Source organism: Ovis aries, chromosome 4, assembly GCF_016772045.2.
Source record: "Ovis aries strain OAR_USU_Benz2616 breed Rambouillet chromosome 4, ARS-UI_Ramb_v3.0, whole genome shotgun sequence".
NCBI lineage: Eukaryota > Metazoa > Chordata > Mammalia > Artiodactyla > Bovidae > Ovis > Ovis aries.
Window position 1 is genome coordinate 108,033,542 of NC_056057.1, and position 72,089 is coordinate 108,105,630.

The 72,089-nt window shown below is 41.9% G+C and overlaps 3 protein-coding genes across 3 annotated transcripts; all 3 read left to right on the forward strand.

Annotated features, from left to right (window-relative positions):
• The first annotated feature begins 8,540 nt into the window (after nt 1–8,540).
• On the forward strand, nt 8,541–37,805 carry TAS2R60 (taste 2 receptor member 60). Its single transcript, XM_060415178.1, has 2 exons — nt 8,541–8,693; nt 33,952–37,805. The coding sequence occupies exon 2, from the start codon at nt 34,779–34,781 to the stop codon at nt 35,730–35,732; it is 954 nt and encodes a 317-aa protein (XP_060271161.1). The 5' UTR covers nt 8,541–8,693; nt 33,952–34,778; the 3' UTR covers nt 35,733–37,805.
• Nucleotides 24,306–25,187, forward strand: LOC101102056 (taste receptor type 2 member 134-like). The gene is given in 1 exon segment (XM_015095418.3): nt 24,306–25,187. A coding segment is annotated over 1 exon segment (882 nt).
• Nucleotides 37,806–59,402: 21,597 nt separating the features above from the next.
• On the forward strand, nt 59,403–64,742 carry LOC101102558 (taste receptor type 2 member 41). The gene has a single exon (XM_060414923.1). The coding sequence runs from the start codon at nt 63,448–63,450 to the stop codon at nt 64,660–64,662; it is 1,215 nt and encodes a 404-aa protein (XP_060270906.1). The 5' UTR covers nt 59,403–63,447; the 3' UTR covers nt 64,663–64,742.
• The last annotated feature ends 7,347 nt before the right edge of the window (nt 64,743–72,089 follow it).

Consider the following 72,089-nt stretch of genomic DNA (forward strand, 5'->3'; position numbering starts at 1 on the left):
GTGTGTGCTAAGTCACTTCCGGTGTGTCCGACTCTTTGCGACCCTATGGACTGTAGCCCTCCAGGCTTCTCTGTCCATAGCATTCTCTAGGCAAGAATACAGGAGTAGTTTGCCATCCCCTCTTCCAGGGGATCTTACCAACCAGGGATTGAACTCACATCTCTTACGTCTCCTTTATTGGCAGGTGGGTGCTTTACCAGTAGCGCCATCTGGGAAGCCCACTGTGAACACAGGGCTGAATGTATCTTTGTGTGTGTGTGTGTTTTAAAGGTAGGCACGATTTCTTTTCTTTTCTTATTTATTTGGCTGTGTCAGGTCTTAGCTGTGGCATGTGGCAATGACTTTAGTTGTGGTAAGTGGGATCTAGCTCCATGACCAGGAATCAAGCCCGGTCCCCCTGTCCTGGGAGCAGAGTCTTAGCCACTGGACCAGCAGGGAAGTCCTGCATATATATTTTTGGATTATAGTTTTTTCCAGATACATGCCTAGGAGTGGGATTGCTGGATCATACGGTGCTGTGCTAAGTCACTTCAGTCGTGTCCAACTCTTCGAGACCCTATAGACTCTAGCCCACCAGGCTCCTCTGTCCATGGGATTCTCCAGGCAAGAATACTGGAGTGGGTTGCAGTGCCCTGCTCCAGGGGATCTTCCTGAACCAGGGATCGAACCTGCATCTCTTAAGTCTTAAGTCTTAAGTCTTAAGTCTCCTGCATTGGCAGGCAGGTTCTTTACCACTAGCGCCACCTGGGAAGCCCGGATCATATGGTAGTTCTATTTTTAGTTTTTAAAGAAACCTTCATACTGCTACTGCTGCTAAGTCGCTTCAGTCATGTCCGACTCTGTGCGACCCCATAGACGGCAGCCCACCAGGCTCCCCCGTCCCTGGGATTCTCCAGGCAAGAGCATTGGAGTGGGTTGCCATTTCCTTCTCCATTGCATGAAAGTGAAAAGTGAAAGGGAAGTTGCTCAGTCGTGTCCGACTCTTTGCGACCCCATGGGCTGCAGCCCACCAGGCTCCTCTGTCCATGGGATTTTCCAGGCCCCTGTTCTCCATAATTGTTGTACCAACTTGCATTCTCACCATCAGTGTGGGAGGGTTCCCTTTAAGGGAGATAAACATTGTGGCTCACCTTTTCAAGGAGTCACTCTGGGCCATGTGCAGAGACTAGATAAGGGTGTGGTTCAGGAGGAGGGCCAAAGGCAGAATCAGGGTCAAGTTAGGAGGCTTGGTCTTAGTCCTAGGAAGAGATGGGAGGGCTTGAGGCAGGGTGTTGATGGGTTGTGTTGGGGAGAGTCAGGTGTGTAGCAAGGGTGTTCCAGGTCCAGGCAGGCAGCAGCTGGATAAGTGTACAGTATGGGAAAATGATATTCTGTCCAGGAAATGGCCCGCGATGCGTTGTGATGTGCTGGGCTGGGGTGAGGAGGGAGAAATGGGATTCAAGCTCAGGAAGGCAGGATGGTGTTGGCTTGGTGAACAGCTTACAGAGTTTGAACTTTCTTCTCTGTATAAACAGAGGCAGCAAAGTTCTGTACATAAGAGCCACGTGATCAGACAGGGTTTTGAGCTCTGGTGGCTAATGGAGATAAGACTACAGAGGGAGCAGAGAATTAGAGACAATGGTCCTGGGAAGAATAAGGTTCAGACTTATGCAGTGAGCGGAAAGGATGTATGAGTGATGTTTCACCAGTGGAACAACAGCAAAGTGAGGGAAGTTTACCAACTGATATACAGTTGACCCTTGGACAACACGAGGGTTAAGTGGCACCAACCCACCATGCACTCAAAAAGTCCAAATATAACTGTATAATTGGATCTACATACCTGCGATTCTGCACCCGAGAATTCAACCAACCTCAGATGGTGTAGTGCTGTGAAAGTGAAAGTGAAAGTTGCTCAGTCGTGTCCGACTCTTTGCGACTGTAGTACATACTCATTGTAAAAAAGAAATCAACATGTAAGGGCATCTGGGCAGTTCAAACTCAGGTTATTTAAGGGTCAACTGTATAATCATTGATAGGGGCATATTTTTGATTAAAAAACGTATCTCAGTGTGCAAGTACGTGTGCTAGAATGAATGCCTGCTCTTCTCCTCCTTCTCCCCCCCATCCAGGTTAAATGCTTTAGAGATAATGGTGATAAATCAGTGTGATATTGTAATTTAATAAGAAATATTCATTTGGTCTTTGTCCCTGCTTCTGGCAAGCTTCTAAAACTCTTGGAATTTCTTATGCAGAGGGTGACTTACATGTCTTTGTTATGTTAATGAGACAACTGGTGAAAAGCCCCCAGGGTAGTCTCATGGTCGGGGAGGGGAGGAGGTGGTTGCCAGGAGAACCCATCTAGTGATCAGAAGGCAGGAATTTACAGTCCCATCCCAATCTCTGGGAAGAAGCGAGGGGCTGGTTATTGGATTAGTCATTGGTAACCCACAACTTAATCAATCATGACTATGTAGTTAGTCAATTTGGTCGCTCAGTCGTGTCCGACTCTTTGCTACCCCATGGACCGCAGCATGCCAAGCCTCCCTGTACATCACCAGCTCCCACAGTTTACTCAGACTAATGTCCATTGAGTCGATGATGCCAACCAACCATCTCATCTTCTGTCGTCCCCTTCTCCTGCCCTCATTCTTTCCCAGCATCAGGGTCTTTTCAAATGAATCAGTTCTTCACATCAGGGGGGCCAAAGTATTGGAGCTTCAGCTTCAACATCAGTCCTTCCAATGAATGTTCAGGACTGATTTCCTTTAGGATGGACTGGTTGGATCTCTTTGCAGTCCAAGGGACTCTCAAGAGTCTTCTTCAATACCACAGTTTGAAAGCATCAATTCTTTGACAGTCAGCCTCCTTTATGGTCCAACTCTCACATCCATACATGACCACTGGAAAAACCATAGCTTTGACTAGATGGACCTTTGTTGGCAAGGTAACATCTCTGCTTTTTAATATGCTGTCTAGGTTGGTCATAACTTTCCTTCCAAGGAAAAAGCCAAGCATCTTTTAATTTCATGGCTGTAGTCACCATCTGCGGTTATTTTGGAGCCCCCCAAAATAAAGTCTTCACTGTTTCCCCTGTTTCCCCATCTATCTCCCATGAAGTGACGAGATCAGATGCCATGATCTTAGTTTTCTGAATGTTGAGCTTTAAGCCAACTTTTTCATCTCCTCTTTCACTTCCATCAAGAGGCTCTTTAGTTCTTTTCTCTCTGCCATACGGATGGTGTTATCTGCGTATCTGAGGTTATTGATATTTCTCCCGGCAATCTTGATTCCAGCTCGTGCTTCTTCCAGCCCAGCATTTCTCATGATGTACTCTGCATGTAAGTTAAATAAGCAGGGTGACAATATAAATAAGCAGGAGCAGCCTTGACATACTCCTTACCCTATTTGGAACCAGTCTGTTGTTCCATGTCCAGTTCTAACTGTTGTTTCCTGACCTGCATATAGGTTTCTTAAGAGGCAGGTCAGGTGGTCTGTATTCCCATCTCTTTCAGAATTTTCCACAGTTTATTGTGATCCACACAGTCAAAGGCTTTGGCATAGTCAATAAAGCAGAAGTAGATGTTTTTCTGGAACTCTCTTGCTTTTACCATGATCCAGTGGATGCTGGCAATTTGATCTCTGGTTCCTCTGCCTTTTCTAAATTCATCTTGAACACCTGGAAGTTCACGGTTCATGTACTGTTGAAACCTGGCTTGGAGAATTTTGAGCATTACTTTACTAGCATGTGAGATGAGTGCAATTGTGCAGTAGTTTGAGTATTCTTTGGCATTGCCTTTCTTTGGGATTGGAATGAAAACTGACCTTTTCCAGTCCTGTGGCCACTGCTGAGTTTTCCAAATTTGCCGGCATATTTAGTGCAGCACTTTCACAGCATCATCTTTTAGGATTTGAAATAACTCAACTGAAATTCCATCACCTCCACTAGCTTTGTTCGTAGTGATGCTTCCTAAGGCCCACTTGACTTCACATGCCAGGATGTCTGGCTCTAGGTGGGTGATCACCCCATTGTGATATCTGGGTCATGAAGATCTTTTTTGTACAGTTCTTCTGTGATTTCTTGCCACCTCTTCTTAATATCTTCTGCTTCTGTTAGGTCCATAGCATGTCTGTCCTTTATCGAGCCTATGTAATGTGTGTGTTATGTTGCTTCAGTTATGTCTGACTCTCTGCAACTCCATGGACTGCAACCTGCCAGGCTCCTGTATTCATGGGATTCTCCAGGCAAGAATACTGGAGTGGGTTGCCATTTCCGTCTCCAGGGGATCTTCCTGACCTAGATTCAAGCCTGCATCTCTTACACCTCCTGCATTTGCAGGCAAGTTCTTTACCATTAGCTCCACTTGGACTGTAAAGAAGGCTGAGTGCCAAAGAGTTGATGCTTTTGAACTGTGGTGTTGGAGAAGACTCTTGCGAGTCCCTTGGACTGTAAGGAGATCAAAGCAGTCAATCCAAAGGAAATCAACCTGGAATATTCATTGTAAGGACTGATGCTGAACCTGAAGTTCCAATATTTTGGCCACCTGATACAAAGAACAGACTCAACTGACTCCCTGATGCTGGGAAAGATTGAAGGCAGGAGGAGAAGGGGATAACAGAGGATGAGATGGTTGAATGGCATCACTGACTCAATGGTCATGAATTTGAATGAGTTCTGGGAGATGTTGAAGGACGGGGAGGCCTGGCGTGCTGCAGTCCATGGGGTCGCAAAGAGTTGGACACGACTGAGCAATAGAACAACAACAACCGCAACCTGGGAAGACCGAGTAGGTGATGAAGCCTCCATAAAAACCCAAAAGGATGGAGTCTGGAGAGCTTCTGAGCTGGTGAACACTTGGAGATTCTGGGAGAGTGGTGCCTGGAGAGGTAATGGAAATGCTGATTTCTGTTCTTGAATTGTATCTTTTTATAATAAACCAGGAAACTAATTAATAAATTCTTTCCCCGAGTCTCTGAGCCGGTCTAGCAAGTTAATCCAACCTGAGGAGGAGGTTGTGGAAGCCTCTGCTCTATAGACTTGCTACAGGTGTTTGAAGTTGGAGTGGGGGGTGTGGTCTGGAGGGAATGAGCCCTTACCCTGTGGAATCTGATGCTGGCCCTGGCTAAATAGTGTCTACATTCACCTGAATTGTGGGACATTCAACCAGAGTTGAGGAGTCGCTTGGTGGTGTGGGAAAAAACACATAGGAATTGGGTGCAGAACCATAGCTGGACCAAGAGTCATTAGCTGGGATTTTGTTTGGCTAAGTGGGGTATGCTAGTGGGAGAAACCAAAAAACCGGACTGGCGGTGGCGACCGAGAAGCCTTGGGAAAAAGGGGCTTGAGAGAGAACAAAAGAGCAAGCAGAGATGTGGCAGCACCTTCTGTTACCCTCCTGCGTCATTCCCAACAAAGTTTCTCTTCTCTGGTGTCTCTTGAGCTGATAAAATGAGGCCAAGTTTGGTTCCAAGGCAAAGGAAAGTTTAGCTTCCGATCAAAAATGGAAAGATGTGAGTTCTGCTTTAGAGTACACACGCTCCCCTTACAGGCTGGTGGGTGGGGCTGCTTTATATGGGTTTCCTCAGTGGAGAAGGGAAGGGAGGGAAGCGGGCAGAGTTCTCCTCCGTCCAGTGTAGTGGTACTGCTCAGGGCTCCAGATGGCAGCGCTCTGAGCGGCTTCGCTGTACGCGGCCCTCAGCCGCCATCTTGGATTGCAGTGCCGTGAGCAGACTCTGCACACGGGCCCCAGCCGCCATCTTGGACTTTGAAACCACCTAGCTGAGGTGTTGGCATAGCCATTCAGCAGGAGGAACTCTGGTCTGAAGCCCTCTGCACTTGGCCCCCTGTGAGCACGTGAAACCAGACTAAGCACAAAGAAGAGAAGAAAGGTTAGGTTTTATCTTATTACCCAGAGCCTATTTATTTCCCCTAAGAATTGTTAATCAGTGATCCTTCTGGGGCAGAACGCTGGTTAAAAACGGCCCAGATACTTCAAGGGGGCATTTGTGAGGCTGTGCAGTGAGCTGTGGTGGGGATTGCAGCCGCCTTCTCTGTCTCCCCAGAGAGGCTCTGTGGAAGTAAAGTTGTCTTATGGGGCTTTGGATTCAGACCTCAGTTTTCTCAGAGGAGAGGGTGCCAAAGGCAGGTGCCCAGGAGCAGACCTGCCTTTTGTTTGCTCTGCTGCCAGGATCCTGGTAGGAGAATGAAGTGAGTGGAGATTGCAGCCGCATGCTGTAATTTTCGCTAATGTATCCTGTTCCTGCTCCTGCTTTGCTATGAGGCAGTGAGTTTACGTCCCTCAGCCATCCAGCTGGGCCAGAAACAAAAGCTAAGTCTTCCTGCTCCTTTGTTGTCCAGCTTGCTCCCTCGGGCTGGGCTCCGCAGCCTCCCTGTAAGTCTGGCCTTCTGCCTAAAGCAGGGATTGGTCCTGAGAGGCGCCACAGTTAACTCGGTCCTTCACTTGTCTTTTGCTTCCTGGTGAGGATTTGTTTTTGTTCCCTCTTCCTTCGTCACCTTTCCAGATTGAAATACGTACCTCACTGTCATTTTGTGATTCTCAAAATTAGAAAGAAAGCCAATAGGAAAATGGTACTAACCTGTTATTATTGTAATTACCATTCCCTTGAGGAAGCATCTAATTGTATTAACTGGCCTGTGGTGACAACAGTGAACAGGCATCGTTTTCATACAGAAATGCCCTTGGTTCTTGGGCTTCCCCAGTGGCTCAGATGGTAAAGAATCTGCCTGCAATGAGGGAGATACAGATTTGATCCCTGGGTTGGGAAGATCCCATGAAGAAGGGAATGGCTACCCAATCCAGAATTATTGCCTAGAGAATTCCATGGACAGAGGAGACTGGTGGGCTGCAGTCCATGGGGTTGCAAACAGTTGGACGTGACTGAGCAACTTTCACTTTTTTCTTAGAGCATTGAGGGTTTGATACCAAGAACCATGGACACTCATATACAATGGAAGTGACCAAATGTCCTAATTTTGGGGGGTTGATCCTGACTTCTTTCTGTCTTCTACTCTGAGACTCTAGGCCTGTCTCTTGAGCTCTCTTGGCTTCAAGTAGGGATAATGAGATCTTATCTGAAGTCAGGGGCTTCCCATTTGGCGCTGGTGGTAAAGAACCCACCTGCCAATGCAGGAGACATAAGAAACCAATATTTGATCCCCGGGCCAGGAAGATCCCGTGGAAGAAGGCATGGAAACCCACTCCAGCACTCTTTGCCTGAAGAATCCCATGGACAGAGGAGACTGGCAGGCTACAGTCCATGGGGTCATAAAAAGTCAGACACAACTGAAGCAACTTAGCATGCATGCACCTGATGTCAGCAGCAGGACCACGTGATCTCTGAAGGCCCCTCAGAGCCATTTAGTCTGTGAGGAGCTTTGGGAATAAATACCACTCTAACACTTTCGGGATACTAAACTCCACAATTCTATGAATATTCTTTATTCGAAGGTCCCCAAAACAAAGTAAAAGTCCAGCAGAACTTCAGAAATCCCACTCTCCAAGGAAGCCTTATGAGATAAGAAAACAGGGTTAAAGAAATGAGATGATATATCCGAATGTTATTGTTGTTTAGTCACTCAGTTGTGTCTGACTCTTTGCGACCCCACGAACTGTAGCCCACCATGCATCTCTGGCCATGGCAAGAATATTGGAGAGGGTTGTCATTTCCTCCTCCAGGGGATCTTTCCAACCCAGGGATCCAACCCTCATCTCCTGCGTTGCCGGGTGGGTTCTTTACCACTGAGCCATCAGAGAAGCCCCTACATCAGAATACAGGTCTCTAAAATGTGCATCACTGCGTTGGACAGTTGCAGTGGGGGCTTCATAGCTCTTTCTCCAGGTGACCCTGGGACAGAAGTCATATGAACCAGGACTGTGCTAACCACTTCATATATGTTGCCGTTTAATGTTTCAACGAAACTTGCGTGGTGTGCACATTTAGAAACGAGGAAGCTGAAATCCAGGAAATTAACTGACTCAAGCTAAGTAATGGTAAAGATGATCTTCAAACTCAGTTGATCTGACACCAGCGCTCACACTCTAAATCACATTTAATGCTTGTCTCTCTGTGTAGACACCAGGAATCTTATTTATGAGAAAAGTCTGTTAGTGATGGCTAGGTTCTGGGAACTCGTGCATAAAAAATTAAGAATCCGTAAAGAATGTCACCTAACTGGATGCTTGGAGGGCAGAGGGGTTTGGAGAGGGTAGAGGTGTGTGAGCTCTCGTAGCACTCTGGTCTTGCCATCAGGAAAGCTTTCTCAGGTGTTCTGGCCCTGAACTATCTGTTTAAAGCACGTCTAAGGTTGAAGGTTGAAGTTAAGAGCGTGCTCCTTGGAGGCAGGACCGTTCCCCTGGGAACTGCAGGGTGTGGTGGTGAGGTGAGGACACGGGCAGGCAGAGCAGCAGCCGGATGGACGGCAGCAGCAGGGAGCCTGACAGCTGTGGGGGCAGAACCCTGCACAGCTGTCTGGGGGCGTGGAGGCCCACGGGGCTGGGCGTGGAGATCCGCAGAGCAGGCTGGCAGGGCGCACAGAGCCTAGTGCCATTGCGATGTGTCATCTATGCTCCAGGCGGCTAGGACTTGGGGAAATGACTGTTACCCTGCATGCAGATGGATCTGTTATGTTTAGAACATCTTCCTCCCAATGGGCTAAGTGTACTCTTCTACTGCTGTAGCTGCCTTTCCACAAGGTGAGTTCCAAGTTTTCCATTGTGTTTAGGATGTACAGTGAGTCCAGTGAACTTTAGAGAGGGGGCCCTTTGTGCTGACCATAACCACCAAGCATTATGAGTTAGTCACGTGGCACTGGAGGGGCTGATGTTGAGGCTGAAACTCCAGTACTTTGGCTGCCTGATGCGAAGCACTGACTCATTTGAAAAGACCCTTATGGTGGGAAAGATGGAAGGCGGGAGGAGAAGGGGATGACAGAGGATGAGATGGTTGGATGGCATCACTGACTCAATGCACATGAGGCTGAGTAATTCTGGGAGCTGGTGATGAACAGGGAGGCCTGGCATACTGCAGTCCATGGGGTCACAGAGTTGGACATGACTGAGTGACTGAACTGTGGGATCAGGTACACACTTTCTTTCTCGGAGGACATTGAGTCCTTGACCCTCTGGTGATGGCAGAAGGCCCAGGGGTTCATTGTAACCCTTCTCGGATGCTCTTGTCCCCTTCCTGTCATGAGACTGGGGTCTCCTGATGCTTCATTGAATTTTGGTATGCAACAGAGGGAGGGAACCCAGGTTGGCTCAGTCCTTTCTTGATGACTGCATGAAGTTGGCCTTACTCTCTGGTGTGGAAAGCCACAAAGCCAGGAGGCCTGTGCCAGGGCCTCCTTCATGGCTGATGGTGATCATGCAGTGATGCTCCCTGGAGGGGAATCCTTTGGATTGGAACACCCATTTCCCACTGGTGCTGGGCTCCGTGGAGGGCTTCTCCTGGGCTAGGAGTGGGACCCAGGACAAATGTCTTCTCTTCCAGTCTTCCGTGCAAGATGTAGGTATCTAGATGCGGCCAACTATTGCCAAGGGACCCACAGAGTTTTCAGATTTCCCGGCATGGGTGAAGTTCCTCCGCATGAGAAGCTGGCTCCTGGGGTGGTGGCCCAGCTGTGCCAAGGCTACTGCTGCTGTTGGCCTCCCTGAAGTTTAGGCCAACCACATGGGGCTGACAACACTGGGAACTCAAGCATGGCTTTTTTCCCAGCAATTCTTTACAAAATTTTAATTTTAGCTGTTTTAAATTATGTAATGGACTCCTGCATGCACTCTCTGTACACTTTTAAGCTTCACAAAGTGGAAATCCACCTTGACTACCATTCCTGATTCCATCTCCTCATTATCAGTTGATTTTATAGACTTTCAGATGTTTCCTCCGTGCATTTTTTCTCTATGTATACATATATCATCCCACACATTGTGGTTGTGTAATTGGTATCAGCTGTACATGCTGTATAAACTTCTTTGAAATACTTTCTTCACTCAACTATCTTAGCAGTTTTTCCAATCAGTATATGTGTGTTTAGTCACTGAGTCATGTCCAACTCTTTGCAACCCCACGGACTGTAGCATGCCAGCCTTCCCTGTCCTTCACTATCTCCCAGAGTTTGCTCAAATTCATGTCCACTGAGCTAGTGACACTAACCATCTCATCCTCTGCCACTGTCTTCTCCTTTTGCCTTGAATCTTTCCCAGCATCAGGGTCTTTTCGATTGAGTTGGCTTTTCACATCAAGTGGCCAAAATATTGAATCTTCAGCTTCAGCATCAGTCCTTCCAATGAATATTCAGGGTTGATTTCCTTTAAGATTGACTGGTTTGGTCTTCTTGATGTCCAAGGGACTCTCAAGAGTGTTCTCCAGCACCACAGTTTGAAAGCATCAATTATTTGGTGCTCAACCTTCTTTATTGTCCAGGGGGAGATGGTGAAGGACAGGGAAGCCTGGTATGCAGCAGTCCATGGGGTTGCAAAGAATCAGAAATGACTGAGCAACCGAACAATAACAACAACACATCCATACATGACAACTGGAAAAACCATAGCTTCAATTGTACAGAACTTTGTCGACAAAGTGATGCCTCTTCTTTTTAACACACCGTCTAATTTTGTCATAGCTTTCCTTCCAAGGAGCAATCGTCTTTTGATTTCATGGGTGCAATCACTGTCTGCAGTGACTTTGGAACCCAAGAAAAGAAAATCTATCATTGCTTCCACTTTTTCCCCTTCTATTTGTCATGAAGTGATGGGACCGGATGCCATGATCTTAGTTTTTTGAATGTTGAGTTTCAAGCCAGCCTTTTCACTCTCTTTTACCATCATCAAAAGACTCTTTAGTTCCTCTTTACTCTCTGCCATTAGAGTGGTAATTCTCTTAACTATTGCAGAGTATTCTGTAATATATCAAGGATACTCTGGACCAATGCTCCCTTTTTATGAAAATATTGGAGAACACCTCCATATTGTCCTGAAATGAAATCCATACGTAATATGTTATATAATATAAGATTAAAAAGCAATATAATGTTCTAACTGTAATAAAAGGATACAAAGAAAAACAATGTATAATAAATTAACATATACTTTGATATACAAATGACTTGGGCACACTGAAGCAGATGACATCATCAAGTAGACAGATGCTGTACCTCTTTATAGACTCAAGTGAGTGCTACAGTCCCCAGTGCAGACAGATTTGGGTGTGATTCGATGCTAAATTAAATACTCTGGATGACATTGCCAATGACTTCATGATTTTTCTGAGATGATGAACGACTCATGGTAAAGATTCAAACTAAACAGAGTTCCAATGTGTCTCAGTTTATTTGGTGGTTCCATTCTTAGAAATCATCATATATTAAAATTGTGCAAAAATTGATTTGTGTTTATATGTAGTGGAATTCAGTTTTTGGCTCAGATGTTTTTCACCCACAAGGCTGTGACAGGACACCCAGAATCCTTGATGGATGGGGAAAATTCTTCATTGCATGAGATACGCTGTGGCCCCCAACCAATCTGTACCAATAGTAACCCCAAAGATCATGACAGTCAACACCTGCATAAATTTCCTAAACATCTCTGGTCATTTAATGGAGACATTTATGCTTTTATTTTTTCCTCCAGATTTTTGCTATTATAAACAAACTAGTAAAGAGAATCCTTATATTTTCAGTCTTATGCACATGTCAGAACAGTTTTTCCCAGAAAGATAAATCCCCAAGTCACTTCAACTGAGGTGCCCTCACGGGTTGGCTGGGGTGTGAGGTGTGACTTCTCTGCCCTTTCTGTTCCACTTTTTCTCCTTCCCAGGGAACCCCCAGCCTGGGACAGAGCTGATTCTTGTTCACTGGGAAAATGCAGAGCCATGGCTTCCCCTCCATCTCCAGAAAGACAGCCCTCCTCTGGATCAGCTGCTCTTACCTGTCCTTTTTTAAAAAAATAATTTTATATATTTATTTTTGGCTGTGGTGGGTCATTGTTGCTGTGTGCAGGCTTTCTCTAATTGTGGCAAGAGGGGGCTGCTCTTCATTGCAGTGGGCAGCCTTCTCATTGCAGTGGCTTCTCTTGTTGCAGAGCATAGCCTCCTGGGCTCATGGACAGTAGTTACAGCACGCAGGCTCAGTAGTTGCGGCTCTCAGGCTTAGTTGCTCCTGGGCATGTGGGATCTTCCCAGACCAGGACTCAAACCTGTGTACTCTGCATTGGCAGGTGAATTCCCATCTACTGTGGCACCAGGGAAGTCCTCTTTCCTGTCCTTCTAACAAAGGCAGCACCTTCATGATTTCCAGGAGTTTGCCCCACTCTTCCTCATGTGTCAGATTCAGAATATGAACAGAATTTCTTATTATCAGATTGATTTTTGGATTAATGAGGTATCTTCCTTGTGCATATTGGTGCTGATGAGTCGCTGTAAGGCATTTCTTGGAGAGAGGGCAAAGTTGGACATTTTCTCAGAGAGACTGATGGAAAAGAAAGAGGTAAAAAGTTCTCCCACGGTGACTGGGAAAGAGAAAGAAGAGTCAGGAACAGGGACTCTCAGACCAGCAGAGAACTTTGAGGAGAGTTTGTCTGAGTCTTTGATGCCCATTCCACGAGAGAGACCCCTTAGGAAGCCTTGATGAAGCAGGTGCTGCTGAATGTTATGAGGGAAAGCAGCAGTTTCAGAACCTTACAAAGAAGATCGTGCAAGATTTGAGATTTGTTCTTTAGTAAGAAGCATAAAAGGCTTTTTATTTATTTATTTATTTTTAATGAAGAAAGGCATTGGAACAGGAAAGTTGTGAAAACAGGTTTCCCTTCAGAAAAGGACAACAGTAGAAAAGTTGAGTTTGCATTTTGTTTCTGCTGTTTTGTCTGCCTCCTTAGTTCTGGGGTGTGCTTGTTTTCCTAAATAACTAATATGCAGGCCTCAGCAATGGACAAAATATTTTTAGGTATATTGCTTGGTCTAAAATTCACAAACTTGCTGAGTATTTATTGTTAAATTGTACACACTGAGGTTGAAAGCGAGGAGATTTAATCCAATGTTACATGTTGAGAGAGTGACAGAAGTAAAATCAAGCCCAGGTCTTCTGAAACTTAATTATATGCCCTTTACAAGAAACTGGCTCTATGTTAATTTAACTTGTAGAGTGTCAAGATGAGCATTTATTTTCATAACTTTCTTTGGAATGTCATGATAGTTTCTTAGATTCTCTCTCATGTTTGCCTGCTTGGGCATATTTATTCATTGCCCCCTGTTGGTAAATAAGAAAGATTATGGGGAAGAGGAGAAACAGGGAGATTACAAAGCACTTGTTAGTTACTCCAAACAGCAATCTTGGTTCAGAAATTTGAGATTCAGTCACTGAAAACGGCAAGTAAGATAGAGCTGGTTTCTTCTGGCCCCATTGGGCAATGGGAAACAATGTCAAGCAACGTGGCTTTCTGATTTTCCATCCAGGGTAAAGGCAGCGTTATAGGAGTGTCATAATATTTTCCTGAGGGGGAGAAAAACAAAACCCACAAAGGCATAGACAGTGTATCTAATAATAAAGAGCAAAATCTGGAGTGCACATGGCATCCTTAAGTAAGATTGAATGAGAAAACGCTGTATGCAAACGTGCTTAGCTTAATGCCAGCCACAAATTAGGTTTTCAATGAATGTTGGTTCAATCTGAGGTTATATTGCTTTCCTAGAACTCCCTACTTAGTAATCTGTGATTTAGAAAAATATTTCTCTCTCTCTCTCTCTTTTTTTTTTTTTTTGGCCTCACAGCTTGCAGGATCTTAGTTCTGAAACCTCGCCCTTGGCAGTGAAAGCAGAGTCCTAACTACTGGACCACTAAGGAATTCCCGCTCCTCTTACTTATATTACTGGTCTGATGGGGGAAAACTGTCTAATCCAGTAACCTACCTGCCTGGGAGGCCGGTGCCCATTCCCTACTGGCTCTGCACTCACCCAGTCTTCCTGCCACCATTTTTCAGTCCTTCCCTACCTTCCAACCCCGCTGGAAGCTATCATGGCTGCCAGCTGAAATCCCTTGTTTTCTTTCATTTCTGCAGATGCAAAGTGATGGGAATTTTCTGTGGGGATGTCAGGAGGAGCTGGAAGACTGGGAATGCCTTTTATCTTCCAGTTTTATTGAGATATAATTTGTGCACAACACTGTATTAATATTTATTTAAGGTATACAGCATAATGTCTTGACATAAAAACCTCATGAAGTGATTCTCACATTAAGTTTAGTGACCATCCATCATCTCGTATAGATACAAAATTAAAGAAATAGAGAAATTTTTTTCCTGTGGTGAGGACTCTTCAGATTTACTCTGTTAACTTTCATGTATAACATACTGCAGTGTTCATTGTGTTTATTGTGCTCTACTTTAGATCCTTAGCATTTGTTTAGCTTATCACTGGAAGTCTGTACCTTTCAGCCACTTCTGGTAACTACTTCTGATCTCTTCTTCTATGAGTTTGTTTTTGAAGTATAATTGACTTACAACACTAGGTTAGTTCCTGGTACACAACATAATGATTCAATATTTCTATACATTTCAAAATGATCACCATGATAAGTCTACTTACCATGTGTCACTACACAAAGATATTATGTAATTATTGACTATATTCCCCGCACTGTACATTTCATACTTGTGATTCATTTGTTTTGTAATTGGGAGTTTGCACCTATTAGCCTCCCTCACCTATTTCGCGATCCCCACCGACAATCCCATGTTTGTTCTCTGTACTTATGACTTTTGTTTTACTTTGTTATGTTTGTTTTGGTTTTTCAGATTCTGTACACAAGTGAAATCATACAATATTTGTCTTTCTCTGAGTTAGTTCACTTAGCATAGTACTGTCTAGGCCCATCCACGTTGTTGCCAATGGCAGCATTCTTTTTTATTTTTGGCTGCACTGGGTCTTTGCTGTTGTGCTTGAGCTTTCTCTAGTTGTGGCAAGGTGGGGCTCGTCTTCACTGTGGTATCTGGGCTTCTCATTGCAGTGGCTTCTTTTGTTAGACCATGGGCTCAGAGCTCACAGGCTTAGCTGCCCCACGGCATGTAGAATCTTCCCAGACCAGGGATTGAACCTGTGTCCCCTGCATTGGCAGGTGGATTCTGAACCACTGAACTACCAGGGAAGACTGCAACTTTTTTTTAATGGCTGAACAATATTCCACTAGATATATCACATTTTCTTTATCTGTTCATCCTTTGATGGGCACTTTTGTTGCGTCCATATCTTGGCTATGGTTTTTTTAAAAACTCTTTCTCTTCTCCATTGAATCTAAGAGGAAATATGTGAGCTTCCATATCATGTGGGAACACATTGGAAGAACACAGTGTGTTATTGCCTCTTTATTTTATCCCCAAATTCCCACTAATGGTGATATATAGGTCAGCACCTTTTGGCCTCATCCCAAGAAGTGTTTCACAGTCTCTGCCACCAACACTCCCTTCACCCTACACCTCCAGGAAGTTGAATGGTGCTGAATGGTGGAGGTGGGGGTGTTTAAGAACATGAGGAGGCACAAGATGGAAGGGGGTTGGAAAGAAAAAAATCAGGAGAAAAATCACCATTTGAAAAATGGAAATCTTAGATTATGATTTTTTTGAAGCAAAATGATTAAGCCATTTTAGAAACATGACTCATATTGACTTCTACCCTTTCTGCCTCCAAAAGATTATGAAAAACACATACTTGGAAGATTTTAATAAAATTATGAGTAATATTAGATCATTTTAATTCCTGTTTATGGGGGACAGCTGTCCAATACTTAATTGCAAGAGGAAAATGAATCCATGCTCCTAAGAGGCACTGCCATTTACAAAAACCAAGGAAGAAGCACTGGCTGTTTTAGTTTATAGCCTTCTACTTATTGCCTTTTCTCACTTTTCCTTAAAATTTCATCAAAATAGTATGTCTCATTTAAAGAGCCAGATTTCTACCAATTTGTCTTAAAAATAGTGGTTCTTGCTCCATCTTCTTCCATTCCCCCTTTCCCAAGGCAACTACTTTCACTTGCTTTCACACGTGTGCGTATGTATGTTTATGTGTGTGTTTCTGTCCTTGTCTCTAAACTAAATGTTTGCATTGCTACTTTTGATTTTTCAGTCTCAGGCATTCATTCCACTATGGAATGCCTTCTCTCTTTCATTTCCATGGCAGACCCTTTCATCCCACTTTTCAATATAATTTGTGATGTTGGCTAAATCAGTTTTCAGTGTTTGAAATATTATGTCTGTGACATGATAAGAAATACATATTTGGTCCCTGCCTGCAGTTCCTGACACAGGATTCCTAAACCCTGTACAAGGTTCCTAAACTTTGTAATTTCCTGAGTGTTAGGGGTGCTAGGAGAATCTTTTGTTCTCATATATGGTCTTTGATCCCAATTCCTGACAAAGGAGTTTCTAAGATCCTTGGCATCTCTAGAGTGATAAGAGTGACTCTGTATGCTAATGAGAATGACCGGGTGCACCAGCTTCAGGATGGGAATGGTCACCAGAAAGACCCAGGCTTGATTAGAAGATTGGAATTTTCAGCTCCATCTCCAACCTCAGGGAGGGGAGAGGGGCTGAAGATTGAGTTAAACACCAGTGGTCAAAGATTTAATCCATCTTACCCATATAAAGCGATTCTCAGGTGACACAAGGGTGAAGAATCCATCTGCCGATGCAGGGGATGCAAGAGACGAGAGTTTGATCCCTGAATTGGGAAGATCCTCTGGAGAAGGAAATGGCAACCCATTCCAGTGTTCTTGCCCGGATAATTCCATGGACAGAGGAGCCTGGTGGGCTCTAGTCCACGGGGTTGCAAAGAGTGGGATATGACTGAGCACACGAACCCACGTAACAGAACCTCCCGTGTGCTGGAACAATGGGCAACCACACTCAGCAGCTGTCTGCATCGCATCTTGTTAAGAAGAAACAGGTCCCGAATGGAGTCATTGTGTTAAGGCCCTATATCAGCAAACCAAGACTTAAATACCTAACCTAACCACAGTTACAACCTTTCCCAGAAATTTAACCTCTAACCAGTCAACCTGGAATCACCTGGTCAACAATAATGAGATATTCCACTGGATGGGCCCCTTGTGTTTTCCTTAGGAGGGCAACTTTGCCTGAAACAATGCATTCTTTCTGTTAATAATTTTCCTTTTTTCCTCCTCCTCTCCACTTCTAGAAACCTTTACTTCTCTATCGCTGGGTGGAAATTTTTTCTACTGCTGGAATAGATGGCATGCTGTCTGATTCATTGTTCAATAAAAAATGCAATTTTTTGAGTTTTTTTCAAAAAACTTTTATTCAATTAGATCTTAAACTTTACTCTGATGACTTTTTTTTTTTTTTTAACAGTCCTATGTAGCTTTTCATCTAGGTGTTCATCTGAATCCTTTATGAACCCATAAATGTAAGTTAACTGTTCCCTTAAGTCCTGTGAGCTGTTAAAGCAAATTTCTTGATGGCTCAGATGTATAGAATACACCTGCAGTGCAGGAGTTGTGGGTTTGATCCCTAGGTCGGGAAGATCCCCTGGAGGATGAAATGGCAACCTATTCCAGTATTCTTGCTGGGAAAATTCCATGAACAGAGGAGCCTAGTGGGCTACAGTCCATGGGGTTACAAAGAGTTGGACACGATTGAGTGACTGAGCATATATTAAACCTAAAGTGGTGGTGCGGGAGCCCCTAATTTATAGCTGGCTGGTCAGAAGTACAGATGAGAAGTGAGGAGCAGTCTTGTGGGACTAAACTCTTAGCCCTTGGGTCTGCACTAGCTTAAAGTAGTCCCTGTCAGAATTCAACTGTAAAATCTCCAGATGACCACTGGAGACTGGAAAACTGGTTGGTATGAGACCCTCTCTCACCACCCCACCGCCTCAATTTAATGTCAGAAGTGTGGTGAGTGGGGAAACATGTTTTCTTTTCATGTTTATGTAAATGTTATTCATGATGGAACCGTATATTAACAATATTTTTTCCTCTGGCTTTCTGTTCAGCTAGTAATTGCCTTGTTTTGTTTGCTTTTGCTCTCAAACTCTTTATCAGTGGTTTAAATCTTTCTCAACGATTTTGGGCTCATCAGATATTCGAAGATTTTATTTGTCTGAGAAAGTCTCTCCTGGAGCCTCATGCCCTGCTTCTACATGGACATGCCCCCATGCCTGGTGTGCCTCCGTGTTCATTTTGAGATCTGTCTTCATTCATCCCTGTGACTCGTTTATGTCTTTCTTATTTCAGATCTTGCATTGTCTGTACCCCATGTCTTCTTTTACCGTAGTGTGCTCACTCACTTTGGAAGAGTAGTTCCCAGAGAAAGTAAATTTTTATTGAGACTTGGCTTGTCAGAAAAGTCTTTATTTCGCCCTTGCACTTGAATATCCACATAGAGAGCCTAGGTTAGAGACAATTCTTACATTGCTTTCTATCTTAAAAAATTGCTTTCAAGAAGACTGAAATCACTCAATTTCGAATATTCTGGATTTGGTGTTCTCCTCCCTCTTTAAAGTGTGTAGGATCTTCTCAGTATTCTGAAATTTTATCATGATGTGCTAGATACTTGGTGGATCCTTTAATATGAAGATCCATATTCTTCAGTTCTGGGAATTTCTCTTCACTTATTTTGTTGATGGTTTGCTGCCCTCTGTTTATTATTTCTCTCTCTCTCTCTCTCTCTTTAAAAATTCCTATTACGTGGGCATTGGATATTGTGGACTGGTGTTCTCTTGCTTTTCAGCTACATATTTTTTTGGCTGTACTTTCTGAGATACTTAATAGATTTTATTTTCCAACTTTTCTACTGAGTTTTACATTTCAGATGTGCTTTTAATTAAAAAGAGCTCTATTTTTGAAAAATCTGAGTGTTTCTTTTAAACAACATTGCATTATTTTATATGGTTTTGTCATTTTCTCTTAATTCTCTGCGAATATTGATATTGGGGAGTGGAGGGAGGGTTATCTTACTTTGCTTTTTTCTCCAAGTAGCTGCTTTATTTCTTTGTTTTAGTTTTATCTTCCATCTTTCCCCAGATGTCCCAAACTCCTCATTGTCTGTTCTGTTGAATAAGGGATGGAGAGGTTGGTTGGGAACCAAGCTCATGAATGGGGCTTGCTGATTTTCACTGTAAAGTGAGTAGTATTTTTCTACCAAAATTTCCAGCTTTTGATATATCTTTGCCTCATATGTATTTGGTATACACCCAGCTCAGAGATCCTGTTTCACTCTCCCCAGAAAATATACCTCCAGTGTTTTCCTGGGATAGGCAGGAGTGGTTGTCCAATTACACCAAAGGGGAGAGGTGATCTCAGAATCTGAATCTTAAATTGATTTTTTTGCTGATATTTGCCATTTTTCTTTGATGGTTCCTGGTGCTAAAAATCCTGAGTGAAAGTTTGTTTCTTGACTTTCCCTTCTGCCTACGCAGAGTTCAATTTCCTCAGCTCTGCTCTATTTTACCCTTCCATCTACACTTTCCAGCCTCTCAAATGTTTGTGCTGTCATTATGAGTTGGTGCCTTGAAAATAATTTTTTAACAATTCTCTTACAGTCAATTTAGAAGAGTTTTGGAAGGGAGTGAAAGATGACGTATTGACTCCATCTGTCTTTTTCCTTTCAGTAACTTTTGATCTAGAACTGTAGTGTCAAATTTGTTTCTTTCAGTGGAGTTCTGTCTCCAAAATGAGAAACTGTGCCTCTGCCTTCTCACTTCTCCTTTCCCCTTTCACTGCTATCTGGAGCCCATGGGAGGCATGGCTTGTAAACCACAGATTAGAAGTTGTTGAACATGATTTCTCTCTCCAGTAGACATTTGAGTGAAGTTTATGGCAGTATGGAAGGAGCATTGATTTATTCCTTAAGAGATTAGTTGTGTTGATTCCAATTTGCTCAAATGGCAGAGACAGAAAGAAATATTCAAAAATTTTTGACTTGGAATAAAATTGGACTCTGCACCTCCTTGTGGGCTAAACTCATCATCATAAAAACAACTTTAAATTGTTACTTTTATTTGAAAAGAAACTGTGTAAATTTATCTAAATATTAAGCAATGTTTAACTTGCTTATGAATGTGAAAGTCGCTTAGCTGTGTGTGACTCTTTGCTACCCCATGAACTAAATAGTCCGTGGAATTCTCCAGTCCAGAATATTGGAGTGGGTAGCCTTTCCCTTTTCCAGGGGATCTTTCCAATCTAGGGATTGAACCCAGGTCGCTTGCATTGCAGGCAGATTATTTACCAGCTGAGCCACAAGGGAAGGCCAAGAATACTGGCGTGAGTAGCCTATCCCTTCTCCAGTGGATCTTCCTGACCCAGGAATCGAACTGGGGTCTCCTGCGTTGCAGGTGGATTCTTTACCAACTGAGCTATCAGGGAAGCCCAATTTGCTTATACCTTTTGTTAATTGAGGATGTTGGAAATTCCCCAATTACATTCAGAGAGCTAAAATGCTGTTTCATACTGGATTGCTATCAGATCCAATGTTTTATCCCAAATTATTTCCCTAAATAGAAGAGTAAAAGGAAGGCTGTAGGGTCAGAAAATTAGAGCTTATTGTGTATGAACAGCATTAAAACTGTGCATGATTTAGCTTCATATTTATGTGCAGTCTCGTCATTAAAAGCATTGTTATTTCCTTCCTTTTCCACCCTTCTGTGGCATAGACCATCAATTACCTGATGAAACTATGGAAGAATATGGGAGTTTTTGCATACTGAGTCATTCAAAGGTCCAAAGACTTAAAAACTTGCCAAATAAAATGTGTATTTTCCCATGTCTCTAAGATGACTCAATGGCTATTTGAATGTAATAAGAAAAAATAAAAAAATATGTAAGATAATTAACAGAAACCACAAAAATTCCTTTATAAGTGTAGACCACCAAAATGAAAGAAGTGCAAATAGATCTTTTCAGAATCACCCATTTGGAATCTGACCTTCCAATGTTACTGGTTTGACACTAGCATAATTTCACGGAAGACTCAGGCATCATCTTAAAAAAAATATTGACAACTGTGCTATAAGAAGGGATTTTTAAGTTTTATTTGCAAGCATGAGACACTTTTAAAAGGAAGAAACATGACCAAAACTTGTGAGAAGCACTTGGTATTTTGATTACTTTTGTGTAATGGAAGGGTTCTCAAAACAGCTTGAAGTGTTGCTCTACCTGTGGCCTCTTTTGGAGGCAGGCCATGAATGGGATGTCGGTTCAAAATTATTCACAACCTAGTGACGGACAGGGAAGCCTGCATGCTGCAGTCCATGGGGTTGTAAAGAGTAGGACACAACTGAGTGACTGAACAACAGCAACCTAAAAGTCGAGAGTTTTGCTTAATTAGGTGGGAGTTTTTAGGACTTCAAGTGTGGGAAGCAGGATCTCAAGTACCCTGAGAGAACTGCTATGAGGAAAGGGGTGGGGGCAGGATATATAGGAGTTTTGCAACAAAGGGCAGGTAGTTTGAACATTGAAAGGTTATTGTTAAACAAAATAAAATATCTCACGCTAAGGAATTTAATGCTTTTCTATACACGGGAAGATGCAAGAGTCTGGGCTCACTGAAGTCATTCCTTTGATTCGCACCTCAGCTTCTGGGGCTGGTATCCTGTGTTTTTCATATTCTAAGTTTCCTCTGATCACTGCTAGACGGCAGGTATTCTTTTCCTTCCTGAGTTTCTCAGGGTTCGCCAGCTCGTTATCAGTTGGTGGCTATAATCGTTGATGACAGTGACATCTTTTGTTCACTGATGTGGTAGGCAATATTCCATTTATTGGAGACATGGGACCTCTCTAAGACATGTCTGGTGGAACACTGAGAGATGGATGAGTAGGAACCTGAAGAATGGTATCCTTTCAATCTTCTTATAGAAGAGTATTGAAATGGGAGAAAACATTCATTTTATGTAGAGTCTTTAACGTAGAAAAGGAGAAGCCTTGGGAAAGACTGTTTTTGACAAAGCATAAGCTTTAATGACTGTGCAAGTCACATGAAGGTTGCCTGTGAAAGAAAGCCCGGAACACTTGGTTACATGTGACCGCAACAGGGTGTGTGTGCCATGGCCTCAACTTGCTTCTCGATGACATCACGAAGCTGGCCTTTCACCAAAGGACTCAGAGAAGAGCCAAAATGTTGTGAAACATGCAGAAGCCACTCATTGTTGCTCTCTTTGAGAAAAACCGTCAAAGAACTAAATCAAGTCACTGAAGTTGTGCTGCAAAACCATTGATCAGATTGGATGATCTGCTCTTTGATTATCTTCAGAGAAAAATGAAGCAGCTCTTCGAGCAAGTGCCATAATCTCTTTTTCCCCCAAAGTCTCCACTATAAATAGTTAACCAAGGTTTTATTTACTTTAAATCTTTTACACACAGACCACTCCCCTGTGGAATCTTGAGTGAGACTATGCAAAGTGGGAAGCAAGGCTATTAGCTATGAGTTGTCTCAGGGCGGGGCAGGGAGGGGCGGAAAGACCCTGACTCCAGAATCTTCCCTGCTTCTCCGCCTATACCTCTGCTTTCCTGCACCTCCTCTCTGTTGTCGTTTTGCCCCTTTGTGTTTGTTTTTCACGTGCATAGGCATTCTTGCCTTTTACAATCCACTTTAGCTGCAAACCCACTGTATCTTTTTTTAATGGTTACCTGACCCTGGGTTGGCTGATCTGAACCAATGTCCCTTTGTGTAGCTGGCGGTGGCAAAATGTAACATACATGAAGTCACTTTATAAATGGCAAGGTGATGTTCTAACAAGTTGGTTGTTATTATCTTCAGCATTGTTATTGCGTGTGGTTTATCCTACAGATAGCCATCTCTCCCTGAGGGCTCATTCTGAGCATTGTTCTCAGCTCCACTGACCTTCCTACCAGCTCTTGCTCCCCTGGCTCCTATTGTGATGTCCACTCTGGATCTCATCTCCCTGTTGACCTCCTCTGTCTTTCCCTTCTCATTATGATGTATCTGCTGCTGCTAAGTCACTTCAGTCGTGTCCGACTCTGTGCGACCGCATAGAAGGCAGCTAACCAGGCTCCTCCGTCCCTGGGATTCTCCAGGCAAGAACACTGGAGTGGGTTGCCATTTTCTTCTCCAATGCAGGAAAGTGAAAAGTGAAAGTGAAAGTGAAAGTGAAGTCGTGTCTGACCCTCAGTGACCCCATGGACCGTAGCCTTCCAGGCTCCTCCGTCCATTGGATTTTCCAGGCAGAGTACTGGAGGGGGGTGCCACTGCCTTCTCCATATGATGTATCTATTCCTTCGCATATCCTCAGAGGCTTCTTAGGAAATGATTGATTTTGGGTTTCTAAACACATTGACGCTAAAGTGTTAATGGCTAACAGATTTGATGTTAACACATCAGAGAAACTCAGGTTTTGAGTCGAGACTACTTGAACTCCAGTGTGGAGCCTACCAGTGAAATTTTAGGCCACAAGAGCAGTCACTGGAGGGGAGACAGAGCCTCTTCTTAGTGTTCCACCACTTGTGCGTATAGATGGGTCTTGGAAGGGTCATGGAAGTTTTGTGGTTATGGGAAGAAAACAAGCATAAGGACATCTTTTAAGGAAAAGTTAGGAAAGAAATAGTATGCTGCTGCTACTGCTAAGTTGCTTCAGTCGTGTCCAACTCTGTGCGACCCCATAGATGGCAGCCTACCAGGCTCCCCCATCCCTGGGATTCTCCAGGCAAGAACACTGGAGTGGGTTGCCATTTTCTTCCCCAATGCATGAAAGTGAAAAGTGAAAGTGAAGTCGTTCAGTCATGTCTGACTCTTCGAGACCCCATGACTGTGGCCTACCAGGCTCCTCCATCCATGGGATTTTCCAGGCAAGAGTACTGGAGTGGGGTGCCATTGCCTTCTCCGAAGAAATAGTATAGTGAGAAGTAAAGCACAAAATACGAATATTCTCAATCACCCTTGGAGCTTCTATTCGGTTACCATTTCCCTACATCTGGCTCTGATAAAAAACAGGCAAATAAAGGTTATGCAAACAGACATGGAGTCACACAGAGTCGGACACGACTGAAGTGACTTAGCAGCAGCAGCAGCAGCAGTAAACAGACAGGATGTCATTGAGCTAGGAGTGATTTGCATGCCAATCTCAGGGAACCTCTTTTTAAATCCTGGAGGACGGATGGAAGTGTGATGGGTGTATGGGAGGAGGGGACGGGGTGGGGTGATGATGTTTGCTGGCAGCTCTGCTTTTGCCTGAATCCAAGGAGAGAGCCCCTGAATTTGGTCTCAACAGAGTGGCTTGGCCAGAAAGTCTGTGCTTTCCTGTGGATGTACCTGGAGTAGAAGCTGAGTCTGAGCAGAGCCTACCTGGAGAAGATGTCCCCTTCGCCCACATTGATCTTCAAGGTCACCCTTTTCCTGGAGTCATTGGTTGCCATGCTGCAGAATGGCTTCATAGTTACCATGATGAGCGGGGAGTGGGCGTGTAGCCGGACTTTGCCCTCCAGTGACATGATTGCGGCCTGCCTGGCTGCCTCCCGGTTCTGTCTGCATGGGATGGCCCTCCTGAACAACCTCATGGCCTCCTCTGGCTTTTGTTCCAAAATCTACTATTTCAGCATCCCCTGGGATTTCATCACCTCCCTCAGTTTCTGGCTGACTGCCTGGCTTGCTGTCTTCTACTGCACGAAGATCTCCCTCTTCTCTCACCTCGTCTTCTTCTGGATAAAGTGGAGGATTTCTCGATTGGTTCTCCAGCTGCTGCTGGGCTCCTTGATCTTATCTGGTCTGACTGTCATCTCCTCAGCTGCTGGGAATACAATTCTTGCCCAGATGATGGCTGCCCAGAGTTCCCATGGAAACGCCCTGGCTGGTAGCATACACGCTGTCTATTTGCACTGTTTTCTACCTCATGTAATTCTCATGAGGTTGGTTCCATTCCTCCTGTTCCTGGTGTCCACCTTCTCACTCATGGTCTCGCTGCGCCGGCACCTCGGGCAGATACAGGACCACAGACCCAGCCCACGTGATCCCAGTACCTGGGCTCACACCATGGCCCTGAAGTCACTTGCCTTCTTCCTCATCTTCTACACCTTGCACTTCCTGTCCCTGGTTATCATTGTGTACATCCCAGCCTTCCAGAAACACTGGCACTGGGCCTGTGAGGTGGTGACCTAAGCAGGCATCTGTCTGCACTCCAGCATCTTGATGCACAGCATCCCCAAGCTGAGAAAGGCCCTGAAGAAGAAGCTTTGGTGAGCCCTGGACAAGGACCAGTTTGTCTCCAGTTATCAGTATCAATAGCTACTATCACCAAACAAGCCCTGAGTGGCAAGAATGCACAAGGTTTGGGCGCTTTCACTCTTTTTCATTTCCCTCTTTCTTCCTCACTCTTTCTACATCCCATTAATTCTTTTTCCATCCCTCTCTGTTTCTACCGTCCCTTCCACTGCTCCTAGTCTCTTGCCTGGGTCCTGAACCAGCTTGGACTAGGATGGTGGCCTCATTTCCACACAGGCCTCTCTCACTCTCTACACAAGGAGCCCTAATAACATTCTTCAGTCCACACCGCCTTTACAGAGAGCTGTGATGGTGCTCAGTTGTCCTGTGGTCAGCCTAAAGGGTTTTTCTGTTTTGTCGTTGTTTTGAATGGTGGCTTCCCTGGTGGTGCAGAGGCTAAAGCATCTGCCTGCAGTGTGGGAGACCTGGGTTCAATCCCTGGGTCAGGAAGATCCCCTAGAGAAGGAAATGGCAACCACTCCAGTACTCTTGCCTGGAGAATTCCATGGATGGAGGAGCCTGGTGGGCTATAGTCCGTGAGGTCACAAAGAGTCAGACACGACTGAGCAATTTCACTTTCACTTCAATGGTGACATAGGTTGTCCCGTCCACATCAACTGCCCTCTGCCTCCCTTCTCTGCTCTCAGAGCTCGGTGCCTCTACTGCAGCCTAGGAAGCTTCTTCCTGTCTCCCAAGCTTCTTCCTGTCTCCCCACAGACTCTTCCCCGCTGCCTGGTGTCTCGGTCCATCTGGAAATTCCTTCTTTCCTTTCTCTGTCATTCTTTGCCATTCTTTTCTTTTGTGCCCTGCTTAAGATCAGTCCCACTCAAGGAACTTTTTTGAACTGTTGAAGTCTGAGGGCATATATGAGTTTTGTGCCACTATAGACCCTGCCTGTGATTCTGTGTGTTTGCTGTATGTTGAATTAAAGCAAATTGTCTGATGTGGCAAAGCTTTTAGGTCTTGGCCAGTAGAAGATAGAAAAGGAAAACAAAGGGAATTTGCTATAGTTCTTAATTTTGAGAATCTTACTCTTCCTGTCCACTCAACCAGGACGTTGGCCCCGGATGCTGATGTCTAGGATGGCAGTCTATAAATTACGTTGTTTGCATATCAGAGTGTGTGCAGAATGATCCACTGGATGGAGAAAGGAAAATATGACAACTTCAATATATTTTTACTCTCATCTTTTTAATTGCAATTTAATATGTATTTTATGATATATTAATACAATGAGCAGTGTATTACAAGCATATAATTAAATAAATATGCATATGGTGGAATTCGTGTTCATAGTTTTATTCAACTGATGGAGTTTCCTATAAGAAAATTTGGAGATCAAGAGACAAGAAAAGATTGGGAAAAGCGCCCCACATGGTTAACAGGTTTATATGTCCAAGCTTATCAAAACAGGAATAATAACAGAACAGAAATCATTGCATTATGGTAAGTTGTCCAAGAACCGTGGGAAACTTAGACCTCAAGACATTATAATACTAGCTAAGGGCTGAAATACGGCAAAAGGAGAGAGAAAGAGGAGCTAGAAGAGATGAGTTAAGAGGGTGAGGGGTTTTCACTTAAAAGAAGATTAAGGTGTTAAAAGAGAAGATCCCTAAATTGCAGGAGAGAAGCTTAAAGGGTTTCCCAGAGAAAGGGTGAAGTTGGACACAGGAAACTGGAAAGATGGAACTATCATCAAGAAATCTTTTCCTTTTTTAAAAAAGCAGCAACATGAGTGAGCTGGGAAAGCAATAGCAAACTGCATGGATTGAATTTTGGAACTTAAGCCACAGAGGGCTGAGTGGAGGCAGCAAAGACAGAGGCATCAGCGATGTCACCTGGAACAGTGGCTTTCCCTTGGTCAGAGCTCCAGAACTTAAATATCTTGGGTGGGAAGGGGATGGTCGTGTGACTCCCATGTTCTGCAGCATTTTCACAGTCTTTTGAGTTATGCCACGTCCACTGGGCTTATTTCAGGACTTTTTAATTGGTTGATGTTCTCATCCTCCCTTTCCTAGGCTCTAGTTCATAAGAGCCCATGAACATTTGGTGGCTTCATCTTGACCAAAGACACAGGCTAATATCTCATCCTGACTTTCAAGACCTTCTGGAATCTCTCCCCAGTCTACCTTTTCAGCCTGATATGCCACCATTCCCTTATGGAAATCCTCTGCTGTAGCCAAACTTATCCTTGTGCTAGACATACTCACACTTCCACCTCCTTTACTGATGTCATCTCTCTGTGCTTTCAACATACAAGGCACGTCTTTGCTCTTCCACATAAAGGGGCTGTGGCTGCTACTGAATCCCTCTCAGAATTCTTGGGATGGAAATAGGATGACACATACATTTCGAACCACAGTCTGGGTGTCCTCCTTTTTTGTCCTTTGAGAGACAAAACGGAGCTGTTTTTCCATTCCGGGAATCTACTCAGGATTCCTACCTCTACCACCCTTATAATCATATATATAAAGACTGCCTGTTAGAATTTCAGTGTTCTCAGACTTGACTTCTACCAGATAAGAAAGTCTGAATATGAGAAAGCAAAGTGTAACAAACAGAAAGCACAAACAACAAAAGAATCGCCATAAAACACAACTGTATATTAAAATACAAGTGCTTATTCACCCTTTTGGATTAACTTAACCCTCACTTAGTATATATATATGCCTAGTAAATGTTTGTGGTTTATGATAAGGGTATGAAAACACTTTCAGGGCAGATACTAACAGCGCATTGTTACAGCCTAGCACCTTTCACAGGGTCATTACAGCATATTGGAGATGCTTACTAATTGTTGATAGTCGAATTGAAGAATAACAGTGCATCTTTCTCAGTATATGAGCCAGCGGAGATGTAGGAGGCAGATGGGGAAATATATGAGTTTTCCATATTGAGAGGTTTGTGGCTGGTCAGACTCCAGAGCTATAAGCTCAAAGTTTGCTTTATTGCTCCACGTTTCAGTAGGAAACAGCCGAATGCCACCCAGATGAATGTGGGTGGCAAGGTAGAGAGCAGTTGGGAACTCTACCCCATGCAGTTTTGCATCTTCTCAGAAAGGCAGAGTGAATGAGTTACCTAAGCTCACCTCGGCTTTCCCCAGGAACACAGTGTTCACTGCAGCAAGGCTTCTGTGTTTGAAGAACAATTCCACCTGGACCTTTGTCCCAGGTAAACTGGGAACCAGAAAGAGATGCTAGTGATCTGCATTCTCTTCTCTCTTGATGGGCTTCTGTGCTTGGAACTGGTAGGATATGGTGCTGGTCAGGAGGTGAGTGTACTATCAAATACCCCCTCTCTCTCCTGTTACTTGATCATGAGCCTTCACCATTGCTGTGTTTGACCCAGAAGAATTTCCACTTGCTTTACTCCCTGTGACATATTAACCTGCTTACACTCACCTGAGTATGTAAGCACTCACCTGATTGCTTTTTAAAAATTCTTTGAATGTCATTCCTATTGAAAATGTGGCTTTTGCTTATTCCACCTACCTCTAATTAAAGTACATGTCCAATATTTGGTGCCTTGGACCTCTATTGCACCCCTGATGCTTTCCTGAATTCTTCTAGGACTACTTGTCACACCATGGGATGGAGGTCATTATAATAACAATTGTCATCATCACCTTACTTACTTCTTATGAATGTGTAGAGATTTATAGTTTACATATACACATCCCTATATATGCATATAATATATTCACGTTTATTTGCGATCCATATTTTACAGGTGAAGAAATAGGGGTTCACAGAGATTAAATGACTAGTCCAAAGATTCATAGATAGTGACTGTTCAGTTCAGTTCAGTTCAGTCACTAACTCATGTCCCACTCTTGCGACTCCATGGACTGCAGTATACCAGGCTTCCCAGTCCGTCAACAACTCTCAGAGCTTGCTCAAAGCCTTTTCCATCGAGTCGGTGATGCCATCCAACCATCTCATCCTCTTTCGTCCCCTTCTCCTCCTGCCTTCAATCTTTCCCAGCATCAGGGTCTTTTCCAACGAGTCAGTTCTTCACATCAGGTGGCCAAAGTGTTGGAGTTTCAGCTTCAGCATCAGTCATTCCAATGAATATTCAGGACTGATCTCCTTTAGGATGGACTGGCTGGATCTCCTTGCAGTCCAAGGGACTCTCAAGAGTCTTCTCCAACACCACAGTTCAAATGCATCAATTCTTTGGGGCTCAGCTTTCTTTATGGTCCAACTCTCACATCCATACATGACCACTAGAAAAACCATAGCCTTGACTAAAAGGACCTTTGTTGGCAAAGTAATGTCTCTGCTTTTCTATATGCTGTCTAGGTTGGTCATAGCTTTTCCAAGGAGCAAGTATCTTTTAATTTTATGGCTGCAGTCACCATCTGCATAGAAATATCAAATAATTAGGAAGGGTGAAACAAAGCCTCACATTTCAAGGACATGACTTTCACTTTTCACTTTCATGCATTGGAGAAGGAAATGGCAACCCACTCCGGTGTTCTTGCCTGGAGAATCCCAGGGACGGCGAAGCCTGGTGAGCTGCCATCTATGGGGTCGCACAGAGTTGGACACGACTGAAGTGACTTAGCAGTAGCAGTCACCATCTGCAGTGATTTTGGAGCCATTAAGTGACAGGACCAGATGCAATGATCTTGGTTTTTTGAATGTTGAGTTTTAAGACAGCTTTTTCACTCTCCTCTTTCACGTTCATCAAGAGGTTCTTTAGTTCTTCTTTGCTTTCTGCCATAAGGGTGGTGTCATCTGCATATCTGAGGTTATTGATATTTCTTCCAGCAATCTTGATTCCAGCTTGTGCCTCATCCAGCCCAGCATTTCTCATGATATACTCTGCATATAAATTAAATAAGCAGAGTGACAATATACAGGCTTGACGTACTCCCAATTTGGAACCAGTCTGTTGTTCCATGTCCGGTTCTAACTGTTGCTTCTTGACCTGCGTACAGATTTCTCAGGAGACAGGTCAGGTGTCTGGTATGCCCATATCTTTAAGAATTTCCCACAATTTGTTGTGATCCACACAGTCAAGGGCTTTGGTGTAGTCAATAAAGCAGAAGTAGGTGTTTTTCTGGAACTCTCTTGCTTTTTTGATGATCCAGTGGATGTTGGCAATTTGATCTCTAGTTCTCTGCCTTTTCTAAATCTAGCTTGACCATCTGGAAGTTCACAGTTCATGTACTGTTGAGGCCTGGCTTGGAGAATTTTGAGCATTACTTTGCTGACATGTGCGATGAGTGCAATTGTGGGTTAGTTTGAGCATTCTTTGGCATTGCCTTTCTTTGGGATTGGAATGAAAGCTGACCTTTCCCAGTCCTGTGGCCACTGCTGAGTTTTCCACATTTGCTGGCATACTGAGTTCAGCACTTTCACAGCATCATCTTTTAGGATTTGAAATAGCTCACCTGAAATTCCATCACCTCCACTAGCTTTGTTTGTAGTGATGCTTCCTAAGGCCTACTTGACTTTGCATTCCAGGATGTCTGGCTCTAGGTGAGTGATCACCCCATTGTGATTATCTGGGTCATGAAGATCGTTTTTGTGTAGTTCTTCTGTGTATTCTTGCCACCTCTTCTTAACATCTTCTGCGTCTTTATATGTCTATACCATTTCTGTCCTTTATCGAGCCCATCTTTGCATGAAATGTTCCCTTGGTATCTCTAATTTTCTTGAAGCGATCTCTAGTCTTTCCCATTCTATTGTTTTCCTCTATTTCTTTGCATTGATCACTGAGGAAGGCTTTCTTATGTCTCCTTGCTATTCTTTGGAATTCTGCATTCAGATGGGTATATCTTTCCTTTTCTCCTTTGCCTTTAGCTTCTCTTCTTTTCACAGCTATTTGTAAGGCCTCCTCAGACAGCCATTTTTCCTTCTTGCATTTCTTTTTTTTGAGGATGGTCTTGATCACTGTCTGCTGTACAGTGTCATGAACGTCTGTCCATAGTTCTTCAGGCACTCTATCTATCAGATCTAATCCCTTGAATCTATTTCTCACTTACATTGTATAATTGTAAGGGATTTGATTTAGGTCTTACCTGAATGGTCTAGTGATTTTCCCTACTTTTTTCAATTTAAGTCTGAATTTGGCAATAAGGAGTTCATGATCTGAGCCACAGTTAGCTCTCGGTCTTGTTTTTGCTGACTGTATAGAGCTTCTTGATCTTTGGCTACAAAGAATATAATCAGTCTGATTTCGGTATTGACCATCTGGTGATGTCCATGTGTAGAGCCTTCTCTTGTGTTGTTGGAAGAGGGTGTTTGCTATGACCAGTGCATTCTCCTGGCAAAACTCTGTTAGCCTTTGCCCTGCTTCATTCTGTTCTCCAAGGCCAAATTTGCCTGTTACTCCAGGTATCTCTTGGCCTCCCGCTTTTGCATTCTAGTCCCCTGTGATGAAAACGACATCTTTTTGGGGTGTTAATTCTAGAAGGTCTTGTAGATTTTCATAGAACTGTTCAACTTCAGCTTCTTCAGCATTACTGGTTGGGGCATAGATTTGGATTATTGTGATACTGAGTGCTTTGCACTGGAGACGAACAGAGATCATTCTATCACTTTTGAGATTGCATCCAAGTACTGCGTTTTGGACTCTTGGTGACTCTAATGGCTACTCCATCTCTTATAAGGGATTCTTGCCCACAGTAGTAGATATAATGGTCATCTGAATTAAATTCTCCCATTCAAGTCCATTTTAGTTCACTGATTCCTAAAATGCTGATGTTCATTCTTGCCTCCTCCTGTTTGACCGCTTCCAGTTTGCCTTGATTCATGGACCTAACATTCCATGTTCCTATGCAATATTGCTCTTTACAGTGTCGGACCTTTCTTCCATCACCAGTCACATCCACAACTGGGTATTGTTTTTGCTTTGGCTCTGTCTCCTCAGATATGCAGATGACACCACCCTTATGGCAGAAAGTGAAGAGGAACTAAAAAGCCTCTTGATGAAAGTGAAAGAGGAGAGTGAAAAAGTTGGCTTAAAGCTCAACATTCAGAAAACGAAGATCATGGCATCTGATCCCATCACTCATGAGAAACAGATGGGGAAACAGTGGAAACAGTGTCAGACTTTATTTTTTGGGCTCCAAAATCACTGCAGATGGTGATTGCAGCCATGAAATTAAAAGATGCTTACTCCTTGGAAGAAAAGTTATGACCAACCTAGATAGCATATTCAAAAGCAGAGACATTACTTTGCCGACTAAGGTCCGTCTAGTCAAGGCTATGGTTTTTCCTGTGGTCATGTATGGATGTGAGAGTTGGACTGTGAAGAAGGCTGAGCGCCAAAGAATTGATGCTTTTGAAGTGTGGTGTTGGAGAAGACTCTTGAGAGTCCCTTGGACTGCAAGAAGATCCAACCAGTCCATTCTGAAGGAGATCAGCCCTGGGATTTCTTTGGAAGGAATGATGCTAAAGCTGAAACTCCAGTACTTTGGCCACCTCATGCGAAGAGTTGACTCATTGGGAAAGACTCTGATGCTGGGAGGGATTGGGGGCAGGAGGAGAAGGGGATGACAGAGGATGAGATGGCTGGATGGCATCACTGATTCGATGGACGTGAGTCTGAGTGAACTCCGGGAGTTGGTGATGGACATGGAGGCCTGGCGTGCTGCGATTCATGGGGTCGCAGGGAGTCGGACACGACTGAGTGACTGAACTGAACTGAACTTCATTCTTCCTGGAGTTATTTCTCCACTCCTCTCCAGTAGCACAGCGGCCTGCTGCAGGGGCAAGGGCTCTGGGTACAGCAGACCTGAGTCACATAGCCTGTGGCATAAGCCCTCTTGGAGGAGGTCACCGTTAACCTCACCATAGAGCCACTGAGCAGACAACTCACAAACTGCAGAACAATTACACCAAATAGTGACAGTGACAAGACTCAAAACTTGGTCTTCTGACTTCATCTGGGGATGAAGAAGATAGGAGTACAAGATGTCCTGCTAACTATGTAAGGATTTCTGGTCCTGGAATCAGCTTGGGTCTTGGTCTTTCCTCCATTTAACTGTGACTTTAAGAGAGAGTTTTAATCTAAAACTTGATGCTTCATTTATTTCATCATTAAATTATTTAACGTCTTCTTTTACTCTGAAACCTGAGATTCTAGTTTTAGAATCTAGTCTTATCCTGTGCATTAGAAAAGATGATGCTTCAACCTACTGACAGAGCCAGTAACTCACAGCGATGGATGTCTCTAGGACTAACACCTGCCTTGATCCTAGCCCAGGGTTCTTCTTGCCATAGCAGACTGGTGTTAGAGCTGTCATAGAGTGTTTCCTACATGAAATGCCCTTTGAAAATGAAAGTCAAGTCGCTCAGTCATGTCCAATTCTTTGCAACCCTATGGACTGTAGCCCGCCAGGCTCCTCCGTTCATGGGATTTTCCGGGTAAGAATACTGGAGTGGGTTGCCATTTCCTTCTCCAGGGGATCTTTCCAACTCAGGGATTGAACTCGGGTCTCCCACTTTGCAGTCAGACTCTACTATCTGAGCCACCAGGAAATCCCTAAAGTGAAAGTCGTTCAGTCGTGTCCAACTCTTTGGGACTCCATGGACTATACAGTCCATGGAATTCTCCAGGTCAGAATACTGAAGTGGGTTACCTTTCCCTTCTCCAAGGGATCTTCCCAACCTAGAGATTGAACCCAGGTCTCCTGCGTTGCGAGAGAATTCTTTACCAGCTGAGCCACAGGGAAGCCCAGAACTGCCCTTTAAAGGTCACTAAGAAAATATGGTTTAAAATTCACTTGCAGGTGCATCGTGTGCTCAGTCACGTCGGACTCTTTGTGACCCCAGGGACTGTAACCTGTGAGTCTCCTCTGTCCATGAAATTTTTCAAGCAAGAACACTGGAGTGGGTCGCCATTTTTTACTCCAGGGGATACTCCTGACCCAGGGATTGGATATGCACCTCTTGCATCTCCTGCATTGGCAGGCAGATTCGTTACCACTAGCACCACCTAGGAAATCCTTTATTATGTATAATTGTCTCCTGTGTTCTATTTGATAATAATGGTCCCCACAAGTAATAGGATTTGAGTTAACCTAAGTAGAAGTGTTGCTCAGTTTTATACCTGTCAAAGGAATTTTCTAAAGTCACCTGCTTCATAGGGTCATTGTGAGAACTAAGGACAACAAAGATCACTTAGAACAGTGTCCAGAACACACCACCAACCATGGATGTGATCTCCGACTGTCAGATGGGGGTGTGCTCACCAGATTTCCTCATGGAGTGGCCAGCAGGTGTGTGGTCATGTCTTCGGTGTCAGCTTAGAGAGGTGTAAGTTCCCGCATGAGGGATGCTAAATGCAAGGACCTGATACAGTATCCATGCCAGTGTTGACACGGGCAGAAAGCAGACAGAGGAAGGACAGGCAAATTCATGGACAGGCAGCGAGACTTCTGAAACTGAGCCTTAATCATATTTGCATCTGTTCTGAGAAGAAAATACCTCTTCACCCTCCTCAGATAGCCCACATCCTCGACTTTATCCTCTGTACTCGGGCAGCTGGAGGGACCAATATTATCCAGGACCTTCTAGAACCGCCCTACAGGAAGAGACCTTGAAGTCTGCAGGAGAGATGAGCGGAGAGGACGTGGTTCCAGGACCTCAGGTGGTTGATAAGACAGCCCTCATCTGCATTGTTATTTTATTCCTTTTGTTCCTGGTGGCATTGGTAGGTAATGGCTTAATCATCGCGGCACTGGGCAGCGAGTGGCTGCTGCGGAGAACGTTGTCACCCTGCGATAAGTTATTGGTCAGCCTGGGGACCTCTCGCTTCTGCCTGCAATGGGTGGTAATCAGTAAGAACATTTACATTTTCCTGAATCCAGCGACCTTCCTTTATAGCCCTGTGTTCCAGCTCCTGGCCGTTCAGTGGGACTTCTTGAACTCGGCAACACTGTGGTTCTCCACCTGGCTCAGTGTCTTCTACTGTGTGAAAATCGCAACCTTCACCCACCCCGTCTTCCTCTGGCTAAAGCGGAATGTATCTGGGTTGGTTCCTTGGATGCTACTCAGCTCTCTGGGGTTCTCTACCTTTACCACCGTTCTATTTTTCATAGGCAACCAGAGAATGTATCAGAACTATTTAAGGAAGGGTCTGCAATCTTGGAATGTCACTAGGAATGCTGTGAGAACGTATAAGAGGTTCTACCTCTTCCCTTTGAAAATTGTTACCTGGACCGTCCCTACTGTTGTCTTTATTGCGGGCACGGTTTTGCTCATTACATCTCTGGGAAGACACACCAAGAAGGTCTTCTTCTCCATCTCAGGCTTTCACAGTTCCAGTGCCCAGGCACACATCAAGGCCCTCTTGGCTTTTATCTCCTTTGCTATCTTCTTCACTTCCTCTTTTCTGTCACTGGTTCTCACTGCCTCAGGTATGTTTCCCTTTCGGGAGTTCCGGTTCTGGATATGGCAGATTGTGATTTATCTGGGTACAGCAACCCACCCCATTATTCTTCTCTTAAGTAACCGCAGGCTGAGAGCTCTGCTAGGGAGGGGCTGCTCCTCAGCACATGGGGCATCTTGAATTGCAATTGATGAAAAGCCTCAGATTCTGCTGCAGGAGGCCTGCCTGGATGGAATGAGATGTTGCTTCTTTAAATTTCTTTGCCACATTTAATCACATTTAATTCTCTTTCCTTCTTTGCTGTGTTTCATGATTAGAAGAATAACTTCATTGAAATAGGATTAAAGGTGAAATAGAAGGTACTGAAGTAGTGGCCCAGCACCATGGACTTGTATCAACACTAGCAAGGGTGTAGCTGATATAGTTAATGTTCCTTGTGGGACCTGATGTGGCCAAAGAAGCAGGAAACTTTTATTTCCCTGTGACTAAACTCGGTGTTTAAAATTATCCTCCTGGAAACTGAATGCAAGGATTCTGACACATGATTCATTTTTTATCTGTTAAATCACACTGGAGAAGATTTTTGGAACATCAATTTTCCTCTGACTTCATCCTGTAAAACCATGTTTCCTTTTTCAGCCTTAACTGATTTCCAGCCATCTACTGCAATGAAACTCTCTTTCCTTTCATGCAAGAGTTCCTGGTGTCTGAACTCCCTTTACAGAGCATGGCGTAATTTGTGCATGTGTGCAGCTGTGTGTGTTACCTGGGATTTGTATATTTGCAGATTACCTTTTGAGGACTGCTGATTGTTGGGAGTTTATGATTTATAGTCCAACCGGTTAGACTGCTCTATAAATGATAAGGCTCATGAGCCAGATGTGACTTCTTTTATGTTGCTCTTCAGTTCAGTTCAGTTCAGTTCAGTCGCTCAGTCGTCTCCAACTCCCTGCGACCCCATGAATCGCAGCACGCCAGGCCTCCATGTCCATCACCAACTCCCGGAGTTCATTCAGGCTCATGTCCATCGAGTCAGTGATGCCATCCAGCCATCTCATCCTCCGTCATCCCCTTCTCCTCCTGCCCCCAATCCCTCCCAGCATCAAAGTCTTTTCCAATGAGTCAACTCTTCGCATGAGGTGGCCAAAGTACTGGAGTTTCAGCTTTAGCATCATTCCTTTCAATCAACACCAGGACTGATCTCCTTTAGAATGGACTGGTTGGATCTCCTTGCAGTCCAAGGGACTCTCAAGAGTCTTCTCCAACACCACACTTCAAAAGCATCAATTCTTCAGTGCTCAGCTTTCTTCACAGTCCAACTCTCACATCCATACATGACTACTGGGAAAAACATAGCCTTGACTAGATGGACCTTAGTCGGCAAAGTAATGTCTCTGCTTTTGAACATGCCATCTAGGTTGGTCATAACTTTTCTTCCAAGGAGTAAGCATCTTTTAATTTCATGGCTGCAGTCACCATCTGCAGTGATTTTGGAGCCCCCAAATATAGTCTGACACAGTTTCCACTGTTTCCCCATCTATTTCTCATGAAGTGATGGGACCAGATGCCATGATCTTCGTTTTCTGAATGTTGAGCTTTAAGCCAACTTTTTCACTCTCCTCTTTCACTTTCATCAAGAGGCTTTTTAGTTCTTCTTCACTTTCTGCCATAAGGGTGGTGTCATTGCATATCTGAGGTGATTGATATTTCTCCTGGCAATCTTGGTTCCAGCTTGTGCTTCTTCCAGCCCAGCGTTTCTCATGATGTACTCTGCATAGAAGTTAAATAAGCAGGGTGACGATATACAGCCTTGATGTACTCCTTTTCCTGTTGGGACCTACTAAAACTTGTGACATGGAAAGATTCATCTGTATCTGATACAGATCTAAGAAACGCCTGGCTTGGTTTGGTGAAGCATGTAGACTGCTTTTCTGCTTTCCACAGGTCTTCTCAAACTCTCCTTAAGATCAGTGATCTTTTGAACCATTCAAACTGAGATCCCTCAAAGTCCCTCTGTTTGCTTCAAAATCTCTCAGCCTCATTTTCTGTTTTTCTTCCCTTTCCCGTCTGTATGAGAAGATAGAAATCGGTTTTTCACTTTTCAAGGCTAATGTTCACACTCTCCTAGCCTCCTTTCTATCTCCTGCTCAATCAAGAATTCCTACTCTACCCATCTTCAAGCTTTTCCTCTTTATTGTTCTTTCCTTCTTCATTAAGTGTGCCCCTTACTCTCTTCCCTAAAAATAAAATAAATCCCCTCCATGCTCTTATTGGTTCAAGTGATAAACCTGCTTATTAGTCACTTGCTAAGAGTCCCCTCCCCCTGCTCCTCCCCACCCCTCCGCCACAGACACACTCTTCTGATGCTCTTTCTGTTGAAATGTGTTTCTAAAGGACACCCTTTAGAGCTCCTGATCCCTAAATGTGATATCCCCAGCCCCCATTTTCCTGTGTTTCTATAAAATTTGCCCCTCTTAATAAAAAATGATTTCTTCAAAAAATCTGATTAAAATATTTTACAAAAGGTAATACCTGATTTTGGAAGAAGGTTTTAAAACAGGAAAATCAGTGTCATCCATAACTGTTTACCCACACATCTTCCTAAAACTCTTTTTCCCCTTGGCCTTTGAGATGCTGCACGAGGTTTTGTCCCCTGCTCTGTGGCTCCTTTTATGTCTTCTTTTCTATCTGCTATTTGTCTGACTCAGTTTTTTCCTTAGCTAGCTCTCTTCCTTCCTGGACATGAATCTTCCCCATTTTCCTTTATGTTCACATCTATTTACATATCAATATCTTCAATTATGACCTTCATGTGAATAATCACCAAAGTCTTGACTGTCTCCAAAACTCTAAGCCTATGTTTTCCTCTGCTTGCTGAGCATTTCTATGTGATAGTACCATGAGCACGTCAGACTTAGCAAGTTTGAAACAGCTGTCCCTTTTTTTCCTCCTCCTCTTTCTTTCCCTCTGCCACCCAGTTGAATCTATTTTTTCTATTACTGATATCCAATAAGTCAGACTTACCAACTCTGAGTTAGTTTTCACTCCTCACTCTCCATGGAACACTTCCATCTAATCAGCAACTTGTCTACAATTGGTAACCCAACAATTGTCTGTATTATCTGTTCCTGTCTTCCTGTTCTGGAAGCTCCTTTCTTAGATTAGACTGTCCTCTTCTCCCACCTCGACTGCTTATATTTATTTTTCACCACTTACTTTATTACAGTGACTCCCCACCCACCACCAAGTCAAAATACCATTACCAGATTGATCTCTTGACCATTTCACCCTTAGCCTTTTCACCGCCCAGTGCCTATCAGTTGAAACACAGGTTCATAAATTGGCATGCACCACAACGTGGCAACAGTTTTATCTTTGACATGAAGAGATTCATCTGTATTGGATACTTAAGATTTCAGAAAACTCCCGGCTTCCATTCTAGTAGACGCAACCCTATTTTGCAGCAAAATTTGGGTTATCGTTATTCTGAACATGCCTGGAGCTTCCACCATGATGTACTAAATGTGATCTCTTATCCCACATCTACCTGTCAAAATTCTATTTAATTTTTTCCCCTGTTTAACTTTTAAAGGTTCATTGAAATGGCTTCTCTTCTGGGAAGCTTTTCTGGATGTGCCCCCACCTCAAACTTTGATCTCTTTCACCTCGGAGGACACACAAATGAAGTGTTGCTCAGTTGTGACATGAATTCTGCCTTGTAGTGGTATTATCTGTATATTCATTTTATCCTTGTGTGTGTGTGTTTGTGTATGTGTAGTTCCTCAGCTGTGTCTGACTCTGTGTGACCCTTTGGACTGTAGCCCACCAGGCTCCTTTGTCCATGGGATTCTCTGGGCAAGAATCCTGGAGTGTGTTGCCTTGCCCTCCTCCAGGGAATCATCCTGACCCAGGAATTGAACCCGCAACTCCTGTGTCTCCTGAATTGCAGGTGGATTCTTTACCCTCTGAGTCATCGAGGAAGCCCATTTTATTCTCAGATTTTAAAGTTCTTAGAGGTGTGGGCTGCCTCATTCTCTTCCATGTATCCCTGGAGGTCTTACAAATTCTTGCTGCATTGAATGGAATGGTTCTGTTGCACCTGGAATCCTGCTGTAAACACATGCATTTTTATCTGTATATATATAATCTGAGCTACTTACTACTACCAATTATATTTTTATGGTTATATTTGAGCTGTATGTGCTTCACTGTCTGGCTAGCTTGTTTTTGGAGATCAAACATATATCCTGTTTCTCTTGAGTTATACACAATGTAGGAATAATAAATGGGTGAGAGAGTAACATTTGCTTGATTTTTTTTTTTGATGCCTTTCCCTTCTTTCTTCTGTGTTTACATGTTGCTAGGCAACCATGAAACTCCTTCCTCTGGAAATTTGCGTGAAGTGCCATTTCTCCCCTTTGTTACTGACCCAGTGGCCCTTGCCTAGCATGCTCTATCGGTTCCTCTTTGTTCCTTCCACTGTTCATATTGTTAGCCTAGGAGAATTAAGCATCTACCCCAATCTGAATGATCTCTCCACAGGAGAAGAATGATCTTCCTTATAGGAGGAAGTTCTCTTGGAACTTTTTTAAAACACTTTTTATTTTATATTGGAGTATAGCTGATTAGCCATTAACTGACCATGGGGTTGCAAGATTTAGACACAACTTAGCGACTAAACCACCACCAGAGCTGATTAAAGATGTTGAGATAGGTTCAGGTGCACAGCAAAGGGACACAGCCTTACATATACATGTATCCATTCTCCCCCAAACACCTCTCCCATCTAGGCTGCCACGTAAGGCAGAGCAGAGTTCCATGTACTATACAATAGGTCCTTGTTGGTTATCCATTTTAAATATAGCCATGTGTATATGTCCATCCCAAACTCCCTAGCTATCCCTTGAACACACAGGGAAATATAAGAGAGATAGTGTTTGTTGTATTTTTTAAATGCCTAGTAATATTATTGTCATTAATTTTTTTTACCTACAGTCTAATTTCATTATGCTTTATGATGGTATTAATGGCAATCATTTATGAATGCTTATTTTGTATGAGTGCTGGGACCAGAAAATTTATTTATTTATATGCTTTATACATTGAATTCCTAAAATAACACTGCAAAGTAGAAACTGAGGCTTAGAGGAGTTTACTGAGGTCTCATGACCACTGTATAATATAATAGAATTGGGATGTGTGTGTGTGTGTGTGTGTGTGTGTGTGTGTGTCTGTGTGTGTGTATGTTAGTTGCTCAGTTGTGTCCAACTCTTTGTGACCTCATGTACTGTACCTACCAGGCTCCTCTGTCCATGGAATTCCCCAGGCAAAAATACTGGAGTGGATAGCCATTCCTTTCTCCAGGAGATCTCTCCAACCCAGGGATCGAACCTGGGTCTCCTGCATTGCAGGCAGATTCTTTACTGTCTGAGCCACCTGGGAAGCCAAGAATTGGGATACTTTAGTGCTATAATATGTAAACCAGTGTGATTATTGGTATAGGGATAGGTAAGTTCACCAGCAGACAATTCAGATAATAGTTACATGAAAAGTTATGTTTAATAAGTAAAGCATTTCAACTCAATGAGGGAAAAGATAGTCATTCAATAGTGTGGCAGCAAATATAGAGTAAACATTTTATTTTAGATTCCAGACAGATGATCTTTAATGTAAATGTTATTTAATATTTTTAAAGCTCCCCATTTTGGATAATTTAATTTTCCAGTATTTTTACTCCATAAACATTGTCTTTACATTTTACAGAAATGTTAACTGTTTTCTCCCTATCTTTTTAGGTGTCATTGCAGACTATGTATGTATTATCCTTCAGCTCCCACAATTCAAAATCCATGTTTTCACTGGCCGTCTTAAGCCAGACTCAAAATACCGACTCATAATGGAAATAATTGTAAATTTGACTACAGAAAAATTTAAGACCTTTTAATAAAATTTTTTATAAATGTAGGGATCACTGAAATCCTTTTCAGTTTTAAAAGGGAAAAGCGATAATAAGATAAAAGCTAATATCTCTAGTGTATAAAGAGCTTCTACCAATCAGTAATAAAACTACAGATAAATTGATAGAATATTGATTAAATGACAAAAATAGATAAAGATTGCCAAGTAAACATGTGAAGTTTATCATCACTATTGACCAAGCTAAACAATAAGAGTTCTGCTATGAACACAGTTGCATAAGCCAATGTTTTCCCCCCTCCTTTCCCTGGAAATCACATAAAAGCAACAAGAAAGTTGAAAAACATTATGAAAACTACATTTTAAATAAAGCTAAGAGACAGATAATCCAGAAATTTCAAATTATGCAGTATCACAGATGAGATCAGGTAGAGTCAAGAAAGAAGACAAAAAGAAGTATGAAGAGACATGAGAGGGCCCAGTGGGGACAGAGAAAATATTCCAGCAAAAACACACTCTTCAGAAAAGAGACAACTTGAAATGCAAAAGCCCCTTAGTATGCATGTGATAGCTGTCTATTGATGCATAACAAGTTGCCCCAACAGTTACTGGCTTAAAACAACCTTACTACAAACTCTTAGCTCCTGTAGATAAGAAATCCAGGTCTATCATAACACCGTTGAGAATCTCAACTGTATTTTCTGGCTCTGGGTCTCTCACAGGCTACAGTCATCTCCAGGCTCAACTGGGAAGGAGCCACTTTCCAACTCACTCACAGAGCTTTTGGCAGGAGTCACTTACTCATGAGTTGTTGGACTGAGCCATAAGGTCCTCATGAGCTGTTGGCTGGAGCCCTCTTTAAGTTCCTGGCCACAGAACCCTCTCCTTAGACCAAAGTGAGCAAATGGGAAGGCAGAAGTTGTCAGCAAGAGAGAGAGTGCCAGCAAGACGGAAGTCACAGACCTTGTAACATAATTCATTATTTTCCTCATTATTGTTCAGAGGTAATAACCAACAGATTTGGTCAAAAAAAGTATGAGGAATGAGAAAATTACATAAAATTATGTTTATAAAGGTAAGCACTAGAACAGAAAAGGCATACTTTTCTTAGAATTAATAGAGCCACAGACAAAACTGAAGAAACATACAATAAATATAAATACAATACAGATCCTAAAAAAACACCTTTTCAAAAATAGAACATAAAACATAAAACAATGTGCTAGAACTAAAACTAAACATTGGATATATAATTAAATAAAAATGGGCTTTACACCTAAAAGCACTGGTCTTTGGATTATCTAAATAGCAAAGAACAACTTTGTGATAGTTCTAAGATCCATAAAAAGAGAAAGTTTAAAAATAAAAGAATAAAAAATAATATGTCAAGTAAATGCCAACAAAAGAAATTTACACCTAAATGGCCAATGAGATAACAATAAAAGTTTTTAATGTTAACAGGTAAAATGCAAAGTTAAGATAGAAATAGTGTAAATATCTATATGACAAGAAACATAGCAGTCTTATTTATGGGGGCTTTCCTCATGGCTCAGACGGTAAAGAATCTGCCTGTAATATGGAGACCTGTGTTTGATCCCTGGGTCAGGAAGATTCCCCTGGAGAAGGGAATGGCTACTCCCTCCAGTATTCTTGCCTGGAGAATTCCATGGACAGAGGAACCTGGCAGGCTACAGTCATAATTATAAGAAATATAAGCAGAATTACTAAAAGACTTATTCTTTGTCAAATAGAGAAAAATTAAATATAACCAAATGTTAGCTTTTATTGATAAATGTCAAACTGTACACTTTCAGAAAACACAACTTCTTTGTAAATACTAGTGGAATAGTCATGAAAACGAATCTAACAAAAATTGCATAAAGTAATTACAACATGATCTCACTTAAGCAACAAAATCCTAAAAAAAAATTAGAAAGCAATGTCCAATAGTGCATTAAATCATTATCAAATAGAATTTAATCAGGAATTCCCTGGCTGTCCAGTGGCTAGGACTTTGCACTTGCCCTGCCAAGGGCACGGGTTCAATCCTGGGTCAGGGAACTAAGATCCAGCAAGCCGCTTGGTATGGCCAAAAACAAAACAAAACGCACAGAGTTTAACCTGAGAATTTAATGATTCATTATTAGGAAATTCATTACTATAAACTATCTCATTAATAAATTTAAAGGAAAATTCATATAGTCAACTCCCCAAATGCTAAAATGCACTTGAAAAAGTTTAATAGAAATTCTTGATAAACTACTCAGTAGTACATATATTCAATAACATGACGCATATATCTATCTCAACCCAAACCTGCAGCATATTTGACATTCTTACAAAATTCAAACTATTAAAAGAATGAATATTGTCACCACTATTTTCATTTTAACATTATAATATCAAATATAAGAGAAATTAGTTACAGACACTGAAAATGGGAGGTAAAAATATATGTCTGCATAGTTTAAAAGTCCAAACATAAATCCAAAAATAAAAGCCACTATAGAACAATAAGAATTTTGTAAAATTGTTGCTGCTCCATCGCTCAGTCGTGTCCAACTCTTTGTGACCCCATGGACTGCAACACACCAGGCTTCCCTGTCCGTCACTCCAGGAGTTTGCTCAAACCCATGTCAATTGAGTCAGTGATGCCATCCAACCATTTCATCCTCTGTCGTCCCCTTCTCCTCCTGCCTTCAATCTTTCCCAGCATCAGGGTCTTTTTAAAAGAGTCAGCTCTTCACATCAGGTGGCCAAAAAATAGTGGGGTGTAAAATAAATGCATGGAAATAAAAAATTTCTAATATATACAAATAATCAAAACTCAGAATGTAGAAAGAAAGATTCTATTTGCAATAACAACAAAAGTAAAATACTTAGAAATAAATTTTACGAGAAATATGTAAGACGTATATGAAGAAAACTTCAAATTACTCAAGAGGACACGGAAAAAGATATGAATCAATGGAATATAATACCATGGGCTTGGATGAGAAGAATCAGCACTGTAAAGATGTCAGCTACTCTAAAGTTAATTTCTTATTATATAAGAACTATAAAATCAAAATTTACCCCCTCTTTCTAAACCTATAAAAAGAAGGTGCTAACATTCTAAGGTTAATATGGAAGTTGGAGGAACCCTCCCCACCAAAAAACGGGTAGATAAGGTCTATCATACATTAAAAAGCATGATTTAATTTGCCGTATGAACCTCAAAGTTTAAAAAAGGTATGTGACTCTACAGTAGTAGAATAGATAGTCCAGAAAGCAAACATTTATAATATGGGAATTTAGCATAAATTCAGTAGACAAAAATTATATTTCAGATCAGGAATAAATGGATTATTCAATAATTGATACTGAGATAACAGGATGGCCATCTGAAAAAAAAATTAAGGTGCTGCCATATAGTGAGATAAAGTCCAAGTGGATCAAATATTTTAATGTTAAAAACAAAGTTACTGGAAAAAAGTGAGAGGGTGAAGATTCTTTTAAAACCTCAGGGTGTGGAAAATCTTTTAAACTCTTAAAAGATCAATTAATTAAAATTAAATTATGCATGGTGAAAATTCATAAGAGATTTGAAAAAAAAAAAACAAAACCCCAATCTTTGAAAATATATGCATTCATAGGCAAAATTTGCTTCTTTAATATATAAAGAGCTCTTACAAATGATAGGAAAAAAAATTAACAACTCCAAAGCAGGACTTCCCTGATAGCCGAATGGTTAAGATTTTGCCTTGCAATGCTGGGGCCATGGGTTCAATCCCTAGTCAGAGAACGATCCCACATGTCTTGAGCTCACGTGCCACAAGGAAAGATCCTGCACAAGGCAACAAAGATCCCACATGCCACAGCTATGACCCAAGGAAATCAAATAAATAATAAATATTTTTAAAAAAAGAAAAGGAGAAGAGTCATGTAATAATGAATACATAATTCACAGAGAAGGAAATACAAATAGTTCTTAAAAACAGGAAAGGTAGTCAAGTGAATTTATAACAAGAGACACACAAGTTAAAACTATACTGAGATACCATTTTTAACTATCCACTTGGAAAAACTCCTAAACTTTGTAAGTACTTTTTGTCAAGTTATTGGAGAAATATGTTTTCTGCACATTGCTGATGGAAGTATAAATTAGTAAATCTCTATGGAGGGCAATTTGGCAATATCTATCAAATTCAGTGGTAAAGAATCTGCCTGCAAATGCAGGATACATGAGTTCAGTTCCTGGGTTGGGAAGATCTCTGGAGAAGGAAACAGCAACTCCCGCCGTATTCTTGCCTGGGAAATCTCATGGACAGAGGAGCCTGGTGGGTTACAGTCCATAGAGTCAAACATGACTTAGAGACTAAACAAGAACAACCAAATTGACTTATGTGTGCACCCTTTGATTTGCAATCTCCCCTTAGGACTTTGGTGTATATTACCTTCTCATGGATCACAATTAACATCTTACCCTCTTGGGCATGCTGGGCTTGAGTATGGTTATAGTTCTGGAAGTAATGAGGGGAGAGAGAGTGTGTTACTAGGAGGCTCAGTAATACCTTACAAGGAACTACCACAGAGGCATCCATGACAGGCTCTGCGGGGATGGGGCGACTAGCTTACTCAGATAAGGGAGGAAGAGTTGCCTCTATTGATAAAGAAGATTTGACAGAATTTAGAGATTCAGGTTTCTAGCAAACTACACTCCAGATCTTCCTATAGTATCAGACAAAGATGACACCTGATGTAAAGAGCCAACTCATTGGAAAAGACCCTGAAATTGGGAAAAATTAAGGGCAAGAAGGGAGAAGGGGGTGACAGAGGATGAGATGGTTGGGTGGCATCACTGACTCAGTGAACATGAGTTTGAGCAAGCTCCAAGAGATAGTGAAGAACAGGGGAGCCTGGCGTGCTGGAGTCCATGAGGTCGCAAAGAGTTGGACTTGACTTAATCACCAAACAACAAAGAGTGTATTAACCTTCAAACTCCCTGTTGTTGTTGTGGTTGTTTTGGTCTAGCTTCTTCCCCTTGCCTTGCCTCAAATCTTTTAATTTTCTATAGAAAATTAGAAAATTTAGATTTCTATAAAAATCACTTGCACAGGGACCTTCATTACAGGCTCTGATTCTGGAGAGCTTGATCTAAGTGGTTTGATCTTCAGATTGTATCATTTCTGATCTACATTTGTATATCAAACTTATCGTGTGCAAAACTGAACTCTGGTATCTCACTCTTCGACCTTTGGTTACTATTTTTCATATTTCCGGATGTGGCCATTCATCTAGCTGCTCTGGATGAAACTTTCTACATTTCAGTTAGGCAGCAGTTCTAGTGCTAAGCCATTTAACCTAGAGGTAAACCATTTTTAGATAAACTGCTTTTAGATTGGGTTCATATGCAATAAGCAGCTCCTTCACTGCAATCTGTTGAAAGCCAACCCTTGACACAAGGGTTTGAAAAAATTAGGGTTAGAGTTCCTAATTCAACTTTCCAAATGAACGTGTACCGTTTACCACCACCTTCATTGCTACCACTCAGTACAAGGCACTATTATCTCTTGCTTGCTTTATTGCAATGGCCTTCTAATGGGTCTTGCAGCTTTTACTCTTGCTTGCCTTTGGTCTCTTTTCAACATCGCAGCTAACAAGATCCTTTAAAAATATGCCACATCTCTTTCATAATTCTCCACTTGCTTTTTAACCTGGAGCAAAAGCCTAAGTTTTCATGATGAACTAACATGCCCTTTATGATTTTGTCCTCCACCTCATACCTTTGAAGTCACATCCTGCTATTCTTCCCTCCTCTCACTCTGCTGTAGCCACTTTGTCTTCCTTTGATGTCTCTTGACTATGCCTGGCATATATATGACTCTCCATGGCCGCTGTATTTGATGATCCCTGGTTGGAAGGCTCTTCCCCAGATACTGGTGTGGTTCACTCCCTCTCTTCCTTCTGGCATTGTCATTGTCATCCAAACTAAATCCTCCATTCCCTGCTCTGCTTTCTCTCCTTAGTATCATCATCATCTATTTTACTTATTTGTGTATTTGTTTTAATCATTTGTTTCCCTCAATCTAACATAAACTTCATAAGGACAGGGATTTGTATCTTTTTCCCCCACTGGCAAATGGTAAACCATAAATGTTTATCGAACACATGAATGCCTTATTTTATCATAATTACCTAGGTTTCTTTATTGTTGTAAAATTTCATTATTTCTAAGCCTGTAGAAGTAACTATGGCTACTAGAAGCTGGATCATCAACTGATATTCTCTTATAAAGTCAGACACTTCAGTGATTTTTGCTGGTTCACTAATAAAATATTTAGTCTTCATATTTTTCTACAGTTGTTAGAGGTAATTGCTGCCATACCTCTTTTACATTTGAACAAGATTTTATTGACCATCTAGACATGTAGATCTAGGTACATATCTCCCTGCTAAGTGAAATGGAGATATGAAAATAGGATTTAAACCTACTGTGTAACATACTAAACCAGTTAGAGGAATATAGAACAGTTAAGAACTATGGTGTTGGTGAAGACTCTTGAGAGTTCCTTGGACTGCAAGGAGATCCAACCAGTCCATCCTAAAGGAGATCAGCCCTGAATGTTCATTGGAAGGATTGATGTTGAAGCTGAAACTCCAATACTTTGGCCACCTGATGTGAAGAGCTGACTCATTGGAAAAGACCCTGATGCTGGGAAAGATTGAGGGCAGGAGGAGAAGGGGATGACAGAGGATGAGATGGTTGGATGGCATCACCAACTCAATGGACATGGGTTTGGGTGGACTCCAGGAGTTGGTGATGGACAGGGAGGCCTGGTGTGCTGAGGTTCATGGGGTCACAAAGAGTCAGACATGACTGAGCGACTGAACTGAAGAACTCAACTGACTGTTGTCAAGTACTAGTAGTTCATATAGTAAAGAGAGAGAGAGAGAGAGTTTTCAGTAGAGAGAATTCTAAAATGGAAATTAATCAGACACAGTTGTCTAATATTATGTTTAGCTACAAATTTTTTTTGTCTCGATTACATGATATTGGAGAGTTTCCATCTATCTTTGATAATAGTCTGTTTGATTTTGACATTTCTTACTATCACCAATGGCCTCCTTTCCTGAATTTTTATAGGATTATAGCCTGTATCACTGGCCACTCTTGTGTGATTCACTCAGGTGAAGGGTAATAATCTTGATATTTAAAAAAGTCATGGGACTTCCTTGGTGGTCCAATGGTTAAGACTCCAAACTTCCAATGCAGGGGTCCTTAAACGCTCCCTAATTAGGGAACTAAGATCCCACATGACCCATGGCACAGGCCAAAAAATAGTCACAAGATCAAGGGCTCGCGTGGGAGGAGAGTTGTGAAGGGAGATAAACAGTGAAATCAGATCAGAGTTGTGAAGCAGGAGTGAGCCAGGATGTAGCTTCTGGTGGCTGCTCATGGGGTTGGCCTCTGTCACAGGCTTGTAATGAATCTAAGTTCCAATGGTTTGGATGGTTGGCCTTGGTAACAGATAAAAGCTTTTGAAGCTGGGCTTTAGCAGCAGGCAGCTGAATGCATTTTGAACTTTAGTAGGCTAAGCTGACTAACACATCTTTTAACTATAAATAATACTTTTCCTGGACTATAGTGATGAAAACTCAAGGCTTGGGTGGGGGGGGTGGTTGGCAGTTTTTTTTCTTTTCTGGACTTTTATTTTCCTTTCAATGAACATGAGTTTGAGCAAACTCAGGGAGACAGTGAAGGACAGGGAAGCTTGATGTGCTGCAGTTCATGGGGTTGCCGAGAGTCAGACATGACTTGGTGACTGAACAATAACAACAAAATTTCCTTTCAATAAAATTAAACCATTTTAAAGAAGAACTTGATACACTATTTACAGAATAGTATTCATTCTCTGTTTTTCTCAAGATGAGTTTTTTAATGAGAAAATACTCCTGTGTAATCAGATTATTCTATCACATCAGAACTAAAGTGCAATAAATTTTGAAAGCAACATGGAAACTCTGCCTTCAGGGAGAACTATAGTTTTCATAAGATAAGAGACTAGGACTAGTTTTTTGAGGTTAGGAGCTTCCTACCCTGCTGACAAACTCATTGGGAACACTGAGATTTGGGTCAACACCAAAAGTAGGATCTATTCAATCCTGTAGGGATCAGATTCAAGAAGACTGTTGATCTTATTGCTGGACAGTTTCAAATGGAGAAGGAAAATTTAGACTTTGAGATTTAGATTCTATATTCAAAGGTTTAGAACTGGAAAGCATTTGCATTCTGACTGCTTTGTACTGTAACAGAGAAATCCACCAGGAAGCTGGGGCGAAAGCTGCATTTCTCAAGTTAAAGCCAATGACTGTATTTATGTGAGTGAATCCTTCATCTGTGTTTGCAATTTTTTGTTACATGTATTGTAGTTGAGTTTTTACCAACCTGTTGTTTTGGGGCAAAATCATCACCAACCTTTAGCAGCAAGACCAGATTCTCAGGGCTCTAACAACTAAGGCTGAAAACATTTTTGTTTGTACAATGTATGTGTTTCTTTTCAGCATTTCTAAGTTAGATATAAGCATTACTACTTCTATTATGATGGCACTTATATAAAATCTTGTCAACTCAATCTCCTCAAAGAACCAAATATTAAAGCACATAACTAAATATGCCAATAATGCAATTTGTACAAGGGTGACACAAAGATTATTTTAAAAAGAAAAAGCAATCAAGCTCATTCAACAAATATTTATTTCCTGAGTGCCCACTGTGTGGGAGATGTGGGGGTTGGAGATGACCGTCTTTGTTCTGTAGAAGAACAACATATCTTTCTATTAGTCCAAAAGCAATGTCTAACATTCAAGAATGCATTTAAAAGATTAAGACCTTTGCTGTGTCCAGAAAATACTCTTTCAGAAAATACTTTTTTACTGTGGAAATAATAAACATAACATAGAATCCACCGTTTCAGCCATTTAAAGGTTTACAGTTAAGTGGCGTTAAGTGCATTCACACATCGTCACCACCCATTTCCAGAACTTTTTCCACCCTCTTCAGCTGAAACTGAGTCCATTAAACAATAACTTCCCATTTCCTTCTCCCTCCTAGTCCCTGGCCACTGCCATTCAACTTTCTGTCTCTATGAATCTGACTGCTTTAGGAATCTCCCATAAGTGGAGTCATACAGTCTTTTTGTGACTGGCTAATATCACTTAGCCAAATGTCATTAAGGTTTATCCATGTTGTAGCATGTGTCAGAATTTCCTTTTCTTTCATTCTTTTTAAAATTCATTTATTTGGCTGCACTTGGTCTCAGCCGTGGCACAGAGATCTAGTTCTCTGACCTACTTTGGGAATGGGGAGTCTTAGCAATTGGACCACCAGGGAAGTCCCAGAATTTTGTTCTTTATTATGGTGCAGCAATATTCCATTGTCTGTATGTGCCACATTTTGTTTATCTATTTATTTGTTGATGAACACTTGGGTTGTTTCCACTTTTTGGCCATTGTTCGTAGAAGAATAATACTTCTATGAACACAGGAATTCCTGTAAGTCAGTCTTTGTTGTCCAGTTACTAAGCCATGTCTGATTCTTTTTGATCCCGTGAACTGCAGCAGTCCTAGCTTCCCTGTCCTTCCCTAGCTCCTAGAGTTTGCTACAACTCATGTCAGTTGAGTCAGTGATGCCATCCATCCATCTCATCCTCTGTCTCTCCTGTCTCCTCTTGCCCTTGATCTTTCCCAGCATCAGGGTCTTTTCCAGTGAGTCAGCTCTTTGCATCAGGTGGCCAAAGTATGGGAGCTTCAGTCCGTCCAATGTATATTCAGGGTTGATTTCCTTTAGGACTGACTGGTTTGAAGTCAGTCTTTAGATTAATATACAACTCTGCATAATAGTGGGACCTTGAATACTACTACCAGTTCTATCTACCCTGCCTTGTCCTACACTATGCCAGATCAGTCAACTCTTCCTAGTTTTAAATCATAGGGTTTTGCGGGTCAAGGTTAATGTTGGAGACAAAGTAGTTATTTAGTCTCCTTTATTTAAATATACCACAAATGGTTTATTAGTTTTAAAACTTTAGTATTTTTTTGATAATATATGATTGTTGTAGGAAATTAGAATATTGTAAAAAAGTTTAAAAATCACTCAAATTTAGGCTTCCCAGGTGGCTCAGTGGTAAAGAATCTGCCTGCTAATACAGGAGACATAGTTATGATCCCTGATCTGGGAAGATCCCACATACTGTAGGATAACTAAGCCTGCAACAGAAGACTAGCCCTTACTCATTGCAACTAGAAAAGAGCCCATGCAGCAACCAAGACAGCGCAGCCAAAAATAAATAAATAAACAAATAAGCGTTAAAAAAAAAGTACTTTAACGTCAAACCTGACACTTGAAAGAAAATCCTAAATTTAAAAAAATCACTATGTCCTTTCAGACACTTTTTTCTCACGTGGAGGTATATTTATATATGTGTGTGTACACAGATATAAGTAATGCTAATATCTCAGACATTTAAATAATTTTTGTAAAATTGGGGTAATAAATATATATTTTTTTGTGTATTATGAATATTTTCCTTTTATGCAATGACAGGCATAGCCTTTAAATAAATATTGAAAGAGACTTTGAAATTTATAAGTGAAAAAGCATGCAAAATATAATGAATTAATATATTGAATAATGAGAAAATTAATCATTAATTTTTCATAAGGAATTATCATTTCTTTTCATAGATGGCAGTTTTCTAGGATACACAAATATTTTGTGGAAAGTATGGCATAGAATATGAAGAAACCATAAAGCTTAGGAGCAAAAATATTTTATTCAAAAACTTAGCTGAATGAGCAAGCTTTTATTATAAATCTTTTACAGTGATTTTAAATGGAACTAGGACACAATAAACTTGGTGATGTTGTTTTAGAATTATTCCGTCACAGTGGTACTCACTTCCTAGCACCCAGCAGGACAGTCTGAAAAGGCAGATTCTGTATATTTTATTTCAGGAAATATTTTTATATCTTTGCTTGTTGTTTTGCAATCTAAACTGTAATGACTGTCATTTTAAATGTTCCATTTCCTCCTTCAAAGAGGGACTCATGGGCCAGTCCTACCTAGAATCTCAGTCCATGTTTTTTGTTATTATAGTTTTATGTCCCAAGGAGCATGCTTTCATGTGTCTTGACTTAATATTTACTGTTTTTAGCCACTACAGACCAAAGTTATATTCTCTAAGACTGTCCTAGAGACCATATTTGTTGTCTCTGACACTTTGAGGATATTTATTATGATTACTCTATTTTGTATCAAAAATTGTCATTGGTTCTCTCTTTCTTATAATTGCAAATTACATGTTTATTTATCCTTGTTTTTATTCATCCTGTTGTAGACACCTATATTTAAATGGTAATATAATAGTTAAAAAACATCATATTGTTCTACCCTTCTTAGTTAACATTCAAGTATTTTTTGATTGGCTACAGTCTTTTTTCAGCTTTACTGAGGTATAATTGAAAAATAAAACTATGCTATATATATAGTGTACAACATGATGATTTAATGCTAGGCTTCAATATTACGTGAACCAAGAACTTCCAGATGTCCAAGTGGATTCAGAAAAGAAAGAAGAACTAGAGATCAAATTGCCAACATTCTCTGGATTATAGAGAAAGCAAGGGAATTTCAGAAAAACATCTATCTCTGTTTCATTGACTGCACTAAAGCCTTTGACTATGTGGATCATGACAAACTTTGGAAAGCTCTTAAGAGAGATAGGAATACCGGACCATCTTACCTGTCTCCTGAGAAACCTGTATGCCAGTCCAGAAGCAACAGTTAGAATTCTGTATGGAACAACTGACTGGTTCAAGATGGAGAAAGGAGTACGATGGGGCTGTCTGCTGTCACCCTGTTTGTTTAACCTATATGCTGAGCACATTGTGAGAAATCCCGGACTGGACAGGTTACAAGCTGGAATCAAGATAGGTGGGAGAAACATCAACAACCACAGATATGCAGATGATACCACTCTAATGGCAGAAAGTGAAGAGGAACTAAAAAGACTCTTGATGAGGGTGAGGGGGAGAGTGAAAGAGCAGGCTTAAGACTAAATACTAAAAAAACTAAGATCATGGCATCCGCCCTCATTACTGCATGGCAGATAGAAGGGGAAATGTGGAAGTAGTGACAGATTTCCTCTTCTTGGGCTCCAAAATCACTGCGGATGGTGACTATAGCCATGAAATCAGAAGACGATTGCTTCTTGGCAGGAAAACAATGATAAACCTGGACAGTGTGTTGAAAAACAGACATGACTCTGCTGACCAAGGTCTGTATAGTCAAGGCTATGGTCGTCCCAGTGGTCACATATGGCTGTGAGAGCTGAACCGTAAAGAAGGCAGAATGCCAAAGAATTGATGCGTTCAAACTGTGATGCTGGAGAAGACTCCTGAAAGTTCCTTGGACAGCAACGAGATCAAACCAGCCAATCTTAAGGGAGATCAAGCCTGAATATTCACTGGAAGGACTGATGCTGAAGTTGAAGCTCCAATATTTCAGTTATCTGATGCAAACAGATGACTCATTGGAAAAGTCCCCAATTCTGGGAAAGACTGAGGGCTGAAAGAGAAGAGAGTGTCAGAGGATGAGATGGCTGGACGGCATCACCAACACAATGGACGTGAATTTGGGCAAATTCTGGGAGATGATGAGGGATAGGCAGACCTGGAGTGCTGCAGTCCATGGGATCACAAAGAATCAGGCGCGACTGGGTGCCTGAACAACAGCAACATACACTGTGAAAGCATTTCCATAATCAAGTTAATTAATATACCTCTCACTTCGTATATTCACCTTTTCTCTTGACAACACTTAAGTTCTACTGTCAACAAATTCAGTTATACAATACAGCATTGCCTACTATAGGCACCATGTGACTATATATTATACATTCAGATCTTATTAATCTTATAATGGAAAATTCATACTCTTTTAGCATTTAAAGCACTCCCAACCCTTGGAGACTGCCATTCTACTCTGTTTCTGCAAATTCAAATTTTTTTTAAAAGACTCCACATGTGAGTTCACACAGCATTTGTCTTTCTCTGGGTTATTTCAGCTAGGAAAATGCCCTTTGGTTTTATCCATGTTGTTACAAATAGCAGGATTTCTTTTTTTTTTTTTTTTTCTTTTTAATAAAAGGTAGAATAATACTCCACTGTATATTTATGTATATATCTTTATATCTATATCATATGTTCTTAATTCATTCATCCATCAACAGACACTCAGGTTATTTCCATACCTTGGCTATTGTAAATAGCTGGCAATGAACGTAAGAGTACAGTTATCTCTTCAGGTCAATGATGTAATTTACTTCAGATATATATTCCAGAAGTAGGATTGATAGATCATAAGGTAGTGCTATTTTTAGATTCTTGAGGAATCCACATACTGTTTTTCATAGTGGCTATATCAGTTTTCACCAACAGTGTCCAAGGGTTCCCTTTTCTCCATATCCTTGCCAGCATTTGTCATCTCTTAACTTTTTGAGGTGGCTCAGATGGTAAAGAATCTGCCTGCAGTCAAGAGACCTGGATTTGATCTCGGGGTCAGGAAGATCCCCTGGAGAAGTGAATAGCTATCCACTCTAGTATTATTGCCTGGAGAATTCCATGGACAGAGGAGCCTGGCAGGCTACAGTCCACGGGGTCTCAGAGTCAGACACAACTGAACAACTAACACTCTCAGTCATCGTGATAGGTGTGAAGTTGATATCTTGCTTTGGGCTTGATTTGCATTCCCCCCTGATGCCTAGTGATACTGAGTACTTTTTCATGTAAGTCCTCTTTGGAAAAAATGTCTATTTGGGGATTTTACCCATTTTTAAGTTGGAGTATCTGTTTTTATATTGCTGAGGTGTGAGTTCCTTGCATATTTCAGATAAACCCTTATGGGCTATACGGTTTACAGATGTTCTCTCCCATTCCATTGGCCGTCTTGATTTTGTTGGCTGTTTCTTTACTGTGCAGAAGCTTTTGAGTTTAATGGAGTTCTGCTTGTTCAGTTTTGCTTTTGTTGCTTTTGCTGTCAAATCCAAAAAATTATTGCTAAAACCGGTGTCAAACAGCTTACTCCCAAAGCTTTCTTCTAGATGTTTTATGGTTTCAGGTCTTGCATTCATGTTTTAATCTATTTTGGGTTGACTTTTGTGTATGGTTTAAGATGGGGGCCCGATTTAATTCTTTTGCATGCAGCTATGCAGTTTTTTACAGCACAGTTTATTGAGAAGGCTCCCTCTGCCCCGAGCCCAGAGATGGCTATGGGAAGTGCTTGTGTGACCATTTAACAACCGCTTTGTTTGCTGCAGTTCTGTGGGACTTGTGAACCCAAGTCACATTAGCCCTCAGAATGAGGTGATTTGAGGGGGCTCCGTGCCTCGGGGGGCAGCCTGAAGAGTGGGAGCGCTAGATGTGTGTTCCAAACTCTGTTCCTTCGGGGGAAGCTGGTAGTTGCAGGCTCCCTTGTTCACTATGCCAGGGATGGGGTTTCTGGTGAGAGAGTGTCTTAGCCTGTTGAACCCATTTCCACATAGGTATCTTCTTAGTCACCCAATGTGTAGGAGTCAGTCAACTAGTTTCTGGGCTTCTTTCAAAGGGATTGGTCCGGGACAGTTGTGTATTTGTTGTATCCCTGGGGGGAAGGAAAGTCAGAAGCCTCTTCTGTCGTCCTCTTGGTGATGTCACCTTAGTTCTCTCTCTCTCACTCTCATAGCTGCATGTGCAGAGGTGCTGAGTAGACCAGAGCAGAGTGTAAGCGGACAGAGAACAGAACTCAGAATGAGAAAATCTCACTCAAAAGTCTTCCTCTAGTGACCTTGAAGTAGTCACTTAAATTCTTTTTAAAAATTTACTTACTTAAAAAATTTAATTTTGGCAAGATATGCATAACGTAAAGTTGGTCATTTTAACCATTTTTAAGTGTCCAGTTAAGTGGTATCAAATATATTCACATTGTCATGCAGCTTCATTGAACCTTCCCTGGTGGCTCAGAGGATAAAGAGTCTGCTTGCAGTATGGAAGACACAGGTTTGATCCCTGGGTCGGGAAGATCTCCTGGAGAAGGAAATGGCAACCCACTCCAGTATCCTTGCCTGGAAAATTCCATGGACAGAGGAGCCTGGCAAGCTACAGTCCATGGGGTTGCAAAGAGTCGGACACGACTGAGCGACTTCACTTGATCCTTGATCTTGATCTTGTCATGCAGCTAATCTCCAGAACTCTTTCATTCTGCAAAATTGAAATTCCATAACTATTAAACAAACAAACAAAAAAATCCTCATTTCATGCACGTCTATCCCCCAGCCCCTGGCAATCACCATCTACTTTTTATCTTTATGAATTGAATTACTTTAGGTACTTAATATAAGTTAGTTACACATTACTTGTTTTCTTGTGATGGGCTTATTTCACTTAGCTTTTTCTCAATGTTCTTTCATTGTATGTCACAATTTTCTTCCTTTTAAAAGCTGAATAATATTTCATTGTATGTAAATGCCACATTTTTTTTAACCCATTAATCTGTCCACTGATACTTGGGTATTTCTGCTTTTGAGTTTTTATGAATGATGCTGCTATGAGCAGGGGAGTACAGAAATCTTCTGAGATCCTGCTTTCAATTTTTTTGAGTGTATGCTCAGAAGTGGAATTGTTGGATTGTGTGGTATTTCTATTTTTAATTTTTTAAGAAACTGTCATAGTGGCTGCACCATTTTATACTCTCTCCAGCAGAGCATACAGGTTCTAATTTCTCCCCATTCTCATCAAACTTGTTATTTTCTAGTTTCTACCTTTTTTTTTTTTTTTGCTAGTAGCAAAAAAATGAGTGTGAGGTGGCATTTCTTTGTGGTATTGATTTGCATTTTCCTAATGATTAGTCATTAGGAAAGTCATAAAGATCCACCTAGTCAAAGCTATGGTTTTTCCAGCGGTCATGTATGGATGTGAGAGTTGGACTGTGAAGAAGGCTGAGCGCCGAAGAATTGATGTTTTTGAATTGTGGTGTTGGAGAAGACTCTTGAGAGTCCCTTGGACTGCAAAGAGATCCAACCAGTCCATTCTGAAGGAGATCAGCCCTGGGATTTCTTTGGAAGGAATGATGCTAAAGCTGAAGCTCCAGTACTCTGGCCACCTCTTGTGAAGAGTTGACTCATTGGAAAAGACTCTGATGCTGGGAGGGATTGGGGGCAGGAGGAGAAGGCGATGACAGAGGATGAGATGGCTGGAAAAGACTCTGATGCTGGGAGGGATTGGGGGCAGGAGGAGAAGGCGACGACAGAGGATGAGATGGCTGGATGGCATCACTGACTTGATGGATGTGAGTCTGAGTGAACTCCGAGAGTTAGTGATGGACAAGGAGGCCTGGCGTGCTGCGATTCATGGGGTCACAAAGAGTTGGACATGACTGAGCAACTGAACTGAACTGAACTGAACTGAACTGAATGATTAGTGATTTTGAGCATCTTTTCATGTGCTTGTTAGCCATATACCATTGTTAGTATATTATCTTTGAGGCAATAACTATTCAGTCCTGATCCATTTTTTTCCAGTTTTATTTAAATATAATTGAATATAGCACTCTAAAGGTGTATCACATGATTTGACTTACATATGTCATGAAATGATGACTATAATAAGTTTAGTAAACATCCATTATCTCATATAGATATAAAATTAAATGGAAAAAATAGGTTTTCCTTGTGATGAGAATTCTTAGAGGTTACTCTCTTAATGACTTTCATATATAATGTAGCAGTGTTCTTTATATTTATCATGTCATATGTTACATTAGCTCAGTGGTAAAAAAATCCACCTGCCAATGCAGGAGATGTGGGTTCTATCCCTGGGTCAGGAAGATCCCCCAGAAAAGGAAATGGCAACCCACTTCAGCTTTCTTGCCTGGGAAATCCCATGGATGGAGGAGCCTGGCAGGCTACAGTCCACAGGGTCGCAAAAATGTTGGACAAGACTTGGTGACTAAACAACAACAACAATGTGGAACCTCGTTGTCCCAGCATCATTTTTGAAGCTCACTAAGTTTTAATGAGTTTCAAAAAATTAATTTCTGTAAAGCACCTACATAGCACATAGGATGCAAGCAGCACTGAGTAAATACTAGTTATTATTTTATCATTTATTATGCTGAATCATCATTATATGTCTACTTGTCTTTCCCTCTCAAGACTACCTGGATCTTTGTACCTCCAGGCTTGTCCTAGCACCTGACAGACAGTACATGCTACACGCTAAAAGGATTTTGTTGAATGGACGAATGATAAATAGGACTTCTCTGCTGAGGCTGCAGGTAAAGTACAGGGCAGATGCTAGTTTCAGCACTGACATTCTTTATGAACTGTGGGTCCCAACCAGAGGGCCTCTCAAGCTTAGAACATACCAACAGTGTCTGCCTTAGGGTATCTTCCCAGAGAGCATAGCACACAACCCCTTGATGCAGATCACCCTGGACAACTAGAATCTCTTTAGCATGTTTATCATTTCCACATGGCCCTCCACACTTGTTTGTTTGCCCTCCACTTGTCCCTGAGCATGAACTCAGGGAATGGAATCCCTCCCTGATATTTGCTTCAGCCAAACCTCCTCTGCTGGATCCTTTGGCTTTCAACCTCTAAAAGTTGAAAGGTTCAAGGCTTACTCTCAGCACCTTAACTATTTCTGTCTACATTCTTTACCTACATGATCTCATCTGGTTTAATGGCTTTAAATACCACATAAGTGGTGATGACTCCCAAACTTGTTATTCCAGCCATAAATCTTCACTGAGATCCAGACTTGTATTTCAATTGTCTTCTTCACGTCTCATCTCAGATCTCTAATAGGCATCTCAAACGTAACATAAACAAAACAGCTTCTTTCACTTCTTCTCTCAGTCTTCCTCATCTTGGTTGTTGTTGCTGTGTAGTTGCTAAGTTGTGTCTGACTCTTTTGTAACCCCACGGACTGTAGCCTGCCAGCTTCCTCTGTCTATGGAATTTCCCAAGAATTCTGGAGTGGGTTGCATTTCCTTCTCTACACAAAAGACTACATAAAATTCTCCTGGTTGCTGAAATAAAAAGTTTAGGATTTGCCCCTGATTTTTTTTTCATCTCTATATCAAACAAATCCTATCAGATCTGCCTCGCAAATATACTAGTATCTTATGCCCAATTACCACATCCAAAGCTTCCACTTAAGGACAAGCCCTCTGCTTGTACTCAGTTTAAGACAGTAGCCTCTTACTGCTCTCTTCCATTCTAGTCTCTTTCAACCCCATTCTTTACATAATAGTCCAGAAGATGTTTGAAAACATAAGTTATCTTGCTCCTCTGTTTAATACCCTCTAATGGTTTCAGTTACATTTGGATGATATCCAAATTTCTTACCATTGCCCACATGACTTTCTTGATCTTATCCTTTACATAACAGCATGTTAAAGGCTGAAATTTCTACCAGGTGCAAAGATTTAATGAAAGGAGATTTCAGACTGAGTTGCCAGTTCACAGTATGCAGATGTTCAAAGGAAACGGACATAAACCTTTCATAAGTCTTGAAACTCTTTGATAAAATAAAAGAGTTGAGACAGTAGACGAGAGAAGATTTTGTGAGAAATATTTAGAAAATCCTACATTGTGAGTCCAACTCCACATTCTACCAAGAAAGACTAGGAATGTCTCCTCCTCCCCTCAAACCTGGTGGTGGTTGGGAGCTTCCATGGGGCCACACACAAAACTTACTGGGTTATTTCTTCTGTTGGGAAACAGACTAGGGTCTTGCTTCTGCCTGTAGGACTAAGAGAATGAGAAAAAAGCTGGGTGATTTTGGGGACAGAGTCAGGAGAATATGGCTACATTAGGCCTGGGGGGCAGGGTTAATGGCCAGCTGTGGGCCTCAAGAGGAGAGCTTGTGTGTGAGGGTGTCCTGAGATCTGACTAACAGGGCTGTCCAGTGGAGTGTGGCAGCTCCAGCTGCAACTCTTGGTGGTCAATTCTCCGAAACTGAGGAAGGAGTCCTGAGGGATTACTCAAAATAGAGATTTTTTACCCCAGCACACAGAACTGCAGAGAGAGGGCTCAGTAGGGAACCTCCAGAGTCCTGAAAAATCCTATGAGGGAGAGAGTCAGCATTAAACCTCCACCAGGCCTGGGAAACACAAAGCCAGATTACTTTGGTTCTAGTCCAAAAGAGACCCTTCTTCCTCCTTTACCAGTCTCCATCTGCATCGGCCAATCTCAGAGGGGTCGAAGCTATAGTTATCTAGTTTTGATCTACTGCATTGAAATGTCCAATTTCTGGCTTGCGGCTGCTTTGTGACTTGAAGCGATCTTGGGACGACCTGTTTGACAGAGTGAAAAGTAAATTCATACGACATGCTGGAGTTCTTTCTTTCTGGCTGGAGAAGTTTCCCTTGCTGAATAAAGTTGGAAGAAGTGGTAGAAGAGAATGAGTAAAACTATGGTGTGATAGTATTATGAGTACAGCCAGCTCCCGATGGCAAAGGCTCTGCTTGTTTGATCCCTCACATTATCCCCTGAGAAAGCCTTCCCCAGCCTATAGGTTTAAAGGAGCAACATTTTTTTCTCCGCCTGTTCTTCAGCAATTTTACTCTTGTTTTTTCTTCAAAGCACTGACTACAGTGTGAAAGTATCTTGTTCAGGTGTTTGCTTATTGTCAGTTGTCTTCCCTTGGTTCCATAAAAGCAGGAATCCTTTCTCTTTGCCTCACTGCTATATCTACCTACTGACTACAATAGGTGCCCTGTGTATATAAGTGCTCACTAAGTAATTTTTGAGTGAATGAATGAGTAAAAACTATAGGTCAAAGAGTGGGAAAAATGCACATTCATCCCACTTCAATGGGGTTTTTGTTTTCACACAATTATTCATTCATCCTGTGGTGGTAACAACGGTCACAGTATTTGTATGACTAACTTTTTTAGTTGACACCTTCATGAAAAAGTCATATTACAAAAGGAAACACAAACATTAAGGAAGTTTTAAACAAACATGGAGGCAGGACCAGTTTGAAGTATTCAACCAAAAACATTTGACTGTAGATCGATTCGAATCTATTTTTACTCAATAATATATTTTTACTTTTCAACATGGTCTCTCAAACATCTCTCTTTACCGTTCGTACTGGAGGGCAGGACTCACATATGCCCAGTAAGCTAAGGAATCTCAGTGTGGGGGACACACTCCAAATTGGCCCCCCAGGACCCTCATCCCTGGAAAGTGCACCTTTGTGGAACCCCCTTCCTATGAGTGTCCATGGTGACTGCAAGTTCCTTCTATCTAATAGAATATGGTAGAGGTGATAGAATGTTGTTCCATGATTATGATATGGTTGTTAACCCACATCTTTCTAGCCAGCTCTTCTCTTAGGGACTCTCTTTGCTGGCTTGAGCTGTTATGTTGAAACAGTTCACTTGGTAAAGACTGAGGGTGCCCACCAGGATCTGAGGGCAGCCTTCAACTGACCCCCAGCAAGAAGCAGATACCCTCAATTCCACAACAACAAAGGAAGAAATTCTCTTACTGGAAACATAAACTCCACTTAAACCATTATCAATCATTAACACTCCAGGGTCCATGAAGGATTTAATAAGAGGTTTGGTAGAAGGGTGGATCAAAGAATCTGACCTTGAAGGGGATGACTGCTCTAGGTGAGAATAGATCTGTAACAGGAAAACTCAACTGGAGATATAACCCTCCGGCATCACCACTTTCCTGGGTCTTGGCCATATGAATTGTTGCCCATATACTTAATGTCTTTACAAAGATCTGATGAGGAGAGATGTGTTTCTGGAGCCCAAAGGCGGAATAAGAGGGATGAGGTTGTCAACAGAATCAATAAACAGTCTATCATAGGAATTGAAAAGAATTTTATTCAAGCCAAACTGAGGACTACAGCCCAGGAGACACAGATTCAAGAAGCACTTGAATTGTGTTCCTCTGGACTAAAATATGGGAGAAGTTTGTATATAGGCAAAATCCACTAAGTTACATAAATTGTTTGTCAAGAATTAAGATCGGAACTGGCAAGTAATAGTGCTTGTTAAGCAAAAATAGGTTGAGCTCTGAAATGGTTGCAAGGGGAAACCTTGAGACGGTTAAGACTGCAGTTGGCAGTTGTTAGCAGATACTGTTTTGAAAACTACTGTTGGTGTCCTTTGAATTTGATATAGTTCATAAAATTCAAGTTCTTGGCAAAGCAAGAACGTGTTTGAAACCCCATCCACGGTGGCCACCCAGCTCCATTTTAGATGCCTGAACCACAGTTTTTATCTTATCAGAACAAAGAACAAACATCAAATATGATGGGGGTACATTCCTTCAAACTTTCAGGAGAGGAAGATTAGCACGCACACAGTGAGTCAGCATGTCCTTGGTTCCTGGGAAGGGACCCTCATTTTTGAACAAGTAACTAACATTGGCATCCTAGGAAGGGGGCAAGGCCTTTATTCCTGTCTTCAAAGTGGACATTCTAAACAATCTGGTAAATGCACTCTTTTTTTTTTTTAATGCTTAAAGTAGGTATACCGTGTGTGTCTGACAGGCGCTACAACAGGCCGTTCTAGTTGGTGTAAGGTTCAAGCCAAATCATGGATAAACCAGAATGACTTCCCCATACGTCAGTGCATGAAAATTCCTTCCTTTAGAGCTCAGTCACAGACACCCTGAACAACCCTCCACAATGACACTAACCATGGCCACGTGTAGGCAAAACCAAAGAAGGCAAATGGGGGGCAGTCAGTGGGCCTGATGGTAACTGAGCCTGGGGGGAAATTTGCATCCTCGCTGAGCTGAGATCACCTTCCTCTGAAGCCTGAGCATCCTCCTTCTAAGGGAGCTCTGGCTCAGATGCAGAGCCTGAGCTTTCTTCTCGCATCCCCAGAAAAGAGGGACTCTTCTCACATTCCCTGAAACAGGGACTGTGGATGGAGGAGGCAGGAGGCCAGGGACCAAGGCCTGGGGTGGTGACCGGAGGACGGGCCAAGATGCACCCAGAATTCACAGTCCTCTTCATGCTGCTCTTTGTCCTGCTGTGTATCCTGGGCCTCCTGGCCAATGGCTTCATTGTGCTGGTGCTGAGCAGAGAATGGGTGCGACGTGGGAGGCTGCTCCCCTCTGACCTGATCCTCTTTAGCTTGGGACTCTCCCGCTTCTGCCTGCAGTGGGTTGGAATGGGGAATAACTTCTACTATTTCCTGCATCTGGTCGACTACTGCAGTGGTCCCGCCCGGCAGTTCTTCGGTCTACCCTGGGTCTTCCTCAACACCGTCACTTCCTGGTTTGGCTCCTGGCTCAGCGTCCTCTTCTGCATGAAGATTGCTAACTTTACCCACCCCGCCTTCCTCTGGCTAAAGTGGAGGTTCCCCAGGTGGGTGCCCTGGCTTTTGCTGGGCTCTCTGCTCACCTCCTTCACTGTCACCCTGCTTTTTTTTTCAGGGAACCACGCTTTGTATAAAGGGTCCTTCACTAGAAAACCTTTCAGGAACATGACCTATCATCAATGGAGCAGGATTCTGGAAATGTACTATTTCCTGCCCCTGAAAATGATCACTCTTTCAGTTCCTGGCTCTGTTTTTCTGGCCTCGATTGCTCTGTTGATTCACTCTCTGAGGAGACACGCATGGAGGATGCAGCGCAGTGGTCACAGCCTGCAGGATCCCGGTGGCCAGGCTCACACCAGAGCTCTGAAGTCACTAGTCTCCTTCCTTGTTCTTTATATTCTGTCTTTCGTGTCCCTGATCGTTGATGCTGCAGGGTTCTGCTCCTCAGACAGTGACTGGTACTGGCCATGGCAAATTTTAGTCTACTCGTGCACGTCCATCCATCCCTTTATCCTCATCCTTGGCAACCTCAGGCTTCGAGGGGCATCTGGGCAGCTGATTTTGTTGGCCAGGGGCTTCTGGCCGAGGTGGTGTGATCCCCTTAACCAGTCCATCAGAAGAGGCTCAAGTGAGGATGACAGAGCCGCAGACCAAATACATGAAAATGTCCTCAATATCTGTTGGATCATATTGTGGGCTTTCTCCTTTGGGAAGGAGAGGAGGGGAGTAAAATCTGGGAACTCTTTGAGCATAATTTCTTTCTGGAACACTGTTAAACTGTGGCCCCACAGGTCCCAGAGAGCCAGCATCATCCAGTAAGTCAGAATATAAAAATTCTGTGTTATTCTCTCTCTTTGTATCCCCTCTGTTACGTGGAAGTCTTTGGTTAAAAAGTCGTAACTGCACTATCTTTAAAAAAAGTGATTTTATTTATTTCTTTGTTTTTGGCTGTGCTGGGTCTCTGTTGCTGTACCGGCTTTTCTCTAGTTGTGGCACGTGGGCTTCTCATGTGGGATCCTCCCAGACCAGGAGTCAAAACCGTGTCTCCTGCATTGGCAGGTGGGTTCTTTACCGCTGAGCCACTAGGGAAGCCCCCTAACTGCACCATCTTTTCTCAGTTGTCTGCTGGGAAATTAAGAAAAATCGTGTCTGTTACTGAACTAGTATGTGGCTGGGGAAGCAGTGACCTTCCTGAGGATAATGTAATAGTCACTATGTGAGCCCCAAAGAACAGTAATTGTGGTGGGCAGTGGCCTGGGCTGCGAGACCCTTCTTTCTATGGGGATTCTTTTTCTCTTACCAAACTTGGACACTTCGATTTTAATTTTTATTAAAACTACTAGGCTCCTTCACAATACATTTTCTCCTTAATATTTCTGTTGTTCTGGTTTTGATTTTCTCTAAGTGACAGTCAGACTTTTCCCATGTTTATTCTTCCTTTGGAATCACATGTTGTGATTTTTCTTCTTTTTCAGATTATCTCAAACTTTTTCCTAAAGCAAATGTCTCAAAGTCACATGTGAATTAAATAAATGAATTAAATAAACATGTACTTTTTATTCTGAAAAAAAATAAAGAATTTCACTTAGTTTGTGTTCAAAACTGTTTAACTTCTTTTTTTTAAAGAATCACCCCATTAAATCTTATGTTTAACTATTTGTTTAAAACAGTTTGTTTCAATTACTACACAGAAGTTTTAAGAAATAATTTTGGAAAAAATTTTAATTAGAGTTAGGTGCCTCTAAGGAAGAATATAAAAAGTTTTTGGTAAAAGTATCAATGTGCATATTTCAGAGACTAACCTGCAACTTTTTTTTGCATTTCTTTTCCATGGGAATGGTCTTGATCCCTGTCTCCTGTACACTGTCATGAACCTCATTCCATAGTTCATCAGGCACTGTATCTATCAGATCTAGGCCCTTAAATCTATTTCTCACTTCCACTGTATAATCATAAGGGATTTGATTGAGGTCATACCTGAATGGTCTAGCGGTTTTCCCTTCTTTCTTCAATTTAAGTCTGAATTTGGCAATAAGGAGTTCATGATCTGAGCCACAGTCAGCTCCTGGTCTTGTTTTTGTTGACTGTATAGAGCTTCTCCATCTTTGGCTGCAAAGAATATAATCAATCTGATTTCAGTGTTGACCATCTGGTGATGTCCATGTGTAGAGTCTTCTCTTGTGTTGTTGGAAGAGGGTGTTTGCTATGACCAGTGCATTTTCTTGGCAAAACTCTATTAGTCTTTGCCCTGCTTCATTCCACATACCAAGGCCAACTTTGCCTGTTACTCCAGATGTTCCTTGACTTCCTACATTTGCATTCCAGTCCCCTATAATGAAAAGGACATCTTTTTTTGGGTGTTAGTTCTAAAAGATCTTGTAGGTCTTCATAAAACCGTTCAACTTCAGCTTCTTCAACATTACTGGTTGGGGCATAGACTTGGATAACTGTGATATTGAATGGTTTGCCTTGGAGACGAACAGAGATCATTCTGTCGTTTTTAAGATTGCATCCAAGTACTGCATTTCAGACTCTTTTGTTGACCATGATGGCTACTCCATTTCTTCTGAGGGATTCCTGCCTGCAGTAGTAGATGTAATGGTCATCTGAGTTAAATTCACCCATTCCAGTCCATTTTAGTTCGCTGATTCCTAGAATGTCGACATTCACTCTTGCCATCTCTTGTTTGACCACTTCCAATTTGCCTTGATTCATGGACCTGACATTCCACGTTCCTACGCAATATTGCTCTTTACAGCATTGGATCTTGCTTCTATCACCAGTCACATCCACAGCTGTGTATTGTTTTTGCTTTGGCTCCATCCCTTCATTCTTTCTGGTGTTATTTCTCCACTGATCTCCAGTAGCATATTGGGCACCTGCTGACCTGGGGAGTTCCTCTTTGGTATCCTATCATTTTGCCTTTTCATACTGTTCGTGGGGTTCTCAAGGCAAGAATACTGAAGTGGCTTGCCATTCCCTTCTCCAGTGGACCACATTCTGTCAGGCCTCTCCACCATGACCTGCCCATATTGGGTTGCCCCGCAGGCATGGCTTAGTTTCATTGAGTTAGACAAGGCTGTGGTCCTAGTGTGATTAGATTGACTAGTTTTCTGTGAGTATGGTTTCAGTGTGTCTGCCCTCTGATGCCCTCTGGCAACACCTACCATCCTACTTGGGTTTCTCTTACCTTGGCGTGGGGTATCTCTTCACGGCTGCTCCAGCAATGCAAAAAAGCAAAATGGCTGTCTGGGGAGGCCTTACAAATAGCTGTGAAAAGAAGAGAAGCGAAAAGCAAAGGAGAAAAGGGAAGATATAAGCATCTGAATGCAGAGTTCCAAAGAACAGCAAGAAGAGATAAGAAAGCCTTCCTCAGCGATCAATGCAAAGACATAGAGGAAAACAACAGAAAGGGAAAGACTAGAGATCTCTTCAAGAAAATTAGAGATACCAAGGGAACATTTCATGCAAAGATGGGCTCGATAAAGGACAGAAATGGTCTGAACCTAACAGAAGCAGAAGATATTAAGAGGAGATGGCAAGAATACATGGAAGAACTGTACAAAAAAGATCTTCATGACCCAGATAATCATGATGATGTGATCACTAATCTAGAGCCAGACATCTTGGAATGTTAAGTCAAGTGGGCCTTAGAAAGCATCACTACGAACAAAGCTAGCGGAGGTGATGGAATTCCAGTTGAGCTATTTCAAATCCTGCAAGATGATGCTGTGAAAGTGCTGCACACAATATGCCAGCAAGTTTGGAAAACTCAGCAGAGGCCACAGGAATGGAAAAGGTCAGTTTTCATTCCAATTCCAAAGAAAGGCAATGCCAAAGAATGCTCAAACTACCGCACAATTGCACTCATCTCACATGCTAGTAAAGTAATGCTCAAAATTCTCCAAGCCAGGCTTCAGCAATGTGTGAACCGTGAACTCCCTGATGTTCAAGCTGCTTTTAGAAAAGGCAGAGGAACCAGAGATCAAATTGCCAACATCCGCTGGATCATGGAAAAAGCAAGAGAGTTCCAGAAAAACATCTATTTCTGCTTTACTGACTATGCCAAAGCCTTTGACTGTGTGGATCACAATAAACTGTGGAGAATTCTGAAAGAGATGGCAATACCAGACCACCTAACCTGCCTCTTGAGAAATCTGTATGTAGGTCAGGAAGCAACAGTTAGAACTGGACATGAAACAACAGACTGGTTCCAGATAGGAAAATGAGTGCGTCAAGGCTGTATATTGTCACCCTGCTTATTTAACTTCTATGCAGAGTACATCATGAGACATGCTGGACTGGAAGAAGCACAAGCTGGAATCAAGATTGCTGGGAGAAACATCAATAACCTAAGATATGCAGATGACACCACCCTTATGGTAGAAAGTGAAGAGGACCTAAAAGCCTCTTGATGAAAGTGAAAGAGGAGAGTGAAAAAGTTGGCTTAAAGCTCAACATTCAGAAAACGAAGATCATGGCATCTGGTCCCATCACTTCATGGGAAATAGATGGGGAAGCAGTAGAAACAGTGTCAGACTTTATTTTTTTGGGCTCAAGAATCAGTGCAGATGGTGACTGCAGCCATGAAATTAAAAGACGCTTACTCCTTGGAAGAAAAGTGATGACCAACCTAGATAGTATATTCAAAAGCAGAGACATTACTTTACCGACTAAGGTCCATCTAGTCAAGGCTATGGTTTTTCCTGTGGTCATGTATGGATGTGAGAGTTGGACTGTGAAGAAGGCTGAGCACCGAAGAATTGATGCATTTGAACTGTGGTGTTGGAGAAGACTCTTGAGAGTCCCTTGGACTGCAAGGAGATCCAACTAGTCCATTCTGAAGGAGATCAGCCCTGGGATTTCTTTTGGAAGGAATGATGCTAAAGCTGAAACACTCCAGTGCTTTGGCCACCTCATGCGAAGAGTTGACTCATTGGAAAAGACTCTGATGCTGGGAGGGATTGGGGGCAGGAGGAGAAGGGGACGACAGAGGATGAGATGGCTGGATGGCATCACCGACTCGATGGACATGAGTCTGAGTGAACTCCGGGAGATGGTGGTGGACAGGGAGGCCTGGCGTGCTGCGATTCATGGGGTCGCAAGGAGTCGGACATGATTGAGCGACTGAACTGAACTGCACTGAACCTGCAACTGGATTCCTGATAAACAGAAATTTTAATTTCCTCTGAGAGTAAAAATAATTTCCTTACTGATCAGGGTATATGCTGCTGAGTGGATGTACACTCATGAACTAAAATCTTTGGGCAATTATTCTACACTTTAGCTTTAACTGTTTTTTAATAAGTAATATGTTTACATTGTTGAAAATTCAAAAAGTACTAAAGAGTATATATTAAAAAATCTCTCTCCTACTTTCCCCTTCTGAGATATTCTGAACAGTTTCAAGTCTGTCCTTCTAAAGATATTTTATTCTATGACAGAAAGCCACGAATATCTAACAAACCTTTCGACTAATTTACTTACAAACTACTGTATTCCAGGTGCTATGCTTAGTCGCTCAGTCATGTCCAACTCTTTGCAACCAACTAGCCAGCTGAGTTATTACCTATCACCTGTGGCCTTTACACAAATGGCTGTACATGATTCGCGCTTCTCTATACCTCACTGCTTCTGTTTAACAATACATGAATCTTGGAGATCTACACAAATGCACACACATACATTTCCTCACTTTTTTAGATGTACCACAGTTTTAAAAAATGTCACCTGCTTGTGGTCAGTTAAAGTTGCTTCCTGTCTTCTGCTATTAGAATATTGATAGCAACGGTGCAATGTTGGCCAACTCTTGTACATATGTCTCTGGTACCTGTACAAATTAACTATAGGATAAAGTCCATGAAATGGAGTTACTGGGTCAAATGGCATGTGCATTTCTAATTTTGATGTGTTGCCCTCTATAGATTTTGATCAATTTTCTTCCTCACTAGCAATTTATGAGTGTGCTTATTTTTACACTTTTCATTTTTTTTGGCCAGTGAAAGGTGGCATATTAGTGCAGTTGTAATTTGCAAAACTTATTTTGAGTAAGGTTTATCATTATTTTATATGTGTAGAGCCATTTGTTTTTATTCTCTGTGAAAAGCCTATATCTTTGTTTAATTTTGAATTTGGATTTTGGCTTTTTTCTTCTTTTTTCTTTTTGGCTGGACTGGATTTCATTGCTGTGTGTGGTCTTCTCATCAGAACGGCTTCTCTTGTTGCTTAGCACAGGTTCTAGGGCATGGCAGGCTTCAGGAGTTGCATGGGTTTAGTAGCCCCATGGCATGTGGAATCTTCCCAGACCAGGGATTGAACTCGTGTCCCCTGCACTATAGGTGGACTGTTAACCACTGGACCACCAGGGAAGTCCTGGCTTTTTTCTTATTTGTTTGTAAGAACTCTTTACATTTCAGCAAAATTAGCTCAATTATTTGATGTGAATGGCAAAACATTCCCCCACCCTCAATGTTTTTATCTTACTTTATTCTTGATTCTAATGTTAATTTTTAAAAGCATCTTTATTTTGAAATAATAGTAGACTCACAGAAAGTTACAAAAAGAGTAGAATCCTAGGTACTATTCAGCCAGCTTTCTCCAGTGATGACATCTTATGCAGCTATAGTACAATATCAAAACTGTTAACAGTTTCCACTAATTTTTTTTACCCTGCATTCAGAAAGGCAATGCCAAAGAATGCTCAAACTACTGCACAATTTACTCATCTTACATGCTAGTAAAGTAATGCTCAAAATTCTCCAAGCCAGGATTCAGCAATATGTGAACCATGAACTTCCAGATGTTCAAGCTGGTTTTAGGAAATGCAGAAGAGCCAGAGATCAAATTGCCAACATCCACTGGATCATGGAAAAAGCAAGAGAGTTCCAGAAAACATCTATTTCTGCTTTATTGACTATGCCAAAGCCTTTGACTGTGTGGATCACAATAAACTGTGGAAAATTCTGAAAGAGATGGGAATACAGACCACCTGACCTGCCTCTTGAGAAACCTATATGCAGGTCAGGAAGCAACAGTTAGAACTGGACATGGAACAACAGACTGGTTCCAAATAGGAAAAAGAGTACGTCAAGGTTGTATATTGCCACCCTGCTTATTTAAATTATATGTAGTAGAGTACATCAATGAGAAACGCTGGGCTGGAGGAAGCGCAAGCTGGAACCAAGATTGCCAGGAGAAGTATCAATAACCTCAGATATTCAGAGGACACCACCCTTATGGCAGAAAGTGAAGAAGAACTAAAGAGCCTCTTGATGAAAGTGAAAGAGGAGAGTGAAAAAGTTGGCTTAAAACTCAACATTCAGAAAACAAAGATCATGGCATCTGGTCCCATCACTTCATGGGAAATAGATGGGGAAACAGTGGAAACAGTGTCAGACTTTATTTTTCTGGGCTCCAAAATCACTGCAAGATGGTGACTGCAGCCATGAAATTGAAAGACGCTTACTCCTTGGAAGGACAGTTTTGACCAACCTAGATAGCATATTCAAAAGCAGAGACATTACTTTGTCAACAAAGGTCTGACTAGTCAATGCTATGGTTTTTCCAGTAGTCATGTATGGATGTGAGACTTAAGAAAGCTGAGCGCCAGAGAACTGATGCTTTTGAACTGTGGTGTTGGAGAAGACTCTTGAGAGTCCCTTGGACTGCAAGGAGATCCAACCAGTCCATCCTAAAGGAAATCAGTCCTGGGTGTTCATTGGAAGGGCTGATGTTGAAGGTGAAACTCCAATACTTTGGCCACCTCATGAGAAGAGCTGACTCATTTGAAAAGACCCTGATGCTGGGAAAGATTGAGGGCAGGAGGAAAAGGGGACAACAGAGGATGAGATGGTTGGATGGCATCACCAACTCAATGGACATGAGTTTGAGCAAACTCCAGGAGTTGGCAATGGTTGCAAAGAATTGGACATGACTTAGTGACTGAGCAATAAAATCTAATCTTAGAATAATTGCGAAGATTTAATGTGTAATATATGTGTATGACATGTTAACAGTATTCATCATAATTTGTTAGTAGTAGTATAATAATGCATAGTTAATGTTATTTTTAAAAATTACTTTTTGTATCTTCATCAGTATGAAAATAGTAGAGGAAACAGGAAGTGGCAAGGAGTTTTCTAGCCTGCAGGAAAGACCAGGCTTTCTTTCTCTTTCTCTGACTCTTTTTTTGTTTTCTTTTTTTTTCAATTTTTTGAGTTGCCAAGCAGTGCAAATATGCCAAGTGT

Bases quoted from the DNA above. Each gene is read 5' to 3' on its own strand.
- TAS2R60 (XM_060415178.1), top strand. From the start codon at position 34,779: ATGAGCGGAGAGGACGTGGTTCCAGGACCTCAGGTGGTTGATAAGACA.
- LOC101102558 (XM_060414923.1), top strand. From the start codon at position 63,448: ATGGAGGAGGCAGGAGGCCAGGGACCAAGGCCTGGGGTGGTGACCGGA.